Source organism: Ochotona princeps, chromosome 4 (genome assembly GCF_030435755.1).
Source record: "Ochotona princeps isolate mOchPri1 chromosome 4, mOchPri1.hap1, whole genome shotgun sequence".
Lineage (NCBI taxonomy): Eukaryota > Metazoa > Chordata > Mammalia > Lagomorpha > Ochotonidae > Ochotona > Ochotona princeps.
In genome coordinates this window covers 97654585-97726673 of record NC_080835.1, presented here as the reverse complement: position 1 = coordinate 97726673, position 72089 = coordinate 97654585, and positions in this window count along the sequence as shown.

The window sequence follows — 72089 nt, the reverse complement described above, 5'->3', positions numbered from 1 at the left end:
CTGTTCCCCCTTTGAGTTCCAGGAATTTGTCTTGGACTGGGGTCAAGACCAGGGACTCTCCTGGTGTGGGTGGGAGCTCAAATTCAAGCTCCAGCATTTCCACTGCTGCCCTCAAATTCCATGTCTTTATCCAAGGACCCTGCACAGCTGGCTGCTATTGTGAAGGAGGGCCTACCAGCCCCACCTCCCAGGGAAACTTGGTCTTCCCCTTCAATGATCCCTGTCCCCAAGACCACTACTGCCCCCAGTCACCTGCCCTGTGGGGACAACCCAGAGCAACCCAGGTAAGTATCTGTCCTGGGCCCTCCTCTCTCTGATGGTCACAGCCCTGAATGGCTTCCTCCACATGCTCTCTGGAGTTGTGCCGTACACCAGCTTTGCAGACACCACAGCAAGTGTACCATCAGCGGTACCACAAATGCCAGGCACCCACTTCCTTCCCCAGACCATGCCATGCTACATTCCAGCTCTGGGGCAGGGCAAGGGGTCCAAAAGGCTAAGTCCCATCCCATGAGGTTTTCACTCCCAGGCCAGGGCAGGACACTTCTCCAGCACACTGCCCCTTCCTGAGCAGGGGGCTCCTCAGAAAAGAACTGCAGGCCCTACCCAGTTGGCTCCTTGTGCCCAAGCCTAGGTCTTGGCTTCCCTCACTGGACCTGCTCTTCAGACTCTAACTGCTCCTCCAGGACCACTCTTACGGGCCTTGCATGCACCTGGTATGTGGGGGCACAGGAGATGCCCCAACTTGGTCTTTCCCTGACTCTGGCATAGAGGGCCTTTTCCCTGGGATTTGAGGAAGATGGCCAATTGTGCCTGGAAGTCCCTGTGTCTCTAACTGCATCCAGAGGGGTCAAGGAAGAGACGGCCTCCTTGGGGGGGGGGGGGAATGCAGGGATCCTCCCACCTGCCCATCACCTCAATTCCCCCAATTCTCTGTTGAACTGCAGCCTCTCCCAACTCATACTCTGGCTCTTGCAGGGCACTGAGCTGTTCCTCACTGCTGTTCCTGTCAACAGATTCCTTCTCATTGTAAGCCAAGGCGGATTTTTGCTGTACCTTGCACAGCCCACATACCCCAAGAACACTCTGAGGTGCAACAATCCTGATATGAGTTATGATGGGGCCTTGCATCCCTAGGAGGAGGAAGGGCATATATGGCTCCCAGGGGCATATATGGATGCACAAGGCCAGCTCAGTCCCAGGGAGCCAGGGCTGCTTGATGTGCAGTAATCACCTCACTAGTTCCCTTGGCTGGAGGTATGGTCCCTCCACTGTGGTGACTCCTGTGTAATAGTCCCTGGCCTTGTTCCCTTGTAAAGGACAATCATCCAGGAGGGGGAGGGGTTAAAGGTACCACCAACTCAAGGCACCATCAGCCCAGAGAAGACAGCATGGGGGACCCACAGCAAGAGGGTCAACTGGGCTTGGAGGTGGGGACCTCAGAAGACAGGTGTCTGGGGGAGGGGAGGCAGCTGGTGGCCAGGTGCTGATGCAATCAGAACCTTTGGTACTTGCCTCTGCACTGCCCTCCTCACTTTCAGGAACCCCGGCTCCCACACTGTGTCTCCCAGGGACCTTCACTCCCCAGGATGTGCCAGGCCTCCAGGAAGAGGGAGACTGCTCCATCTGTCCACCGGGTCACTACTGCAGGTCAGTCCCCTCCTGCATCCATATTAAACTGAGGTGGTCCACAGGCCCTGGGCCATGAGTGGATGGGAAGGGGTGGGGGTGGTGTGGCAGGTCTGCAGACCAAGGCAAGTATTGAGGCTAACATGAGACCACAGCCCTCCCTGGCCATCCAGGCTTCAGCACGCAGGAAAAACTTACCTGTTAGATAAGGATGGCACAGCAAGGAAACTGTGTTTCTGAAAAAAAAAAAAAAACACCCAGGAAGATAAGAAATTGAAAAGGAATGAGCATCAGTGTGAACTAAGTACAGCTTGGCTCATGTTGCCCCAGTGCACCCAGGTAAGCTCCCCTGCAGCCCCCAGTGTCCTTTTGGGTTGCCAGAGGGTGACGGTGTTCTCATGCCTACAGGAAGGGTGTCTGGTTCTCCAGTTCCATGTGTTCTGTAAGGTGAGAACATGCCATCAGGAGGTCCATAAATGTGTCTTTTCAAGAGGAGGATCAGTGAGCCCATTGTCCTCTCCTGCGGTGGTGTAGGGGGCACACCTGTGCAGCTTCCACAGGTTTGCAGGGCACAGGAGCTGGGTGCTCGCTAGAGAAGCCCTTGCAGAAACTGTCCCTGAAGATGTGTGGTCTCCAGGGCCCAAGGAGGGAAGCACAGGGTCTTCTACAAACCCAACCTGCTGCTTTCCTGGGCATAGCACAGAGATCCTCAAGGGAAGAGGCGCCCATGCTGCATGAGCAGTACATGTGCATATGCTTTGCCCAAGCAGGGTAGTAGTCACTAAAAAGGTGATCACTGCAGGTTCCTCAGGATCCCCCTGTTAAGTCACTCCACAGGCCTAGCCTGCTGGCCACAGAGTGAGACTCATTGCCTCTAAGCCCAGGCCTGGCCTTGTTGGACCTGGCAGGCTCTAGGCACCCTGGAGACCAGAAGGTGATGGAATACCTGCCTGTCTCCTCCGCTCCCCACTGCATAGAAAAAGCAGCTGGGCCCTAGACTCCCCCAGGAGGGCTCCCCTGCTAGTAGCAGCCTCACCTCCTGTTCCTGAGCCCCTGAGCCTGAGGCTAAGAGAAGCAGGAGCTGGGTTCAGAGGAGACATGCAGAGGATGCTGTCAGCCACACTGGGCCCAGGCTGAGTCTCGGCCTCCTCTGCTGAGTCCTGCACATGTCTGTGGTGCATGGCACATCCATGAATGGGCTTAGCCTGTCAAAGGTACAAACTGCAGGCTCCTCCGTGGGCCCCATTTTAGGCCCCTGCCCCGCTCTCCTCTCTCCTCCCTGGTAGAGGAGGACAAGTGTGGGAAGTGCCCTGCCGGTTACTTCTGCCCACCTGGGACCTTGTAAGTGATGCCATTAGGCCCTCAGCAACCACAAGCCCCATATCCCCAGCAGCAGCAGCAGTGCGCAGAGCTGTGTAACAGCTGTGCTTCCTGTCTGTGGTGGTGAGAGACTCAGGATGCACTCCATCAAGGATTTTCTTTTATTGCCACAAACAAATTTAAAGCAATGGTTGGCTCTACCTGTGCATGCGCCATGTCTGCATGTGTGTGTGTGTGTGTGTGTGTGTGTGTGTGTGTGTGTGTGTGTGTAACATGAAGGGTGACATTCATGTGATTCAGATGATTACAGTCTTGACCCTTACAAGGAGAGGCAGGACCAAGGTTCTCTCTCAGCTCTGGTCAGGTCCCGGATCCTGGTGTTGTTAGCACCTCCTCTACGGGACCCAGTGAGCCCATGTCCTGCAGGTTCTTACTGCCCCGAGACCAGTGCATCCTATGTCTGTCCCACACCCTGGTGGCTGCCCAGGAGCCATGCAGAGGGAAGACTGCGGTCTCTGTCCTGGGTGCTGGTACACTGCAGGTGAAATGCTGGCAGCAAGGGGTCCATCCTACATCCCAGAAGGAACCGGTCCCTGGGAAAGCCAGGGAGGCCACATTGGAGAGGAATGTGAGCACAGCGCTGGCTCTGCAGGGGCTCTGGTGTCTGGCCCTGCCCCACTGGTCACTGCTGCTCTGGAGGGAATGCCTCCAGTCCAGCAGGCCCCCAGGCCTTCCCTGAACACACCCACCTGGCAGGTGAAGGAGGCCAGAGCGCAGCTGCCTGCATGCCCTGTCTTGCTGGGTACTGCTGCCTGTGGCCAGGTGAGAGCCCTCTGCAGACTGCACCTTGGGGTGGGGGAGCGCGAGAGGCAGTGGGTAGGCTTCCAGGAGACTATGTGTCTGCCTGCTACTTTGCCTCCAGATCTCTCTTCCTTCAAAGACCACCCATGTCCACCAGGCCACTGGTGCCCAGGTGTTCATGCACCCTTTCTCTGCCTGCCTGGAACCTTTTGGACAAACCAGGGACAACAACAACAGAAGACTGTGAGCACTGCCCCCAGACTCAGAGCTGCAGGGCCACACAAATTCATTTGCCACACCTGGCAGAGTGGGTTTTGAGTGCCCTGAAGGTGAGACTGCAAGACCCTCAGCCCTGTTCTGCTGTTCCTGTCTAGGAAGCCCCCAGAGGTCCCTGGGAAGCCACCTGCTTCTGTTGGTGTCTGTTGGTGTCTACACCACTAGGATATCCTCCAAAGCAAGGTGCTTTTGAGCCCCCCACCTTCCTCACAGAAGGAGCCTCTCCTTGTAAGGGACAGAAGGAGCCTTGACAAACCGTTCTGGGTTCCTACATCTCAAAGCTCAATAAGAAAGATTCTGCTGAGGTAGGAGCAGGCTGGAATGGATTTTGGGCAGGGACACCAGGTGCAGGTACCTGTGCGGCCTTGGGCTCTGGTGCAGCAGCAGGCCTACCATTCATTCCACCCCCTGCTATTAGGAAGAACCAGGAAGAGAGATCAGAGCTCTGTCTGGGGCCTAAAGGCAGCTGTTGGGACTGCCTGCCCCGCACTGGCCTTATTGGTGCTAGCTTCACCCACACCCCCAGAGCACCCACCCACCTAGCCCAAGCCCTATCCCCAATGGCTCTGTGCAGACGCTTGCTTGACAATATCTATTCTTGACCTCCACTCCTCAATAATGTCCCCCTCTTTGACCATAAGATGACCTTCCATCTCTGGATCTGCCCCGCCCTATTCCAGGATGATGCCTCCACCCCATTGCCCACTGTGGAAGTCTCTCTTAATCAAGCCAACCAATGTACTCCTTTGACATCCCAATCTTGTCTCTCTTGGGTGCTGTGGCTGAAGTCCCATGAACGGCCGTCTCCTATGGTGGGCCTCAGACAGTGGTCTCCACTGTACCCCTGGGGTTATGCCTGCCACATGGGCTCCTCTACCTGCACTGGCCAGGGACAGTGGTAAGTCAGTCCGCAGTCAGTTAGCATCTGAGTCCCTCATCCCTGAGAGTGCCATCGTACTTCATGTCAGATCCCCAAGACAAGTTTGCCTCAGTCAGTCACCACTGCAGTGTGAGGCAGCCAGATTGAGCCATGAAAACATAAGATACCACGACATTTGAATGTCCAGAGAAGGGCCCAGGCCATGTCTGGGACATATTCATCCTACAACATTGCCCTCAGAGTATCCAAAGCTCCAACATAGCTGTGCATGGGACACGGTCCCTGGCAGCCCACATCTGCACCCAGCACTGACTCCTTCACATGTTACCCCTCTACCCAGGAACCCAGGCCCATCAGTCTGGTCCCAGCTCAGCCCTGTCCAGGAGGGCAACTTGTCCCACAGACACCCGCACAGATACAAGGCAACCCCAAAGCCTTGCCTAGAGTGGGGAACATCAGCTGCTCCTCCACTTTGAGCTGTGCATGTCAGACCTGCTGGGACATGGGCAACAGATCACAGGTCTGCAGGTGTGACCTGCAATCACAACTTCTCTGCTCCCAGCTCTGTGTTTCTCTACTAATACCCAGCTGGCAGCACTCTGCCTCAGGCCTGCCCCAGCAGGCCCTGAATGCGCTGTGATGTGTTGACAAACCCATGCAGCATGGCCTGCAAAACCCCAGGCGTGTGACTGTGTGGGAGCCAGAGGCCCAGGTGCCAGCTGTCCCACCCTTACCAACACAGAGGGAACTGACAGCATGAGCTGATTACTGGGAGGGGAGACACAGGGGCTGTAAGAGGGGTGCTAGGCACGGAGGCCCAGGACACCTCACTGTACCCTACAACCCAGGCTTCCACTGTCTCCTTCATGCCTCCAGAAAGCACACACTTCCCCGGGACCCTCCCTGCAATCCCAGTCCCTGGCTCCCAGGGTGGGGACACTGCACCAGTATACAACAGTCAAGGTGGGATTTAAAGACGTATTTATTTTTATTGGAAAGTCATATACAGAGAGGAGGAGAGACAGAGAGGAAGATCTTCCGTCTGATGATTCACTTCCCTAGTGGCTACAATGGCGAGAGCTGAGCTGATCTGAAGCCAGGAGCCCAGAACCTCTTCCAAGTCTCCCACATGCATGCAGGGTCACAGGGCTTTGGACGATTCTTGACTGCTTTCCCAGGCCACAAGCAGGGAACTGGATAGAAAATGGGGCCGTCAGGACTAGAACTGGCACCCGTATGGCATCCTGGCATGTGCAAGGCGAGGACTTCAGCCACTAGGCTGCCATGCCAGCCTGGCTAATAGCCTTCTTAACAGATGTGCAACCTTTGCAGCACAAAGCATCTCCCACCCCCTCCCTGCTGTGGGCTGTGTCTCATCCCTGATTGGAACCTGGCAAGTATTCTGGGGAGGCTACAACTCAAGTGCTCTGAAGGCTGCAGCCTTAAATGGGAAACACCCTCCACCCACCCACAGCAGACTCCACTTCAGACAGCCCCACCTGTGCAGTGTTTCTTCTTTGAACCCACACTTTTAGTTACCAGTCCCATGTTTTTTTTTTTTTTTTGGAATATTTTTATTTTGATAATCTTTACATAGTTGAGTAGGGCACAAAGTGTCAAGAGCTACAGGAAAGTGGGTAAGACTATTGTTTCCTCGTTATTGCTTTTTTAAAATGTATCTGGGGTAAAGGAGATATATAGGGAGAAACCCAACCCAGCCTCCCACCCATCCCGGATCCCCAATGTGGGGCATGCTCTAAGCCTCCTGATCAAGCAGTTTTGATAATTCAACAGTTCTGAATTGCTGTCAATCTTGCCATTCCATGCACGATGAACTTGCTGTAGAATCTGCTGGTTGACATAGTCCACCTTAGATTCTCCATTTGCCCAGATTTTCATTGCCAACATGTGGCTGGGGTAGTTGATTGATTTATTCTGTCCTCCATTCTCTATTGTGGTACCAGGTGTCCTCTGCAAGTTCTGACGGACTGCCATTTCCTCCATGTGCACCTGTCCACTGCTCTGTCTGAACCTTTGAAGAGGCTCAGCTTTGACACTTGCACTCCATGGTCAGCCCATGGAACCTGCACTTCTCTTCATGGTTGGGGTTCTGAGTCCAGCAGTTCTTTTGGGGAGATGCCCAAAGAAACTTTGTCTGAGATGATCCCAGACCAGATTCTTGTGTGTGCTTGCCAGTACAGGGCCTGGCACAATCAATCACCCGAATCAGCTGGTGGTTGCAATTGCTGGGTCATTTCTGTTTCCAGCCCTGTCTTCCACACAAACCAATGGGTGTTGCAGTCCAGCCTGGTTCTGCCTAGCACACACTCAGCCCTCTACCTACACTGCAGAACCCCTCACACAAACCAGTAGGAGCTACAACCTGGTCAGAACAATCCACAATAACCCCCACCAGGTCTGACCCCTGCCCTGGTTCCTCTGCTTGCCCCAGTCCCACATTTGAGCCACAGAGAATAAGTCTCCTGAGTCAGGGCTCCAAGGCCACCCCAGAGTGGGCAGGGGCTCCATCTCTGAGTCTGAGAGGCATCGTGGCACTCCCTGTCCCCTTCTGCTCTCTGTCCCATGAGCAGGTAGCTGGCTCTCCGACTCTGAAGACTCTGCTGCTTGGAGGAAGGGTGTCAGGATGGGTAGTGCTGCCACTATAGGCAGAAGAAGATAGATGTCACCCTCCATTGCAACTGGACTTTGCCCAGCGCTGGCCGGGGTGGGCACCCCTGGGACTCACCTTTTCACGGTTCCTCCAGGCACCTCTCAAACTCACAAACCATGATGTGCCCAGCCCCCTTACAGCCAAGGGTTCTGCCTGCTAATGCCTCTTTCTCAGCCATAGGTGTAGTCCCCTCCAAGAAATTCCCAGTCTCCCTTGTTCTCCTCCCCGCTAGGCTGAGACATCTCCATTATGCCTACTACACCCTGGGCAGAGGATGTGCCATGTCAGAGCCTTCCTGTTCCCTCCTAACATGAATGAGCTCAAGACCATCCCCAGAACAGGAGTCAGTATCCAAGCCACCCGTGATTCTTGCTCCTGGCACTAGGCCTTTCCCTTGCCCTATGATATGGGATCTAATGACATTTGTCATAGGTTTTACCCTTGAGGAAGCATGATTGGAAGTCTGGTTGCCACAGCCTGATGCTCTGGCTCTTTAGGAGCAGTGTGTTTTCTCTAGTGCAACCTCACCCTGCCATCCTCCATATTGACCCCACTGTCCAGAGACTGCCCCAGCCTGGTCTGGTGCTGTGCTCCTGCAGAACTCCTTCCCCAGCCTGGCTGATTGTGGTTCTGCCCTTGGTCTGCCTTTCCTCTGCTGTGTTCCTCCCCTCGCCTTGCTACATTACCCTCAGTCTGTCACTGTCTCCAGGAAGCCTTCCAGGACCTGTCCAGTTCACAAGGCCATCACTCTGTTTCTTCTGTAGATTCTCCCACCCTGAAGACTGCCAGTCTGAGCACAGTGACTAAAGGGGTTCCCTGGAGGCTCTGAATGTTCTCTCACACCAAGAAAACCCCTCACTATGTGGGCATCGGGACCAAGAGTCAGCTTGGATACCCTTCCAGGTTGCCCAGTGCTGCTCATCTAGTGACATCCACCTGGCAGCCACCCAAGAGTGCATGTCCCCCCAGCAATATGACTGTACCTCTTTCTACCACCCAGCAGGTGGGGAGCTCAGAGCCGAGCTGAGCAGGTGAGTGAAGGACACAGCTTAATGCAGAATAACTGACCAGTTACAGACAGGTTCTCCCTCCCAACACATGGACCCACCTGGGGCTACTCAGGGTGCCAGACCTGGTGGGAGATGGAGCAGAGGGAAAGATCCTTCTAGAACCCATCATGACCTAGTTCTTGCAAGAGGTCCAGCCAACAGGGACTCAGGGCAGCAGCATAGGGCTGGGCAGGTGCTGGTCTCATAGGAACAGGGGGTCCACATCCCAGATCTTGAGCCAATAATAACTGCTGAGACTGACCCAGGCCAGGCAGAGGCCAAGGGGGTGGCATTGGGGGATCCCATTTCTGCCCCAGCCTCAGTCCTCCTGCAGCATTGTGGGCTGGGTGGAGAGGTAGCATTTTTTTTTATTACAAAGTCAGATTTACAGAGAGGAGGAGAGACAGAGAGGAAGATCTTCCATCTGATGATTCCCCAAGTGTGTGCAATGGCTGGTGCTGTGCCGATCCGGAGCCAGGAGCCAGGAACCTCCTCCAGGTCTCCCACATGGGTGCAGGATCCCAAAGCATTTGGGACGTCCTTGACTGCTTTCCCAGGCCACAAGCAGGGAGCTGAATGGAAAGTGGAGCTGCCGGGATTAGAACCGGCGCCCATATGGTTAAAGGATGCTAGCGCGTTCAAGGTGAGGACTTTAGCCACTAGGCCATGCCGCTGGGCCCAAGCTAGCATCATTTAATCCACAGAAATATTCCAGGCTGAGTAGCTGTCTCCCCTGCTGCCTCTACAGGACACCCCGTGGCCCCATGTCACTCCATCTAGGAGATGACAAGCCCATGGAGGCATAGCCCAGTGTAGCAGGAACAGCAGTGAGGGCATGTCCTGTCAGCTACTGTCAACAACCACAGTTACTCCTTAGGAAGCAGTGATTTCTTGGGGAGAAGGCTGATGGCAGGGTTGTCCTTCCTATGGGGTCTGAGCTGACAGAGAGGCATCAGGAGCCACACAGGATAGCTGCTCGGTGCTCCTAAGGCACCCACCCACCTGTCCTCTCTCTGCAGCTGCCGATGCTGGGAATACATTTCAGCTGAAGAGCTCTGCAACACCCAGTGCCTGGCTAGCACTCCTCTTTTCTCCCTGGCCTGAAGCCCAAGGCAGGCACTGACCCTGCATGTGGAGAGCCAGGTTGGGGACAGCATCCAAAGGGTGAGCCTCCCAGGGTAGGGGCTGGCATGTGGGGACACCTGCCTAGTGGGAACCTGGATAAGCTGTAGAGGAATCAGGCACTGAGTCTGAAGAAAGCAGGCCATGAAGGACCCGGCCCACTGACAACAGCCTTTCCTGCCTTGTCTGGCACTGACAGAACTCTACTTCCTGCGGGCAGAAAGGCAGCTAGGAGGGTGCATGGGTGTTCTCACATCAATAGCAGCAATCCAGTTTCAACATAAAAGGAACCAAGAAAGCAGCACCTCATGTTACAGCCTGGAAAGGGAGGCCCACTGGCTGATCACCACTCATCACAATCCTCACGAACCCTGCCTCAGCTGAACCTGGGCCCCCCGCTCCCAGGCTCAGCCCTTGGCCTCAGTGCTGGGCACCGCTCTCTTGGGGACTCCATGCTTCCTCAAAGAGTGAGGACTGGAGAGCAGGCTCTGACCAAAGGGGCGGTCTCAGGTGGATCACTTGTCTGACGGCAGGTTCTGTCTGCTGCCACAGAGGGACCATGGAGGGACTTCTGCTGCAGGGCTGAAAAGCAGAGCTGGGGAGTAGGAAGACATTTCTGGTCAGTCCCAAAGAAGGATGCTTGCAGGCAAAGGGGAAGAGGGCCAAGAGGGATCCAGGGTACTATCTGAAGGAGCGCATGGGACCCTGAGGCCACATGGGGAGGAAAACGGCTGGGGACAACAAGCCTAAGGCCAGGCATCCTGCAGGGGCCACTCAGGGCCAGTCCCTGCTCAGGTCCATCTCTGCCCTGTAACCTCATACTGCATCTTCTCAGGATGTCCTCCAGGGGCCACTCAGGGCCAGTCCCTGCTCAGGTTCCTTCTCTGCCCTGTAGCCTCATGCCACATCTTCTCAGGATGTCCTGAGCACTCTGGGCCCAGACCATCACTTTCCAGCCAGTGCCAGGGTCCACTTGGTCCAGTTTGGCCCCCATGGATCTTTGGCTTCATCATTTCCAGGGTGGCTGTTCTTGGACCCTTCCTGAAGGATAAGCAGAGAGAGGTCCTCCCCGGAGGAAATGGGGGGCTGCGTGCTTCCAAAATAAGCAAAATAGAGTTCAGGTCCTATCACGACCTCTCAGGACCTGTCCCTCCATCCTGGCACTCTGGAGGCCTGGGTCCTGCTGAGGGCATAGCGGGTTAGGGAGATGAGGCACTCCCCAGAGCCCCAGCACTTGAGGCCAAGGAGAGCTGGATTGTTCCTGCGGGGGGAGAGACACTGATGGGAGCTGATGCCTGAGCACAAGCCTCCCAGATAGTCCCATGCCCTGAGTATGCTTCCCCAAATGCTGCTAGGATTGCTAGGAGCCAGCCCCAGGTTGCAATGGCATTGTCACACTGCAGGTTTGGAGTCTCCCTGCCGCCAAGAACTAAGCATCTCTCCCTCTATCTCAGACCCAGTGGTCTGCCTGGAAACAGGGGACGTCATCCTCTTTCAGCTTCACATTCTTCCCCAGAATGAGTACCCCCTGCCCAACACACTCAGATCTGTTCTCCCTTCCTGTTCCCTGGTTCTTGGGTCCCTCCTGTCCCCCTCCAGTGATCTCAGGGACACACCATGCCTGTGCCATGCAGGGAGAGTCCAGCTTGTGCTGACTTCATGCTCTCAGCCTGATTTCAGCTTGGCCTCCAATTCCTCAGGGAGTCAAGCAGTGTCCCAGTGGCAAACATCCATGATCCCTCCATGAAACCTGTGGGCCTGAGCAGTCTGGAGGACACACTCAGGCAAGGAGGAACTCCTGCCCTAAGCCCCAGCCTCCTGCAGACCAACTCAGGGTCCGTGTACAGGGTCCTCCTGCCAGGACTAAAGCCATGTTGGCTATCCCAGAGTCCCAGCACTTGAGCTGTGAGGAAAGGCCTGGGTCTGGGGCCCCATGGAGCAATTCTGCTTCCTCCTGCACATGCAGTTCTGCCCAAATGTAGGAGCACTCTCAAGCCCCTGCTACCTTCCAAGGCCCCATCCCTGAGCCTCACTGATTACTGAGTACCAGGCCCTCACCTCTTCCCTGCCCCAATCTCCTGCCCCAGAGCTTCCTGAGGGCATTGCTATGTGCAGGGAACTTCGTCCCATTCAAAATCCCTGCTTCAACAAGTGACACAAGGTTTGTCCTCCTCAATGTCCCAAGATGCTCAGCTGCTGGACTAGCCAAGACAGAACAGATCTGCAGGAATCCTGAAGGCACAGGAGAGGCAAAGAGAAGTGGTCAGGAGCCCTGGCAGGCAGGATAACCTGCACCAGAAGAAAGAAGACCTAGAAAATGAACCCCTACTGGACTGAATACCTCGATATCCAGGCCCAGCTCCACCATAAACCACAGAGACTGGCAAGACTCCACTCTCTCTAAGCCTTGTACTTGCAACTGTAGACTGAGCTCAGATGTGCTCCTCCTCCCCATACATTACCCCATCTTAGAGGTTGGGGTTCAGGAGAGAGAGTCACTAGCTGTGCTCAGAAGGCCTCTGTGTACACAGAAAATGGCCAGGCCCAGTTGTTATATGGTCCCTATACCCCATAGCTGCCCCTCACTGCCCACCACCAGCATGCACGTAGCACCAACTGATGACAGCACCAGGAGGCACATAGAGTCCATGGCCTTGGGCTCTGGTCACCATGGGCTGGTCCTGCTGAGAGTGGGCATCTCTGCAGAAGTCTCTGTAGATGGAGGGCACCGAGACAATCAAATGCATATCCATAACCTGGGGGTGCCACCATCCCATTGCAGATGGGTTCTGATCTAACTCGCTCACCGAAGCACTGAGCACTTAATTCTGGCTTAGTCTGCCAGGGCTCTGGAACCCAGCCCAAGTTCTTCTCCATCCCTCAGACCACTCAGCCAGCCACTTCCCCATGTAACAGAGACAGCACCTGATCAACAGCAACCCTCATTGGGACTTAAGAGCCTTCAGGAGACTGGGCCACCTGGTAAGGGAGACTCACCTCAGCTTCCCCAGGTACCTGCAGGGGAAGGGCTATGGCCATGCCATGCAGCTCACAGCCACTTGGTGGACAGGCAGGAGAACAACTCAGGAGGTGAGGTCACAGAGACCATGCCCAGAAAGGCCTGCCTGAGTGTGAAGTCATGGGCAGTTTTGCGGAGCTGTCTCACATTGCTCCTGTGTGGGCAGCTGGCTCCCGTGTAGCTGGGACACTGGGCCTCACCTGATGTGAACAGCCCTGCTAGATTGGCTTCCAGCATTCTGACTTCAAAACCTCCCCCACTCCACCTGCAGGTTTGCCTATCGGTTTCTGGGACGAGGCACATATGTGTTTCAAGGCAATAGCAACCCTGAAAGCATTATCATGGTTCTGTTGAAGGGGGGAGGGGTGGCCTATGGCCCTGGCATGTCTCCCATCTAGCCTCCCTCACCATATCAGCTGGGCAGCCTTGGCATGAGGCATGGGCCGCCAAACCTGAGCCCAGACTGGGCCAAGATCACAGGTGTGAGCCCACAGAGCAGCTAGCATAGGTGTGAGAGGAATCTGTGTTCCCCATCTGTGGCATCACCCCTAAAAGACTGCAGGTGGGCACAGGGACATGGGCCTGGAACAGCTGTCATTGAGCTCAAGCGCCACATGCACAGAGGAAATGCATGTCCTCCATCTGGAATTGCCCTTCACTTACATCTTTCCCTACACACCTCACCCTTGCAATCCAGGGAGCTGCCTGGGGCCTGCATTCCCTAGTGGAAACAGGGCAGCAGGCACAACCCAGCAAAGTTCTAGTAGTTCTCCCTTCTTCTTTCTACCCTGTTAGTGAGCCACACAGCATTTACATGCTGGGCGCAGAGACAGAAAGTGTCTTCTCAGGCAAAGAGCACGTAGACTTGTACACACACACAAGCACACGCTGTCATACATACTCATGTGCACATATGGACTCTTAGTAATACATATACTCTTCATACACATGCATGCTCTCACACAGTCATACAGACACATATGTACTCACCATCAAACAAGTTCTCAGTGAAACACTCTGGCACAAACTTCATTCAAAACAGACAGATTCATGTGTACACACATTCTCACATTCACAAACCCATAAATACTGTTATTCACATAGTATTAAACTCAAACTCAATCCATGGAAAAACACAGATTCAAAATCCAGCACACACTCACATACTATGACATAAACAAAGCAAGGGTACAGTCCAGGGACAATTAAACAGCCAAAACAATGTTGTACTCCACAGAGCATGGAGAGTCAGACAGCCAGAGAAACAGCATACTCTCTAGAGCATGGAGACTTTACAGCAGAAAAAAAGGTGTACTTCCTAGGTAGGGAGACTCTGACAGCCAATGTAGTGATGTAATTCCTAGAGCTAGGAGAGATTCACAGCTGAGGCAACGATGCACTGCATGGGGTATTCTGAATATTAATCCTATTGATCACTCATACATATGTTTGCTCTGCTTTGAGCCTTTATCATGCACAAAAACATTGTTTCAAGGAATCTATTTTAAACTTTATTTCATGTGAATGGTGATGCATGTTAGAAATCAATTCCAAATTGAGCACAATGAAGTTACAATTACACGCCCCAAAACAAGGCCTTTGATCCACTGTTAATTTTATTAATTCATATTTTTTGGAGTTCCAAATTCATTTTCTCGCAAGTATTTCTTCAGCGTTATCAACGTTTTGGTTGAAAAAACTGTCTTTCCCTTCCTGATCTGGAACATTTTTTTAAAAAAAGACTTGAAAATGAAGGCAAGCAAAAATTCAGAATTCTAAATCTCTATTCCACGTATACATACATGTAGATTATCTGCTTATACAACATATAGTTTTGGTATAGTCACAGATACAATTAGATAATAACCCTTTGGTCAAGTCATACCTCAATAGACTCTCTTTATAATTATCAACAGGTATATTCGGCTTCCAGGTTGGAATGTTTTGCAGGCTCCCCTGGGGTACTTGCGTGTCTCTCTCGAGGCCCAGAGCCTGGCGCTCCCTGGCCCCATGGCACTTGCCCGTTGGCGCCATCCCATTCACCCTTGCGCACATAGAAAAGCACGTAGGCACTTTGCTTCAAGGCCAAAGTCAGGCCACAGGCAGTGACCTTCGCGTCATCCATCTGATACCAGCAGCCATTGCCAGCTTTCACGTAGCATAGGTAATGCCCTCTGTCACGACGCAAGCCCACGTGCACAAGGACAGCAGAGAGCCTGTACTCCAGCGGCCCCCCATTCTGCCAAGACAGGTAAGGCCTCATGTCCAAACAGTCAGGATAGTGCACGGGCTTCGCCATCTTGTCACGCGTGAAGTCAGAAAAGCGTTTCAGGACCAAGATGAGCACATCCCCACACGTGTGCAAGGTGAGTGTGTGGGAGGCAGGCGTCTTCCTGAGGCAGGCAGCACAATCATAGGCGTTGTCCCCGTCCAGCTCTTCCGGGCTCACCAAATGCCGCAAGGCTTCCTGCACATCCTTGGTGGCCTGGATATCCAGCACAATGTCCAGGTAAGGGTCCCATGTGTCTGAAGTGCCTCGGCACTGGAGACATGTGACTCGAGACCTCCAGTGGCCTCCAGCTAGCTGATGGCTTAGAGGCTGGTCCTCAGTGGGCCCCAACTCGCACTTGAGGCCAGGCAGACCTGCTGCCCTGAGGGCATCGAGCGCGAACATCAGAAACTCGTGGGCATCTTCTTGGTGGTTTCTGTGAAAGCCAGCAGCCAACGCCTGACAGGGCTGGATCACGTGGCCGGGACTGTGTAGGGCCCAAGTAAAGTGACTTTCCAGAGCAAAGAGCGTGCAGAGCTCTGAACGACGCTGGCACGTGCGGGGGTGCTCCTGCGACAGCAGATAGTTGGCGAGTGGCAGGGTGTATGTCAGACACTGGAGGGCTGCGTTCATGTAGCAGGCGTTCCCCAGGTTCTGCAGACCAGCCCCGATGCCGTAAGGTTCCATCCAGCTCAGAGAAGCTTGCCCTCTGGCAGCCAGCTCTGTTGCCCTGCAGCCAAATCCTCGTCCAGCTGGGGCTCGTTCTGTGGCCGGGCTGACGATTTCCCTGGCACATACAAAGCCCCTTCTGCATTCCGCTGAGAACCTCTGTATCTGCCAAGGACCTTGACATGAGACTCACCTCCCGAGGGCATTGAAGCAGCCTTCGGCACTACTCCAGGGGTCATGGTCCCGAGACGTGTGCGCTGGCGCTCCACTCTCTGCAACCTTGCTCAGGTCAGGGATGGATGCTCAGGTCTCCCTCCACTCACCACCCTTATATAGCCTACACGACCTGCGCACCCGCCCCCCACCGGCCAGCTCCACCAATCAGCTTCAAGTCCGGACATGACCAGAGGGCTGAGGGTGGGGCAGCCTCCCTCATGACTTCTCACATCACCTGCTCTTCTCCACAGCACTGGGAGACGATGGACTTACCATCATCACCTCGCTCTCTGGCCACAGTGCAACCAACGTGGGATGATGGCATGATTGATGCCAGAGATTTCACAAACAACAACAACTAAGTGTGATGGAACGCTTGGATGCCCTGCAGCTTTGGTGAAAGTACAACTTCATGTCAAAGTGTGTGTGTGTGTTTGCTTCTGTGTGTGTGTGTGTGTGTGTGTGTGTTTGTGCAAGAGAAAGAGAGAGGGTTTGGAGACATGTATATGGGGGGAGGGGAGATTGGTTCCGTTTCAATCCCACCAGCAGAGCTTAAAATCCCCTCACGCTGAAAACACACTTCATAGGATTTGAGGCCACACCCTCTGTCTTGCATGGCCGGCTTCCCACACAGGTGCCTGTCTATGCTCGGGCTGATCCTCTTTCCGGCCAGCTCCCTGCTTGTGGCCAGGGAATGCAGTAAAGCATGGCCCAAAGACTCGGCTCCCTGACGCCAACGAAGACACCCAGAAGCAGCTACTGGCTCGGCCTTCAGGGCCTGCCTCTGCGCTTCAGCTTGTGATGGGAATGGGCGAGAGAACCAGTGTACCTGAGAGACTCAGTGTCTCCATTCTTCTCTCTGTCTCTTTCTCTGTCTCTCTCTCTCTCCCCCCTTTCTCTCATTTCTGACTCTCTTTCTGTCTCTCGGAGAAATGGTGAATACACCCATCCATCCATCCATCCATCCATCCATGCATCCTTGCACCTATCAAAGCATCGATCAACCGCTCAATCAGTGATCACAGTGAAATCCTAATTATCACTCTGACTTAGAAAACAAGTCTTGGTTTCCTTTTTAAATATGAATTTATTGACTCATTGACGCATTGATGAAGCCCCAAATCCCCTGCCCCACTGAGTTCCCCTCTCCCACTCACAACTTGTCATCTTGGGTTTCCCAAGGCCTATGTGCACGGAGAGCCCTTTTTTCCAAAGACAAGAGCTGGCTGAGGATTCCCTAGATATTCTCAGCTCCATCTGGCTTTCCGTGATGGAGCCATGGGGCTCGCTGCCTGTATGCCCCACAACGTGTTTGCGATGCCCTTTCCAGACCAAGTAGGTCCAGCCAGTGTTGCGTGTGTGCATGTGTGTGTGCCTGAGTGTGTGTGTGTGCGTGTTCCATCCACTGATTCATCAGTAAACATACGCACGGACCAAGAAAGATAGTGTCTCTCCTTGTTGATGCATGCATGAAAAGTATGTCCTTTATTGAGGGATGAGATCACCACCCACAATCTCCTTGCAGGTGCTGGCCCACCCCCACGGATGTGCACTCCCCTACCACCAAGCAAAGCGCGGGGAAGACTCCTGCCAGGAGGGAAATGACTAGAATTGTAGGAGCGGCCTCTTTGCGTGTTTGTTCTTCCTCTTGGGAGCTCTGCCTCTGCCTCTGCTTGCCAGCCCGGGGAGCTGGCTGGCACTCTCGGGCAGCTGATGTGTTGGCTGGCCAGCTGAGCTGCGCTGCCAGGAGCGTTCCTGTGGTGCAGGATGGCTCGTCGGCTGCACGCTGGATCGTGCCTGATGAATCAGGACTGCAGTGCTTGGCAGGCTGGGCTCCACTCGCCTGAGGTTGAAGGAGCCCTTGGGCCGCTGCTGCTCTTGCAGGGATTTCCACTCATCTAAGCTGAGTTCCTGCGTTCTCCACTCCAAGTGCTGCCAGTCTTCTTCGGCTTCCAGGTTGGAATGTTTTGCAGGCACCCCTGGGGTACTTGCGTGTCTCTCTCGAGGCCCAGAGCCTGGCGCTCCCTGGCCCCGTGGCACTTGCCCATTGGCGCCATCCCATTCACCCTTGCACACATAGAAAAGCACGTAGGCACTTTGCTTCAAGGCCAAAGTCAGGCCACAGGCAGTGACCTTCGCGTCATCCATCTGATACCAGCGGCCATTGCCAGCTTTCACGTAGCACAGGTAATGCCCTCTGTCACGACGCAAGCCCACGTGCACAAGGACAGCATAGAGCCTGTACTCCAGCGGCCCCCCATTCTGCCGAGACAGGTAAGGCCTCATGTCCAAACAGTCAGGATAGTGCACGGGCTTCGCCATCTTGTCACGCGTGAAGTCAGAAAAGCGTTTCAGGACCAAGATGAGCACATCCCCACACGTGTGCAAGGTGAGTGTGCGGGAGGCAGGCGTCTTCCTGAGGCAGGCAGCACAATCACAGGCATTGTCCCCGTCCAGCTCTTCCGGGCTCACCAAATGCCGCAAGGCTTCCTGCACATCCTTGGCGGCCTGGATATCCAGCACAATGTCCAGGTAAGGGTCCCATGTGTCTGAAGTGCCTCGGCACTGGAGACATGTGACTCGAGACCTCCAGTGGCCTCCAGCTAGCTGATGGCTTAGAGGCTGGTCCTCAGTGGGCCCCAACTCGCACTTGAGGCCAGGCAGACCTGCTGCCCTGAGGGCATCGAGCGCGAACATCAGGAACTCGTGGGCATCTTCTTGGCGGTTTCTGTGAAAGCCAGCAGCCAACGCCTGACAGGGCTGGATCACGTGGCCGGGACTGTGTAGGGCCCAAGTAAAGTGACTTTCCAGAGCACAGAGCGTGCAGAGCTCTGAACGACGCTGGCACGTGCGGGAGTGCTCCTGCGACAGCAGATAGTTGGCGAGTGGCGCGGTGTATGTCAGACACTGGAGGGCTGCGTTCATGTAGCAGGCGTTCCCCAGGTTCTGCAGACCAGCCCCGATGCCGTAAGGTTCCATCCAGCTCAGAGAAGCTTGCCCTCTGGCAGCCAGCTCTGTTTGCCCTGCAGCCAAATCCTCGTCCAGCTGGGGCTCGTTCTGTGGCCGGGCTGACGATTTCCCTGGCACATACAAAGCCCCTTCTGCATTCCGCTGAGAACCTCTGTATCTGCCAAGGACCTTGACATGAGACTCACCTCCCGAGGGCATTGAAGCAGCCTTCGGCACTACTCCAGGGGCCATGGTCCCGAGACATGTGCGCTGGCGCTCCACTCTCTGCAACCTTGCTCAGGTCAGGGACGGATGCTCAGGTCTCCCTCCACTCACCACCCTTATATAGCCTACACGACCTGCGCACCCGCCCCCCACCGGCCAGCTCCACCAATCAGCTTCAAGTCCGGACATGGCCAGAGGGCTGAGGGTGGGGCAGCCTCCCTCATGACTTCTCACATCACCTGCTCTTCTCCACAGCACTGGGAGACGATGGACTTACCATCATCACCTCGCTCTCTGGCCACAGTGCAACCAACGTGGGATGATGGCATGATTGATGCCAGAGATTTCACAAACAACAGCAACTAAGTGTGATGGAACGCTTGGATGCCCTGCAGCTTTGGTGAAAGTACAACTTCATGTCAAAGTGTGTGTGCGTGTTTGCTTCTGTGTGTGTGTGTGTGTGTGTGTGTGTGCAAGAGAAAGAGAGAGGGTTTGGAGACACGTATATGGGGGGAGGGGAGATTGGTTCCGTTTCAATCCCACCAGCAGAGCTTAAAATCCCCTCACGCTGAAAACACACTTCATAGGATTTGAGGCCACACCCTCTGTCTTGCATGGCCGGCTTCCCACACAGGTGCCTGTCTATGCTCGGGCTGATCCTCTTTCCGGCCAGCTCCCTGCTTGTGGCCAGGGAATGCAGTAAAGCATGGCCCAAAGACTCGGCTCCCTGACGCCAACGAAGACACCCAGAAGCAGCTACTGGCTCGGCCTTCAGGGCCTGCCTCTGCGCTTCAGCTTGTGATGGGAATGGGCGAGAGAACCAGTGTACCTGAGAGACTCAGTGTCTCCATTCTTCTCTCTGTCTCTTTCTCTGTCTCTCTCTCTCTCCCCCCTTTCTCTCATTTCTGACTCTCTTTCTGTCTCTCGGAGAAATGGTGAATACACCCATCCATCCATCCATCCATCCATCCATGCATCCTTGCACCTATCAAAGCATCGATCAACCGCTCAATCAGTGATCACAGTGAAATCCTAATTATCACTCTGACTTAGAAAACAAGTCTTGGTTTCCTTATTAAATATGAATTTATTGACTCATTGACGCATTGATGAAGCCCCAAATCCCCTGCCCCACTGAGTTCCCCTCTCCCACTCACAACTTGTCATCTTGGGTTTCCCAAGGCCTATGTGCACGGAGAGCCCTTTTTTCCAAAGACAAGAGCTGGCTGAGGATTCCCTAGATATTCTCAGCTCCATCTGGCTTTCCGTGATGGAGCCATGGGGCTCGCTGCCTGTATGCCCCACAACGTGTTTGCGATGCCCTTTCCAGACCAAGTAGGTCCAGCCAGTGTTGCGTGTGTGCATGTGTGTGTGCCTGAGTGTGTGTGTGTGCGTGTTCCATCCACTGATTCATCAGTAAACATACGCACGGACCAAGAAAGATAGTGTCTCTCCTTGTTGATGCATGCATGAAAAGTATGTCCTTTATTGAGGGATGAGATCACCACCCACAATCTCCTTGCAGGTGCTGGCCCACCCCCATGGATGTGCACTCCCCTACCACCAAGCAAAGCGCGGGGAAGACTCCTGCCAGGAGGGAAATGACTAGAATTGTAGGAGCGGCCTCTTTGCGTGTTTGTTCTTCCTCTTGGGAGCTCTGCCTCTGCCTCTGCTTGCCAGCCCGGGGAGCTGGCTGGCACTCTCGGGCAGCTGATGTGTTGGCTGGCCAGCTGAGCTGCGCTGCCAGGAGCGTTCCTGTGGTGCAGGATGGCTCGTCGGCTGCACGCTGGATCGTGCCTGATGAATCAGGACTGCAGTGCTTGGCAGGCTGGGCTCCACTCGCCTGAGGTTGAAGGAGCCCTTGGGCCGCTGCTGCTCTTGCAGGGATTTCCACTCATCTAAGCTGAGTTCCTGCGTTCTCCACTCCAAGTGCTGCCAGTCTTCTTCGGCTTCCAGGTTGGAATGTTTTGCAGGCACCCCTGGGGTACTTGCGTGTCTCTCTCGAGGCCCAGAGCCTGGCGCTCCCTGGCCCCGTGGCACTTGCCCATTGGCGCCATCCCATTCACCCTTGCGCACATAGAAAAGCACGTAGGCACTTTGCTTCAAGGCCAAAGTCAGGCCACAGGCAGTGACCTTCGCGTCATCCATCTGATACCAGCGGCCATTGCCAGCTTTCACGTAGCACAGGTAATGCCCTCTGTCACGACGCAAGCCCACGTGCACAAGGACAGCATAGAGCCTGTACTCCAGCGGCCCCCCATTCTGCCGAGACAGGTAAGGCCTCATGTCCAAACAGTCAGGATAGTGCACGGGCTTCGCCATCTTGTCACGCGTGAAGTCAGAAAAGCGTTTCAGGACCAAGATGAGCACATCCCCACACGTGTGCAAGGTGAGTGTGTGGGAGGCAGGCGTCTTCCTGAGGCAGGCAGCACAATCATAGGCGTTGTCCCCGTCCAGCTCTTCCGGGCTCACCAAATGCCGCAAGGCTTCCTGCACATCCTTGGCGGCCTGGATATCCAGCACAATGTCCAGGTAAGGGTCCCATGTGTCTGAAGTGCCTCGGCACTGGAGACATGTGACTCGAGACCTCCAGTGGCCTCCAGCTAGCTGATGGCTTAGAGGCTGGTCCTCAGTGGGCCCCAACTCGCACTTGAGGCCAGGCAGACCTGCTGCCCTGAGGGCATCGAGCGCGAACATCAGGAACTCGTGGGCATCTTCTTGGCGGTTTCTGTGAAAGCCAGCAGCCAACGCCTGACAGGGCTGGATCACGTGGCCGGGACTGTGTAGGGCCCAAGTAAAGTGACTTTCCAGAGCACAGAGCGTGCAGAGCTCTGAACGACGCTGGCACGTGCGGGAGTGCTCCTGCGACAGCAGATAGTTGGCGAGTGGCAGGGTGTATGTCAGACACTGGAGTGCTGTGTTCATGTAGCAGGCGTTCCCCAGGTTCTGCAGACCAGCCCCGATGCCGTAAGGTTCCATCCAGCTCAGAGAAGCTTGCCCTCTGGCAGCCAGCTCTGTTTGCCCTGCAGCCAAATCCTCGTCCAGCTGGGGCTCGTTCTGTGGCCGGGCTGACGATTTCCCTGGCACATACAAAGCCCCTTCTGCATTCCGCTGAGAACCTCTGTATCTGCCAAGGACCTTGACATGAGACTCACCTCCCGAGGGCATTGAAGCAGCCTTCGGCACTACTCCAGGGGCCATGGTCCCGAGACGTGTGCGCTGGCGCTCCACTCTCTGCAACCTTGCTCAGGTCAGGGACGGATGCTCAGGTCTCCCTCCACTCACCACCCTTATATAGCCTACACGACCTGCGCACCCGCCCCCCACCGGCCAGCTCCACCAATCAGCTTCAAGTCCGGACATGGCCAGAGGGCTGAGGGTGGGGCAGCCTCCCTCATGACTTCTCACATCACCTGCTCTTCTCCACAGCACTGGGAGACGATGGACTTACCATCATCACCTCGCTCTCTGGCCACAGTGCAACCAACGTGGGATGATGGCATGATTGATGCCAGAGATTTCACAAACAACAGCAACTAAGTGTGATGGAACGCTTGGATGCCCTGCAGCTTTGGTGAAAGTACAACTTCATGTCAAAGTGTGTGTGCGTGTTTGCTTCTGTGTGTGTGTGTGTGTGTGTGTGTGCAAGAGAAAGAGAGAGGGTTTGGAGACACGTATATGGGGGGAGGGGAGATTGGTTCCGTTTCAATCCCACCAGCAGAGCTTAAAATCCCCTCACGCTGAAAACACACTTCATAGGATTTGAGGCCACACCCTCTGTCTTGCATGGCCGGCTTCCCACACAGGTGCCTGTCTATGCTCGGGCTGATCCTCTTTCCGGCCAGCTCCCTGCTTGTGGCCAGGGAATGCAGTAAAGCATGGCCCAAAGACTCGGCTCCCTGACGCCAACGAAGACACCCAGAAGCAGCTACTGGCTCGGCCTTCAGGGCCTGCCTCTGCGCTTCAGCTTGTGATGGGAATGGGCGAGAGAACCAGTGTACCTGAGAGACTCAGTGTCTCCATTCTTCTCTCTGTCTCTTTCTCTGTCTCTCTCTCCCTCCCCCCTTTCTCTCATTTCTGACTCTCTTTCTGTCTCTCGGAGAAATGGTGAATACACCCATCCATCCATCCATCCATCCATCCATGCATCCTTGCACCTATCAAAGCATCGATCAACCGCTCAATCAGTGATCACAGTGAAATCCTAATTATCACTCTGACTTAGAAAACAAGTCTTGGTTTCCTTTTTAAATATGAATTTATTGACTCATTGACGCATTGATGAAGCCCCAAATCCCCTGCCCCACTGAGTTCCCCTCTCCCACTCACAACTTGTCATCTTGGGTTTCCCAAGGCCTATGTGCACGGAGAGCCCTTGTTTCCAAAGACAAGAGCTGGCTGAGGATTCCCTAGATATTCTCAGCTCCATCTGGCTTTCCGTGATGGAGCCATGGGGCTCGCTGCCTGTATGCCCCACAACGTGTTTGCGATGCCCTTTCCAGACCAAGTAGGTCCAGCCAGTGTTGCGTGTGTGCATGTGTGTGTGCCTGAGTGTGTGTGTGTGCGTGTTCCATCCACTGATTCATCAGTAAACATACGCACGGACCAAGAAAGATAGTGTCTCTCCTTGTTGATGCATGCATGAAAAGTATGTCCTTTATTGAGGGATGAGATCACCACCCACAATCTCCTTGCAGGTGCTGGCCCACCCCCACGGATGTGCACTCCCCTACCACCAAGCAAAGCGCGGGGAAGACTCCTGCCAGGAGGGAAATGACTAGAATTGTAGGAGCGGCCTCTTTGCGTGTTTGTTCTTCCTCTTGGGAGCTCTGCCTCTGCCTCTGCTTGCCAGCCCGGGGAGCTGGCTGGCTGTTGCCATCTTTCACGTAGCACAAATAATGCCCTCTGTGGAGACAAAAGCCCACGTACATAAGGACACTAAAGAGCCTGTATTGCAGACATGTGATTTGAGAACTCCATTGGCCTACAACTTGCTGATAACTTTGTGTCTTGTTATTTGTCACATTTGTATCTTGTTTTTTTAAAGATTTATTCATTTTATTACAGCCAGATATACACAGAGGAGGAGAGACAGAGAGGAAGATCTTCCATCCGATGATTCACTCCCCAAGTGACCCGCAATGGGACGTTGCACACCAATCTGAAGCCGGGAACCAGGAACCTCTTCCAGGTCTCCCACGTGGGTGCAGGGTCCCAATGCATTGGGCCATCCTCGACTGCTTTCCCGGGCCACAAGCAGGGAGCTAGATGGGCAATGGAGCTGCCAGGATTAGAACCGGAGCCCATATGGGATCCCGGGGCTTTCAAGGCGAGGACTTTAGCCACTCGGCCACGCCACCGGGCCCCACATTTGTATCTTATAGTATGTATTGCGAAAGCAGCCTTTTGCAGTGCTTGGTAAAAATTGCTTTGGCGTGGAACTACTCTTAGACTTGGAGTTGTTAGCACATTGCCTTAGAATCTGCAACCTTTTTGTTTTGTTTGGTGTGCTCAATATTCTTAATTTCATTGTACTTGGCTCCATGGCAATTGGACAAGAATTGAGAAAACATTGCTTCAAAGAGCTGTTTGTAAGTCATATGGTATTTGATGTTAATGACCCAAATGAATTAGTTTTTTCGCTGGAACTATTGTGTTGCTCCTTCAAAAGTCTGCTTTTCCGCAGTAACTTGATTTCCCATATATCACTTGCAAACTCAGGAGTATGTATTGTCAAAGCAGTTGCTTTCAATGGTAGCTGAAACTATGTTGGGTGCTAAACTTCTCTCTGGATTTGGAGTTCTTAAATTTCAGTTTACTGTGCTGTATTGGCATTATGCATGGAGTTACAAAACTAGGTTTCAGACAGATCTGTCCTCTTGTAAGCTTAATAATACATAAATTTAGTGACATAAATGATGTTGCCTAGCATGCAGGGTATGGACTTTCCTCACTACTTAAAGTCCACATCTACAACAAGAACCCCAGCATCTCCTCCTCTTGTAATATTATGTTGAATAATGTGCAGGTCTCTGTGTGTCGCTTGAATCACGGTGCTCTAATGTTGGAACATGACTGAACCAAAAAAACTATACAAAGCTGAAAAAATTTGTGTGATTCCTAAATTTATAACAAATGAAGGAAATGTTTTTTCATAGAATAAAAAAAAGTAAGAGATTGTAAATTTTGATTAACAATGCCTTGATAAAGCCTGAAGATGAGAGTGAGACATGGCAGAAGTCTGGGCATATAACTCCTGGATGCTGAAACTTGTAGTTTTGCAATTTCATACAGCTAGGAGATGAGTTTTAACATCATTCCAAGAGATATGTCATTATAATGGAAAGGAGTGACACAGATTCATTTGCAATTACTATGACAAGTGTTATCAAATCTCATTTTTAAGTGTTGAATTTCATTGCCAATATAAATCACTGCTTCTTTTGATGCATTAATATTGGCCTCTAATGGGGCAAATGAAGCAATACTAACATTATGAAAAAGAGAGTTAACATGATCAGCTCTAGGAACTTATACCATCTGTACGAGATCCAATAATAATAAAACATGCAATGAGGCCCAAAGATAAAAGGATAAAAAGACCAAAAAATTCCCATAGCATCTAGGATGGAACAAAGACATTGAAAATAATTCCAAAGCATAAAGAACAGCATCACCTTACCATAGTTCAGCCAGATTTACTGGTAGCATTACATATCAGAGTTTTCTCAAGACAACAATGTACCAGGCATCTGGGAACATCAGGGAAGAATTAAGACAATCAATAATAATATGCTTAGTATAAATTACAGTATATGCAGAGCCATCTCAGGAAAAAGACAGGGAATCTAAGGGTCCCTCAGTAATGGAAGGATAAGTTATTTATCAGGAGTCCTTTTGGAAAGTAACTTGAGCTCTGTGTGGGAATGTCTTTCCGTGGCACAGGGTAATGAACAGATTTATTTGAGACGTGTCATCATGGCAGGTGTTAATCTTCTGCAGTCTTTGAAACATTTCTTGGTGGAAGTGTCTGTTTGACCTTAGCAACGGTAGCACTGAGGCTGGGGAAACTCTGTCCTTTTGCTTTTAGTAACATAAGTTTGCCATGGTTTTTCATACGGCTTACAAATACAAATGGAGGAGAATGCAAGTTGTATTACAATAAAAATTTTGTCAAGATGACTTAGGGAACATACATCAAATAAGTATATCTGTTCTTTTAAATTTTTTTTCTGTTACACAAACTTCAAAATTTAGTTGAGAATATAGCATTTTCTTTTTTTTTAATTATTTATTATTTAACTTCAGTAATTACATTGTATTATGTGACACAATTACATAGATACTTGGGTTCTCCCCACCCCTCCCCAAACCCTCCCACCATGGTGGATTCCTCCACCTTGTTGCATAACCACAGCTCAAGTTCAGTTGAGATTCCCCCATTGCAAGCGTATACCAAACATAGAGTCCAGCATCTTATTGTCCAGTCAAGTTCAACGGCTTCTTAGGTATACCCTCTCTGGTCTGAAGACAGAGCCAGCAGAGTATCATCCCAGTCAATTGAAAGCTCCAACATACCATCAGCAAAAATTTACATCATTATGGAATTAAAACAAAGACAGTAATGTATGATAACAATATTTTTTACAAAAACTCTAGCTGGACAAAAGCAGCATAAAACTAAGATCTATTATGTGTTCATTTCTCATCTGATTTCCAGGAACATTAAGGCCAAACAGTAAAAAAAAAAAAAAAAAAAAAAAAAAAAAAAAAAAAAACACCTTTTTTTGTAAGATAGAGGATTGTAAGGATAAACTTTAAAACAATTTTAACAAAAATATATACAGCAGGAGAGATATAGGTGGCCATCATGCTCACTCAATTTGAAAAGGCTAATGAGGCTATAATGATGTCTGGTATGGACCTTGACTCAAGAAGTTGTGTTGTGTCCAGCCCTCTTGAGTCTCAGATATATACTTGAAACAAGCAAATTTAGATGATGAGATACTTGTATATAGGCAGAGGTCAGTGCAAATCCTGAGAGCCAGAAAGCTAGGGCTGGCAGCTGGGGCCATGTAAATCATCATGGTGGCCTCCCAGACTACTGAGTCAGGCTCCAGAATGCAGCATGGCCACTGACTGAGGACTCCAAATGTTACAAAGTGCAAGAGAGATAATGTCAGAGAAATTTAGAATTTACTAAGCAGTCTTTGTAAACCAAGGATGGTGATAGTAGTATCCACTAAAAATTAGTAAGTGAAAGGTCAATAATGATAAATTGAATTGAAACCCGAAAGAAAAATTGGTCATTACTGAAGACCCTGATTTCAGTTATCTTAGCAATATAAATTAGCCTAAATGCTAGGAAGTTAACAGCCTGGACATATTTACAAAACTGCAAACATTTATCACTTTCTGGATTTTTGGCCGTAGTCCATTGTTGTTAAACATTACCTGTGCGGGCCCGGTGGCGTGGTCTAGTGGCTAAAGTCCTCGCCTTCAGCGCCCCGGAATCCCATATGGGTGCTGGTTCTAATCCTGGCAGCTCCACTTCCCATCCAACTCCCTGCTTGTGCTCTGGGAAAGCAGTTGAGGACGGCCCAAAGCTTTGGAACCCTGCATCCGCGTGGGAGACCCGGAAGAGGTTCCTGGTTCCCGGGTTTCGGTTCGGCGCGCACCGGCCGTTGCGGCTCACTTGGGGAGTGAATCATCAGATGGAAGATCTTCCTCTCTGTCTCTCCTCCTCTCTGTATATCTGACTTTGTAATAAAATAAAATAAATCTTAAAAAAAAAAAAAAACATGGAGAGACTCGCAAGATGGCCGACATAGGAGGAAGACTGTGAGAGAGCTCACAGACAGAGAGGGCTAGAACGCGACAAAAGCGTAAGTGGAGCAGCATAGAACTACACGGAGAAGAACGTGAAGTTCCCTGGACAGTGTGGAACCAAAAAAATCCACACAACTCGGAAGAGCAACCAGGGAAAAACAAAACGAAGGGCAGGGAAGACGACTTTCCGCTCCTGACCTGCTGAGTCACCTTTGAATGCAGACGCTGAAAGCCGCCGACCTACCAGCACACGCTGTGGCCGTGAGGACCGGCGGTGATCGGGACCTGCTGGCATCTGCTTACCCTGGTCACCAGGACCCGCCAGGACTCCCCCCGCTGCGGACACCAGGACCCTGAGTCACCGGGACCCGCTGGCATCCGCCCACCCTGGTCGCCAAGCCCCGCCGTGACCGCCGCAGCCTCCAGGTTCTACCCGCCTACACCCGCCGAGACCAGCAACAGACGCAGTAGCTAAGAGACGCATCTGCAGCGAGGGTTCCCACCAGAGGAAGAGGCAGACTGCAAGAACCTGAGGTTTGAGTGAGTTGGGTGGGGACAGTGGTGGGTTGGAGGCTTCGGGAGTTGGCCCCCCAGGGGCATGCACAGAGCCTGAACACAATTGGTGCTTGTCTCCCCGCCTCTCCCCCCCCCGAGACTCCAGCGTCTAGAGACACCAGGAGAGTGCCTTGAAACTACCAAAGCTGTGCCTGGGAGAAAGGCAAAAGGCACACTGAATACTCCCCCGTGCCTTTGAGGTGTGGCACTCAGCTGGGCGGTGCTATCCCACAGGAACCCAAGCACGCCTCTGGGCTGGGCAGTCCCGTGCTAGCGCTGGGGCGGTCAGTCCCCTGCAAGTGCTGGGGTGGGCGGGCCTGCGCAGGAGGCGCCTCCAGAGAGCACCTGGAATACCCCACGCCCTATAGTCCCGTGCTCCGAGCCTTGTGATCCTGCGCACAGGGGGCGCACACAGAGAGTGCCTTCACTCCCCCACGCCCTGTGGTAGCATACCTGTAGGGGACGAGCTGAGAGTGCGCTTTGAATCCGCTGGGCCCTGGAAGTGGCGCCCTGAGGTCCAGTGTTCTGGAGACGCACCAAAAGTGCCTTGAAAATTCCCACACCCTGCTACTCCACGCCTGCAGACTCCGATCTCTACAGGATAGTGCTTGGAGACCCCTCAGCACACTGGTGCCTAGGTCTCTCAAAAAAGAAACACTAACACAATGGGAAGAAATACCAGAAAAGGTAATGATCCAGATGAAAGAGCCAACACCCTACCAATAAAGAATCAAAAGCCAATGTCTATTTCGGAGATGCGAGATGAAGACATAGAAGATCTACCAGACAAGGAATTCAAAAAAATAATGTTAAAATATGTCAGAGACAATGAGAAGAACTGGGAGGACTTCAAGGAATTCAAGAACCACATAGCCTCAGAAATACAACAAATGAAAAGTAAAATCCTTGACTTAGAGCACAAAATTGAGAACCTAACCAACAGAACAAATACAGCAGAAGAGAGGATCTCTGAAACGGAAGACACACAACATGAACATACCCAGTTCATTAAACAGCTGGAGACAAGTCTGAACAAAGCCAATAAGACCATACAAGAAATGAAAGACAACCTCAGAAAATCAAATATTAGGATTATTGGCCTTCCTGAAGGAGCGGAAAAAGAGTCAGGAATGCAAATGGTGCTCGACAAAATTATACAGGAAAACTTCCAAAACACTTGGAACATGAACCCAGCCCAAATCCAGGACAGTCACAGGACTCCCAGCAGATATGACCCAAAGCAATCTTCACCCAGACATATGGTGCTCAAGTTCCACTCCAACGAAGACAAAGAAAGAATCCTGAGACAAGTACGAAGCAGAGAAAAGATCACATACCGGGGAAAACCAATCAGGATCACTGCTGACTTCTCTGAAGAGACTTTACAAGCAAGAAGAGAATGGACAAAGATCTTCCAAATCCTGAATCAGAACAACTGTCAACCAAGAATATTGTACCCAGCAAAGATCTCATTCGTATTTGAGAACGAAATCAAATACTTTCACAGCAAAGAGAAATTAGAAGAATATGCCAGCACAAAACCAGCTCTACAAAATCTCCTTAGAAATGCACTAAATCCAGAAAAAAAGGAGGTGAATCATAAGCAAAGATGGCAAACAGGAAGATCTCCCCACTAAAGTCCACACAAGGAAGGGCAATTACACAGATATCAACACCCACTAAAACAAGTATGGCAGGGCAAAATCACAACCTCTCAATTTTAACTCTTAACACAAATGGCCTGAACTCACCAATCAAAAGACATAGATTAACAGAATGGATTATCAAACAGCACCCAACTATCTGTTGCCTACAAGAGACACATCTAACCAGAAGAGATTCGAAGAAGCTGAAAGTGAAAGGTTGGAAACAGATATTTCATGCCAATGGACGAGAAAAAAAGGCTGGGGTAGCTGTCTTAATTTCAGATGATGTGGACTTCAATCTGACACACATCAAAAAGGACAGGGAAGGACATTATATACTGGTGAAGGGACTGATCCATCAGGAAGTAATTACCATTGTGAACACATATGCACCAAATTCAAACGCACCTAGCTACGTGAAGCAATTACTCACGGACTTCAGGGGAGACATAGATATGCACACAATAATAGTGGGTGATCTTAATACCCCACTAACAACAATAGACAGATCAACAAAACAAAAACTCAACAAAGAAACAACAGAGCTCATACAAACAATAGAACAACTGGACTTGGTTGACATTTATAGAATTTTTTACCCTAAGGCCACAGATTATACATTTTTTTCAGCAGTGCATGGCACCTTCTCCAGGATCGACCACATGATAGGACACAAAGCAAACCTAAATAACTTCAAAAAGATAGGAATCATACCATGTACCCTCTCAGACCACCATGGAATGAAGCTGGAAATCAGCAATTCAAAATGCCCCAGGAAATACAGAAACTCTTGGAGGCTGAACAACATGCTATTAAACGAACAATGGATCACAGAAGAAATTAAAGATGAGATCAAAAAATTTATGGAAACCAATGAAAACTCTGACACAACATTCCAAAATTTGTGGGACACTGCCAAAGCAGTGCTACGGGGTAAACTCATCGCAATTGGAGCTCATGTCAAGGCACAAGAGAGGCGCCAAATACAGGAACTAACCAGACACCTCCAGGAATTGGAAAAACAACAGCAGAAGAGCCCCACACACAATAGGAAACAAGAAATCATCAAAACAAGGGAGGAAATCAACCAGATAGAAATAAAACAAACCATACACAAAATCAATGAATCAAAAAGTTGGTTTTTTGAGAAGATAAACAAGATAGACACCCCACTGGCCCGACTGACAAAGAAAAAACAAGAGAAGGCAAGAATTAACAGCATCAAAGATGAAAAAGGCAACATAACAACAGACACCACATCCATTAAGGCCATAATTAGAAATTACTACAAAGCACTGTACTCCAACAAATCAGAAGATCACCAAGAAATGGAAAAGTTCTTAGACTTCTACCACCTGCCAAAATTTAGCCCAGAGGCAACAAACGACCTGAACAAACCCATAACTGAAGTAGAGATTGAATCAGTGATTAAAGACCTCCCAACAAAGAAAAGCCCAGGCCCAGACGGCTTCACTCCAGAATTCTACAAAACATTCCGAACAGAACTGACCCCAATCCTCTACAAACTCTTCAAAACAATAGAAAAAGAGGCAACCCTTCCGAACTCATTCTATGAAGCCAACATTACCTTAATCCCAAAACCGGACAGAGAACTAACAGAGAAGGAAAACTACAGACCTATCTCTTTGATGAACATTGATGCTAAGATTCTCAACAAAATCCTAGCCAACAGAATTCAAAAACACATCAGACAGATCATTCATCCAGATCAAGTAGGATTCATCCCTGGAATGCAGGGATGGTTCAACATTCGCAAATCCATAAATGTGATACACTACATCCAAAAACTGAAAAACAAGAATCACATGATAGTATCAATAGATGCAGAAAAAGCTTTCGACAAAATCCAACACCACTTCCTACTAAAAACCCTAACCAGGGTAGGCATAGATGGAAAAATCCACAACATAATTAAAGCCATATATGAAAAACCCAACGCCAGCATCATACTGAATGGAGAAAAGCTGGAACCCTTCCCACTGAGATCTGGAACAAGACAGGGATGTCCACTTTCCCCACTACTATTCAACATAGTCCTAGAGGTACTCGCTGAGGCCATAAGACAAGAAAAAGAAATCAGAGGAATCCAAATGGGAAACGAAGAAGTCAAACTCTCACTATATGCAGATGATATGATTCTTTATGTAGAAGAGCCAAGAGACTCAATACAGAGACTGCTAGAACTTGTACGAGAATTTGGTAGAGTGGCAGGGTACAAAATTAATGAACAAAAATCAACAGCCATAGTGTATGCGAACAGCCCCAAGATGGAAAAAGACTTAACCAGCAAGATACCATTCAAAATAACAGAGAAAAGTATGAAATATCTGGGAATAAATCTAACCAAAAATGTAGGAGACTTATTCGAAGAAAACCACAAACTACTTAAAAAAGAAATTGAACAAGACCTCAAAAGATGCAGTAACATCCCATGCTCCTGGATAGGTAAAATCAATATCATTAAAATGTCTATACTGCCAAAAGCAATATAGACATTCAACGTAATCCCAATCAAATTGCCCAAAACATTCTTCATGGAACTGGAAACAATGATCCAAAAGTTCATCTGGAAACACGAAAAACCACGGATAGCTAGAACCATCCTGAAGAACAGGAAGTTAGCAGGGGGAATCACAGTTCCAGACCTCTGGACATACTATAGGGCAGTGGTTATCAAAACAGCGTGGTACTGCCACAAAGATAGAGAGGAAGATCAATGGAGCAGAATAGAAACACCAGAAGGAAACCCACACAGATACAGCCAAATAATCTTTGACAAAAAGACAAACGACAATCCAGGCAAATGGGAAGGTCTGTTCAATAAATGCTGTTGGGACAACTGGTTGATAGCCTGCAGAAACAAAAAAATAGATCCACATCTCTCACCATACACTAAGATCAGATCTAAATGGATAACAGATCTAAACCTACATCCAGAAACCTTCAAACTTTTGGAAGAAAATGTTGGAAACACACTGGAACACTTAGGGGTAGGCCCTCACTTCCTAAAAAAGACTCCAAATGCAGTAGAAATTGAGACCAAAATAAACAATTGGGACCTCATCAAACTAAGAAGCTTCTGTACAGCTAGAGAAACAATCAACAAAGTAAAAAGGCAACCCACAGAATGGGAGAAGATCTTCGCACACGACATAGGTGATAGAGGGCTGATCTCCAGAATACACAAAGAGCTACAAAACAACCAAAATGTCAAAACAAACAACCCACTCAAGAAATGGGCACGGGAAATGGGCAAACACTTCACAAAGGAACAAACCCAAATGGCAAATAAACATATGAAAAAATGCTCAAGTTCCCTGGCAATAAGGGAAATCCAAATTAAAACATCAATGAGGTACCACCTAACGCCAGTAAGACTGGCCCACATGAATAAAAGCACCAACAACACTTGTTGGCGAGGTTGCGGGGAAAAGGGATCCCTACTCCACTGCTGGTGGGGCTGCAGGCTGGTACAGCCTCTATGGAAATCAGTATGGAGAATATTCAAACAACTCAAATTCAACATACCGTATGATCCAGCAATAGCACTCCTAGGAATATATCCAGAACACTTGTTTTATGAGAAACCAACATGCACTCCTATGCTCATAGCAGCACAATCAGTAATTGCAAAAACATGGAAGCAACCAAAATGCCCATCAACAGAGGATTGGATAAGAAAGCTATGGTTCCAAAAGGAGGCCATCAGACCAGGACCCCGGCAAATCGGAAAGCTGCCCGAGAGCCTCGCACCCCATGTACCTGCACAGGTGGTGGAAAGCTTGGCTGTGTTAGGCTGGAATCGTGGCAGGGACCCTCGCACCCGGGCCGCATGGCGGCCCGGGGCCAAGCTGCTTGGGCCCCCGCCTGGATCGTGCTAGCTAGCTCCTCCCCTACTCCAGCCCCTGGCATGGCGGCTCAGAGGCGTTCCCAACCCGCTTCTCAGGGTCCTGGGACAACCTTCCCGCCCCAAAAGGAGGCCATCAGACCAGGATAAGAAAGCTATGGTTCATCTACTCCATGGAATACTACTCAGCTATTAAAAAAAAATGCAGTTCTTTGTGGCCAAATGGGCCAAACTGGAAACCATAATGCTAAGGGAAATGAGCCAATCCCAAAAGGTTAAATACCACATGTTTGCCTTAATTTAAGATGATATGATGTTATGTATAACATGTTATGTTTTGAATGTTATATGTTGTGTATAAACTAAAATTGAAGTGTAGGTGAGGTGGTCACAGAAGGTGGCTGGGAACTCGTTTTTACTTTTAACATATTGGTTACTCATTACTATGTCAATTAATTCCATAATGATGTAAATCTTTGCTGATGGTATGTTGGAGCTTTCAATTGACTGGGATGATACTCTGCTGGCTCTGTCTTCAGACCAGAGAGGGTATACCTAAGAAGCCGTTGAACTTGACTGGACAATAAGATGCTGGACTCTATGTTTGGTATACACTTGCAATGGGGGAATCTCAACTGAACTTGAGCTGTGGTTATGCAACAAGGTGGAGGAATCCACCATGGTGGGAGGGTTTGGGGAGGGGTGGGGAGAACCCAAGTATCTATGTAACTGTGTCACATAATACAATGTAATTAATGTAGTTAAATAATAAATAATTAAAAAAAAAACATTACCTGTGCTAGAAATTTTGAAAATACATAACTTTGAATTAGACTTCCGCATATATATATATACACATATACATATACATATACATATACATATACATATACATACATATATATATATGTATGTTGTAGTATTTTGATTTGACAAAATTTGCCCTACTTGGCATCTGACAGTATCTTTAATATAATCCAAAAGCCTACTCAGTCATTGTTTCTACTAAATGAAACTTGTTTTTAGATGCCTATCAAGTATGCCAAGACTTACAATATCTAGTTGAAATAAAATCTCTTTATAAAACACAATATAGATTAAATTATTGGCATTAAAATAAGTACAGAATTTTATCAATCTTAAGCAATATGAACATATGGAAAGGCAGAAAACATAAATATCACCTCAATATAAAATCTTCTATTCTGAGACACTTTAACAAAGTCAGATCTGGAGTTCACTTGGAGCTACCTAGAAATTTTAATTATTTTAGATAAAAACGTTGGAGAGAAGATGTTATAACAACATGTTCTTTAAAACTTTGTTGCTATAACAAAGGATCAGTTCTTAATTCCATGCATCAATGATGAATATTTTAGAAAATGCTGCAAACAGCACTTTGAAGACTCTGATTAACTATATTGCATATAAATCATTCAAGATATATTCCTTTCACATCTTCTATGGCTTCCCCATCCCTTCTTCAACAAACTTCATCCTATAAATATTTTGTCCTCTTCAGCGCTACAGTCTAATATAGCCATTCTCCTGTAGGATAGAATATTTTGCAAGCCATGACCTTTTTTCTTTTATCCAAAATCTTTCCTTTATAATCATTTTCATCAATAACATATGTGTATACTTGCATTTATTCTTTATCTATATATAAAGACTAGCAGATACAAGCACATGGGTGCATCCAATACCTGGAAAAATTTTAACAGTGAATTAGATGTTACTTTTATATTAGTTTTTGTTTCAAATGTTACATTTTTGATGTAAATGTTACATTTTTGAACGAATGTCCTCAACATACATTAAGAGTTATGTTAACTATGTGTAAACATTGTTCACAGAGTACAAGAAGCTATGTATTCTTCTGAGGGCCCTGTTTAGTTTATCTCTTATCCTGTCCCTCAGCTAAAAAGGGTTTGTGGAAGGCAGCTTGACAAAGGAAAAAAGGTAAAATTTCCTGGAGAAACTGCTGCTGTGGGATGAGTACCCTAACAGAGAAATGGGGAGAAGGATGGGGGAGTGATAGTACCTGCTGGAAAGAAGAGAGAGTTTAACCCTGGGGTTGCTGGGCAGGAGGAAGGACTTCTGTAGAGACTGCTTGCCTTTGCAAAATGGTGAGGGATGGGGTATAAATGTAAACTGGACAAGAATGTCTAATTAGTCGGTCTGGAATATAAGTCAACAAGTCCAAACACTATGGAAAAACACAAGCATACCCTCCTGCAAAAGTCAAGAGGAAATCTGGTTCTTTCCAGTAGCCCATAAGGATATCTTTCCATTTTACTAGAGGTTTAGGGGAGGCTCCAGAATGAGAATAATTGTTGATCCAAATAAGAGGGTTAAGCACACAAAAAAAGCATGATTTAAAATATGATGAGGTGAGGAATGTTTGAATTCAACCTGTTGCAATTTAGATATGCGGTGTTCTGTTGTTGCTGTTCATGTTGTTAGAAAGCTTAACTATGACTTGCCCCTGGGGGTTGTAAGGAATCACAGTAGGGCATGAAATGTTTAAATGACTCAATAACAACACAGACCTCTACTCGCTGGGCATAATTTTTCTCTGCCTTAAAGGAAATTTTTTTTCAAAATCTATGATTAGAGAAGCTATTCTGTTAGATGACCTATCTGTAAAGGCTAAAGAAGCAGGTTGGGGCACAGGGTTTAAGGAACTATTCTTTTGAAATACAACTGGATGACTTTTAACAAAATGTAAAAGGGGATTTTGGGGTAAGTGGTATGAAATTGGACCACAAGGATTAAGAGTACTGTTTGTCATGTCTCATCCTTGGATATTAAATAAGTAAACTGTTTAAAGCTATATTGAATAATTATTTTATTTACATCTTTACCAAAAAGCTCCTTATTCCTATGACATCTCTTAATTAAGGTGGAGACCAAATCACAATAAGGAGTAATAACCCTTTTATAGATGGAAGGAAGGTGTAGCCACTCTAAAGGCCCTTGTTGCCTTAAGCAACCAGTTGAGGTATGAACAGTAGGTAGTATAATTAATTGCCAAGAATGATAGCAAGTTTCAATTAGCATTTCCACCATCAGTATCAGGTTTTAAGTCTGTTACTCTTGTATAGGCACAAATTGAATAGGATATTGATGTTTTGTAAACCTCTGATTGTTCAGGACCCTGGACTGGCCCTGCCAGGAGTTTCCTGACCATGGGTCCCAGCCATTATGATCAGTTTTAAATTTGCATACTTTTGTCCAATTATGCTTCTATGGCATTTAGGACATATTTTAAGGCAGTGATCCTTAGCAGTACTAGTGCCATATTTTTCAGCCAAAAGAGATGCTGTTCCACATTGTTCTTGAAGGTGTCTGGGCTTCCCAGAATTTAAACAGTTAGCATTCATTTGCTTCTGAATAGCAGTTGTTTTAAACCCTGCAAGGTGAGCAGGATATTTGAAAGATCCCATGTTATGACAGGTGTTTAGATAACCTATAACTTGTTCACCAAATTTTGGGGTGTTGTGTTTCCTACAAGCTTTCCACATACATCCCAAATTGCCACAATTATAACATTTAGGTCTATGTTGCTTTAACCCAGTGCTTAATGCAACAGTCAACATTTTAGTTTTGTACACTTAAGAGACTGTATTCATACCTGTCCTCATACTTGGGGGGCCCAGGAATGGGCCCACCTCTCATTTCCCTGTGTCTAACCCTGATTACTCAAATTAGATTGACTTTAAGGTGATAGAATTATTCCATTCTTATGAAATTTAAACCAACAATCCTTTTACCAATGAAATCCCTTCTCACTGATGGCTACCCAGAGCACTGGAGACAAGGGGCTGGTCTGCTCCGGACCAGGTATGTCTCACAGGCTTTAGCCCAGAACAGGAGGGACCACAGGAACCAGTTACGTCACCGACCTGGCGGGATTCCACTTCACCAATGGCACACCTGAATGGATATTTCTTACATAGTTGGGGCGTAGACAGCCCCTTTGCCTGCCCACATGTCTATAGGAATATAAAACTGCTCAGCATGTATCTCAGCTGCCCTTTTTGCCTCCCTCTTCCTTCCCCTCTGCACAAAGGGAGCCCAGGAGCGGAATTTCCAATAAAGCTTCCATTATAACTCTGAACAATTTGCTAGTATGATTCCATCATTGGGCGGGCGGTCGGTGGTCATCATCTAACACTCACTCTGTGGACAGATGGTATGAGGAGGATGGAAACTGGGTTTTAAAGTGTCCATATAGGTTTTTCCTGTTTGGATTTTGGGAGGAATTTCTGGTGGGACAACTGTGCCTTAAATGCCCTATTCCACCACATGAGTAGCAATTGTTTCTTTTTTGATTTCCTTGATTACCTTTTATGTTTTTAAAAATCTGAGTGGCAGTTTGACCTTGAAGAACTGCAGCAATAGTTAACCCTTGCATGCTAAATGTAGTTACCTCAGCACAAGTTGTAACATAGTCTGACAAGTAACGTGTCCTTCTCACTGGTTGAAGTAAAGTTTGCCAAGTTGGGGTAGCATTTTTCAAAAGCTTACTGATCAACTATGAGATCTGTAGCTGTATTGTTAATTACTGTCCAGCTCACTGCTTTGGTGAGTCAAGCTACAAAATCTTCAATAGCCTCCTTGGGCTTCTATTTAACATTTACAAAACCTGAAGACTTTTGATCTGTAGATGGCAGGTGTTTCCATGCTCCTAATGCCAGGGAGGAGATAAGTAATGTCTCCTTAGGCAGAATAAGTTGTTCTGAAGTGGCAAGATGAGTGCCCTGTCCTAAAAGAATGTCTAAGGTAGAGGAAGGTTTGCCACGCCTCACAGATTTGTGAGCCTTTATTTCTGCTTTATCTAATTCCTCATGTTTTATCTGCAGAAGGAAATTTCCTCCTGTGAAGCAAACCTTGGAAACCTGAAACCAATCATATGAAGTAATCCACTTTACTGCTAGTCCTTCCACCATTGTCATGGTGCATGGGGAGTTTGACCCGTAGTCAGAGACAGCATGCTTTAGTTCTTTAATAAGCTTATAATGTAACAGTTCCCATTCAGATTTATCCCATTCATAAACAACAGGAAAACAGAAAAAAAAATTAACTTTCTTATGTGCCTGCTCTTTTGCTCTTCTAAAGTCATTCTTTGCTGGATTAGGCTGGAAAGGGTCCATATTCCTTAACAAAATGCTTGTCAACAACAGCAGGAGACCATTTATCATGTAATCCAACCACTTACACCTTTACACAATCTGTAACTCCTCGTTCAAATATTTCTAGTATTAAAAGATATTCCTCATCTCTCAAACCCTACTGATCATTTTTATGAATTTTTTAAATTACATTGCATTATGTGACACAGTTTCATAGGCTATGGGATTCCCGCAACTCCTCCCAATACCCTCCCCCCATGGTGGATTCCTCCATCTTGTTGCAGTATTACAGTTCAAATTCAGTCAAGATTCTTTCTTTGCAAACATACACCAAGCATAGATTCCAGCATCTTATTGTCCAGATAAATTCAACAGTTTCTTGGGGAGACCATCTCTGGTCTGAGGCAGAGCTGGCAGAATATCATCCCGATCAATTAAAAGCCCCAACATAACATCAACAATAATTTACAGCATTATGGAATTAACTGACATGGTATTGAATAACCAATATGCTAAAAAATGCACGTTCTTAACCACATCCTGTGACTACTTCATTCACATTTCAATTTTAGTTTATATACAGAACTGACTTCTATACACCTTAAAATGGCTATAAGGTACTATTCAGCTGTCTCGTGTCTAATTTACATTTCAGCATTTAGCAGTTTATAGTGTTGAACCATAATTTTGCTGAACTTGGCAGATTTTAGGATAGTCTAAACAGACTTATAACTCTAACAAGGCATATGTCAACAACTGAGGTGCAGAAGAGTTTTAGGAGGGGTGTGCAGAGCAATCTTCAATACCCTAGTGAGGAGTAACTAATCTTTGTGTCCTACCTAGTATGATATATGTGAATCCACAATGACCATTTCCTGTCTGGTTCTAAGCTTTCCTTGCTGTTCTCTATCTATTCTAACGTGTGTGTGTGTGTGTGTGTGTGTGTGTGTGTGTGTGTGTGTGTGTGTTTAGGGGGGAGCTCTGGGGCAACCCTGATGGTCACTGCAAGAGAGGGTGGGGATCCAAAGTTGGAACTAATTCAGGAGAAGAGAAAGTTCCTCTCCCTAGTTACAAAGGAAGTTTACTGTTCTTCTGGTTTTGCGGACCTTTCAGGGCTCCTGGCTGTTGTTCTGATGACCTTGAATCCTGCGAGGAAGGATTTGGGCTTCTTCCATATTATGTGTTAGATCCAAACGGGGGTGGGTGATCTCAGAGTTCTCGCTCTCCAAAGGCACTCCAATTACCCATGATCTCCTTGGCAGTTGCGATGTAGTCCTTGGTGCCTCTATTGATAGTCCTTGGTGAAGACCCAGGAGTCTTCAGGGTTGGGATACAAGCCCCCTCCTGTTCACCTACTCCACTCTGGTGTCCCTCCCCCTCCTGCTGCTCTGTGCATATGACCTCCTGTTAAGAGGTTGTAAGGATCATGCTTGATTCCCCCTTATATGTCGTAGTTTTTTTATTTATTTATTATTTTTAATTCATTAATTACATTGTATTATGTGACACAGTTTCATAGGTACTTGGGTTCTCCCCACCCCTCCCCTAACCCTCCCACCATGGTGGATTCCTCCACCTTGTTGCATAACCACAGCTCAAGTTCAGTTGAGATTCCCCCATTGCAAGCGTATTCCAAACATAGAGTCCAGCATCTTATTGTCCAGTCAAGTTCAATGGCTTCTTAGGTATACCCTCTCTGGTCTGAAGACAGAGCCAGCAGAGTATCATCCCAGTCAATTGAAAGCTCCAACATACCATCAGCAAAAATTTACATCATTATGGAATTGACATAGTAATGAGTAACCAATATGTTAAAAGTAAATGCGAGTTCCCAGCCACCTTCTGTGACCACCTCACCTACACTTCAATTTTAGTTTATACACAACATATAACAATCATAACATAACATGTTATACATAACATCATATCATCTTAAATTAAGGCAAACATGTGGTATTTAACCTTTTGGGATTGGCTCATTTCCCTTAGCATTATGGTTTCCAGTTTGGCCCATTTGGCCACAAAGAACTGCATTTTGTTTTTTTTAATAGCTGAGTAGTATTCCATGGAGTAGATGAACCATAGCTTTCTTATCCAATCCTCTGTTGATGGGCATTTTGGTTGCTTCCATGTTTTTGCAATTACTGATTGTGCTGCTATGAACATAGGAGTGCATGTTGGTTTCTCATGAAACAAGTGTTCTGGATATATTCCTAGGAGTGCTATTGCTGGATCATACGGTATGTTGATTTTGAGTTGTTCGAATATTCTCCATACTGATTTCCATAGAGGCTGTACCAGCCTGCAGCCCCACCAGCAGTGGAGTAGGGTTCCCTTTTCCCCACAACCTCGCCAACAAGTGTTGTTGGTGCTTTTAATCATGTGGGCCAGTCTTACTGGCGTTAGGTGGTACCTCATTGATGTTTTAATTTGGATTTCCCTTATTGCCAGGGAACTTGAGCATTTTTTCATATGTTTATTTGCCATTTGGGTTTGTTCCTTTGTGAAGTGTTTGCCCATTTCCCGTGCCCATTTCTTGAGTGGCTTGTTTGTTTTGACATTTTGGTTGTTTTGTAGCTCTTTGTATATTCTGGAGATCAGCCCTCTATCACCTATGTCGTGTGCGAAGATCTTCTCCCATTCTGTGGGTTGCCTTTTTACTTTGTTGATTGTTTCTCTAGCTGTACAGAAGCTTCTTAGTTTGATGAGGTCCCAATTGTTTATTCTGGTCTCAATTTCTACTGCATTTGGAGTCTATTTTAGGAAGTGAGGGCCTACCCCTAAGTGTTGCAATGTGTTTCCAACATTTTCTTCCAAAAGTTTGAAGGGTTCTGGATGTAGGTTTAGTTCTGTTATCCATTTAGATTTGATCTTAGTGTATGATGAGAGATGTGGATCTATCTTTTTGTTTCTGCAGGCTATTAACCAGTTGTCCCAACAGCATTTATTGAACAGACCTTCCCATTTGCCTGGATTGTCATTTGTCTTTTTGTCAAAGATTATTTGGCTGTATTTGTGTGGGTTCCCTTCTGGTATTTGTATTCTGCTCCACTGTTCTTCCTCTCTATCTTTGTGCCAGTACCAGGCTGTTTTGATAACCACTGCCCTATAGTATGTCCAGAGATCCGGAACTGTGATTCCCCCTGCTAACTTCCTGTTCTTCAGGATGGTTCTAGCTATCCGTGGTTTTTCGTGTTTCCAGATGAACCTTTGGATCATTGTTTCCAGATCTGTGAAGAATGTTTTGGGCAATTTGATTGGGATTGCGTTGAATGTATATATTGCTTTTGGCAGTATAGACATTTTAATGATATTGATTTTACCTATCCAGGAGCATGGGATGTTACTGCATCTTTTGAGGTCTTGTTCAATTTCTTTTTTAAGTAGTTTGTGGTTTTCTTCAAATAAGTCTCCTACATTTTTGGTTAGATTTATTCCCAGATATTTCATACTTTTCTCTGTTATTTTGAATGGTATCTTGCTGGTTAAATCTTTTTCCATCTTGGGGCTGTTCGCATATACTATGGCTGTTGATTTTTGTTCATTAATTTTGTACCCTGCCACTCTACCAAATTCTCGTACAAGTTCTAGCAGTCTCTGTATTGAGTCTCTTGGCTCTTCTACATAAAGAATCATATCATCTGCGTATAGTGAGAGCTTGACTTCTTCGTTTCCCATTTGGATTCCTCTGATTTCTTTTTCTTGTCTTATGGCCTCAGCGAGTACCTCTAGGACTATGTTGAATAGTACTGGAGAAAGTGGACATCCTTGTCTTGTTCCAGATCTCAGTGGGAAGGGTTCCAGTTTTTCTCCATTCAGTATGATGCTGGAGTTGGGTTTTTCATATATGGCTTGTGGATTTTTCCATCTATGCCTACCCTGGTTAGGGTTTTTAGTAGGAAGTGGTGTTGGATTTTGTCGAAAGCTTTTTCTGCATCTATTGATACTATCATGTGATTCTTGTTTTTCAGTTTTTGGATGTAGTGTATCACATTTATGGATTTGCGAATGTTGAACCATCCCTGCATTCCAGGGATGAATCCTACTTGATCCGGATGAATGATCTGTCGGATGATTTTTTGAATTCTATTGGCTAGGATTTTGTTGAGAATCTTAGCATCAATATTCATCAAAGAGATAGGTCTGTAGTTTTCCTTCTCTGTTAGTTCTCTGTCCGGTTTTGGGATTAAAGTAATGTTGGCTTCATAGAATGAGTTTGGAAGGGTTGCCTCTTTTTCTATTGTTTTGAAGAGTTTGTAGAGGATTGGGGTCAGTTCTGTTCGGAATGTTTTGTAGAATTCTGGAGTGAAGCCGTCTGGGCCTGGGCTTTTCTTTGTTGGGAGGTCTTCAATCACTGATTCAATCTCTGCTTCAGTTATGGGTTTGTTCAGGTCGTTTGTTGCCTCTGGGCTAAGTTTTGGCAGGTGGTAGAAGTTTAAGAACTTTTCCATTTCTTGGTGGTCTTCTGATTTGTTGGAGTACAGTGCTTTGTAGTAATTTCTAATTATGGCCTTAATGGATGCGGTCTCTGTTGTTATGTTGCCTTTTTCAGCTTTGATGCTGTTAATTCTTGCCTTCTCTTGTTTTTTCTTTGTCAGTCGGGCCAGTGGGGTGTCTATCTTGTTTATCTTCTCAAAAAACCAACTTTTTGATTCATTGATTTTGTGTATAATTTTTTTTTATTTCTATCTGGTTGATTTCCTCCCTTGTTTTGATGATTTCTTGTTTCCTATTGTGTGTGGGGCTCTTCTGCTGTTGTTTTTCCAATTCCTGGAGGTGTCTGGTTAGTTCCTGTATTTGGCGCCTCTCTTGTGCCTTGACATGAGCTCCAATTGCGATGAGTTTACCCCGTAGCACTGCTTTGGCAGTGTCCCACAAATTTTGGAATGTTGTGTCAGAGTTTTCATTGGTTTCCATAAATTTTTTGATCTCATCTTTAATTTCTTCTCTGATCCATGATTCGTTTAATAGCATATTGTTCAGCCTCCAAGAGTTTCTGTATTTCCTGGGGCATTTTGAGTTGCTGATTTCCAGTTTCATTCCGTGGTGGTCTGAGAGGGTACATGGTATGATTCCTATCTTTTTGAAGTTATTTAGGTTTGCTTTGTGTCCTATCATGTGGTCGATCCTGGAGAAGGTGCCATGCACTGCTGAAAAAAAATGCATAATCTGTGGCCTTAGGATAAAAAATTCTATAAATATGTATCATGTCCAGTTGTTCTATTGTTTGTATGAGCTCTGTTGTTTCTTTGTTGAGTTTTTGTTTTGTTGATCTGTCTATTGTTGTTAGTGGGGTGTTGTTAGTGGGGTGTTAAGATCACCCACTATTATTGTGTGCATATCTATGTCTCCCCTTAAGTCAGTAAGTAATTGCTTCACGTAGCTAGGTTCGTTTGAATTTGGTGCATATATGTTCACAATGGTAATTACTTCCTGATGGATCAGTCCCTTCACCAATATATAATGTCCTTCCCTGTCCTTTTTGATGTGTGTCAGATTGAAGTCCACATCATCTGAAATTAAGACAGCTACCCCAGCCTTTTTTTCTCGTCCATTGGCATGAAATATCTGTTTCCAACCTTTCACTTTCAGCTTCTTCGAATCTCTTCTGGTTAGATGTGTCTCTTGTAGGCAACAGATAGTTGGGTGCTGTTTGATAATCCATTCTGTTAATCTATGCCTTTTGATTGGTGAGTTCAGGCCATTTGTGTTAAGAGTTAAAATTGAGAGGTTGTGATTTTGCCCTGCCATACTTGTTTTTGTGGGTGTTGATATCTGTGTTATTGCCCTTCCTTGTGTGGACTTTAGTGGGGAGACCTTCCTGTTTGCCATCTTTGCTTATGATTCACCTCCTTTTTTTCTGGATTTAGTGCATTTCTAAGGAGATTTTGTAGAGCTGGTTTTGTGCTGGCATATTCTTCTAATTTCTCTTTGCTGTGAAAGTATTTGATTTCGTTCTCAAATACGAATGAGATCTTTGCTGGGTACAATATTCTTGGTTGACAGTTGTTCTGATTCAGGATTTGGAAGATCTTTGTCCATTCTCTTCTTGCTTGTAAGGTCTCTTCAGAGAAGTCAGCAGTGATCCTGATTGGTTTTCCCCAGTATGTGATCTTTTCACTGCTTCGTACTTGTCTCAGGATTCTTTCTTTGTCTTCGTTGGAGTGGAACTTGAGCACCATATGTCTGGGTGAAGATCGCTTTGGGTCATATCTGCTGGGAGTCCTCTGACCGTCCTGGATTTGGGCTGGGTTCATGTTCCAAGTGTTTTGAAAGTTTTCCTGTATAATTTTGTCGAGCACCATTTGCATTCCTGACTCTTTTTCCGCTCCTTCAGGAAGGCCAATAATCCTAATATTCGATTTTCTGAGGTTGTCTTTCATTTCTTGTATGGTCTTATTGGCTTTGTTCAGACTTGTCTCCAGCTGTTTAATGAACTGGGTATGTTCATGTTGTGTGTCTTCCGTTTCAGAGATCCTCTCTTCTGCTGTATTTGTTCTGTTGGTTAGGTTCTCAATTTTGTGCTCTAAGTCAAGGATTTTACTTTTCATTTGTTGTATTTCTGAGGCTATGTGGTTCTTGAATTCCTTGAAGTCCTCCCAATTCTTCTCATTGTCTCTGACATATTTTAACATTATTTTTTTGAATTCCTTGTCTGGTAGATCTTCTATGTCTTCTTCTCGCATCTCCGAAATAGACATTGACTTTTGATCCTTTATTGGTAGGGTGTTGGCTCTCTCATCTGGATCATTACCTTTTCTGGTATTTCTTCCCATTGTGTTAGTGTTTCTTTTTTGAGAGACCTAGGCACCAGTGTGCTGAGGGGTCTCCAAGCACTATCCTGTAGAGATCGGAGTCTGCAGGCGTGGAGTAGCAGGGTGTGGGAATTTTCAAGGCACTTTTGGTGCGTCTCCAGAACACTGGACCTCAGGGCGCCACTTCCAGGGCCCAGCGGATTCAAAGCGCACTCTCAGCTCGTCCCCTACAGGTATGCTACCACAGGGCGTGGGGGAGTGAAGGCACTCTCTGTGCACGCCCCCTGTGCGCGGGATCACAGTGCTCGGAGGATTCTAGGTGCTTTCTCGGTGTGTCCCCAGTGCCAGGGACTGCAGGGCGTGGATGTTTCAGGTGCTCTCTGGGAATGCCTCCTGCACGCTGGTCCGCAGTGCCCTCCTGGTGCGTCTCCCAAGCACGACTATAGGGCATGGGGTGTTTCAGGTGCTCTCTGGAAGCGCCTCCTGCGCAAACTCGCCCACTCCAGCGCTTGCAGGGGACCGACCGCCCTAGTGCTAGCACGGGACAGCCCAGCCCAGAGGCGTGCTTGGGTTCCTGTGGGATAGCACCGCCCAGCTGAGTGCCACACCTCAAAGGCACGGGGGAGTATTCAGTGTGCCTTTTGCCTTTCTCCTCAGCGCACAGGACTGCTGTGCGTCACCTCCCAGACACAGTTTTGGCAGTTTCAAGGCACTCGCCCTGTGTCCCTAGACGCTGGAGCCTTGGGGGGGGGGAGGGACGGTGAGATGAGCACCAAGGGTGTTCAGGCTCTGTGCATGCCCCTGGGGGGCCAATTCCCGGAGCCTCCGACCACCACTGTCCCCACCCAACTCACTCAGACCTCAGGTTCTTGCAGTCTGCCTCTTCCTCTGGTGGGAACCCTCGCCGCGGGTGCGTCTCCTGGCGACTGTGTTCGGTGCAGGTCCTGGCGGGTCCCAATGGAGACTGCGGAGGGTGCAGATCCTGGCGGGGCTTGGCAACTAGGGTGGGCGGATGCCAGCGGGTCCTGATGATTTTGGGTCCGATGTCTGCAGCGGATGCAGGTCCTGGAGGGTCCTGGTGACTAGTGTGGGCAGGTGCTAGCAGGTCCTGATCACTGCTGGTCCTCACGGCCACAGCGTCTGCGGGTCCTGAGGTCTGCGGGTCGAACGCGGCTTTCAGCAGCTGCACTCAAAGGTGAGTCAGCAGGTCAGGAGCAGAAACCCGTCTTCCCTGCCCTTTGTTTTGTTTTTCCCTGGTTGCTCTTCCGAGTTGTGTGGATTGTTTTGGCTCCACACTGTCCAGGGAACTTCACGTTCTTCTCCCTGTAGCTCTATGCTGCTCCAATTATGCTTATGTCGCGTTCTAGCCCTCTCTGTCTGTGAGCTCCCTCACAGTCTTCCTCCTATTTCAGCCATCTTGCGAGTCTCTATATGCCGTACTTTTAATATTGTCTAATGCTGATTAGAGTCTGTTGTCTATGAGTTACCTGTTATGTTCCTGACAGGTTATATTTCATGTTTTCGTCACACATTCTAAGGATTTGGAAGATTTCTCTGCTCTCAGACCCCATTTTTGAGTAGCATAGGATACATTATTTTCAGGAGAGAAAATTTTCCCTAGAGCCATAACTGAGGCCTAAGCCTCCTTTCTCAGGGTCAAGAATGGGAGTATGTTCTCTTGGCAGGGCTGAAGGTGAAGGATAAGGCTTAGGACCCACATATAGTGTCTGCAGCAAAACATTTCATATGTCATATGTAGAAAATGGCAAGCTCACTCATCCATTATTGTGATACCAGTTTTCATATTATTTCCAACCTGATCCAAGGGGTATAAGTCTAAAGTGCCCTCCTCAAGATAAAATAGGCTTTTTGTACAAATAGTAAAAATTCTAATACTAGTTTCTTGCTAATAATTATTCCTTGTTAACTTTAATGCCTTTCCTCAGTAAGGTATGCTTAATAATATACGCATATATAAAAAGCTGGTTTTTTGAAAAGATAAACAAGATAGACACCCCACTGGCCCGACTGACAAAGAAAAAACAAGAGAAGGCAAGAATTAACAGCATCAAAGCTGAAAAAGGCAACATAACAACAGAGACCGCATCCATTAAGGCCATAATTAGAAATTACTACAAAGCACTGTACTCCAACAAATCAGAAGATCACCAAGAAATGGAAAAGTTCTTAGACTTCTACCACCTGCCAAAACTTAGCCCAGAGGCAACAAATGACCTGAACAAACCCATAACTGAAGCAGGGATTGAATCAGTGATTGAAGACCTCCCAACAAAGAAAAGCCCAGGCCCAGACGGCTTCACTACAGAATTCTACAAAACATTCCGAACAGAACTGACCCCAATCCTCTACAAACTCTTCAATACAATAGAAAAAGAGGCAACTCTTCCAAACTCATTCTATGAAGCCAACATCACCTTAATCCCAAAACCCGACAGAAACCCAACTGAGAAGGAAAACTACAGACCTATTTCTCTGATGAACATCGACGCTAAGATTCTCAACAAAATCCTAGCCAACAGAATTCAAAAAATCATCCGACAGATCATTCATCCGGATCAAGTAGGATTCATCCCTGGAATGCAGGGATGGTTCAACATCCGGAAATCCATAAATGCGATACACCACATCCAAAAATTGTAAAACAAGAACCACAAGATAGTATCAATAGACGCAGAAAAAGCTTTCAACAAAATCCAACACCGGAGACTCGCAAGATGGCCGACATAGGAAGATGGATGTTAGGGAGCTCACAGACAGAGAGGGATAGAACGCGACAAAAGCGTAAGTGGAGCAGCATAGACCTGCAGGGAGAGGAGCGTGAAGTTACCAGGACAGTGTGGAGCCAAAAAAGTCCACAAAATTCGGAAGAGCAACCAGGAAAACAAACGAGACAAGGCAGGTAAGACGGTGTTCCGCTCCAGACCTGCTGAGTCACAGCCGCTGGGAGCCGCGCCGGGAGCCGCGCCGGGAGCCGCGCTGGGAGCCGCCCCTGCAGCCGCACGAGACACAGCAGCCACAGAAACCTCCGGCAGCCGCCATACCCGCCACAGACCCTGACCCGCCGCAGCGGACAGGAGCAGCACCCACGGCGAAAGTCCTCACCAGAGGCAGAGGCAGACTGCAAGAACTTGAGGTTTGAGGGAGCTGGGTAGGGGCAGCAGTGGGTCGGAGGCTCCGGGAGTTAACTCTCCAGCGGCAGGCACAGACCCTGAACATCCTTGGTACTCATCTCCCCACCCCTCCACCCCCCCCCCGCCGGGCGACTCCAGCCTCTGGGGACACAAGGCAAGTGCCTTAAAACTGCCAAAACTGTCTTGGAGTTGACGCACAGCGGTCCTGTGCGCTGAGGAGAAAGGCAGAAGGCACACTGAATACTCCCCTGTGCCTTGCAGACTGGCACACAGCTAGGCGGTACTGACCCACAGGAACCCACACCTCTGGACTGTGCGGACCCGGGTGTGCCTCTCGGCTGGGCGGTCCTGTGCAAGCGCTGGGGTGGGCGGTCCCCTGCACTAGGGTGGGCGGTCCCGTGCTGCTGGGGTGGGCGGATCTGCGCAGGAGGCGCTTCTAGAGAGCATCTGGAACAACCCACGCCCTACAGGCCTGTGCTTGGAAAACACACCAGGAGGGCACTGCGGACCCGCGTGCAGGAGGCGTTCCCAGAGAGCGCCTGGAGCCTCCACGCCCTGCTGTCCCTGACACTGGGGACACACTGAGAAAGCACCTAGAATCCTCTGTGCCCTGTGTTCCTGCGCAAAGGGGGCGCACACAGAGTGCCTTCATTCCCCCACGTCCTGTAGTCTCATACGTGTAGGGGACAAGCTGAGAGTGCGCTTTAGATCTGCTGGGCCTTGGAAGTGGCGCCCTGTGGTCCAGTGTATTGGAGACGCACCAAAAGTGCCTTGAAAATTCCCGCACCCTGCTACTCCACGCCTGCACGCTCGGATCTCTACAGGATAGCGCTTGGAGACCCCCTCAGCAAGCTGGTGCCTGGGTCTCTCAAAAACAAACACTAGACCAGGGTGAGAATCCAGCAACACCTTGGGCCACAAATATGGGAAGAAATAAGAGAGTTAGTGACGTAGACACAGCTTGCTCCGCCCCAAAAAGCCACCATAAAGCCTGGTCAATCGCAGAGATTACAGATGAAGAAATTGAAGACGTCTCTGATAAGGAGTTCAGAAAAATAATTATAAAACTCTTCAGAGACAATGAAAAGCGATGGGACGAACTCAAAGATTTTAAAAACCACATAATCACAGAAACAAAATCGCTCAAAAACGAGATCCTAGACTTGAAGAACAAAGTTGAGAGCTTAGCCAACAGAATTACAGCAGCACAAGACAGGATATCCGACTTGGAAGATTCCCAGAATGAAAACAGGCAGATTATTAACCAACTAGAGTCACAACTACACAAGGCAACCAAGACGATCCAAGAGATGAACGACAACATCAAGAAGTCAAATATCAGAATCATGGGGCTCCCAGAAGGAGTGGAAAGAGAGACAGGCATACAACCAGTACTTGAGGAAATTATGCAGGAGAACTTCCAAAATACCTGGAACATGAACCCAATCCAAATTCAGGAAGGCCAGAGGACTCCCCACAGGGTGGACCCAAAACGATCCTCCCCAAGACACGTGGTAATCAAGCTACCCTCCAATGAATACAAAGAAAGAATCCTAAGGTTAGCACGAACCAAAGAGAAGCTTACATTTAGGGGCAGGACCATCAGAATCACTGCCTACTTCTCAGAACAGACGCTCCAGGCAAGAAGAGAGTGGAACAAAATCTTTCAAGTACTGAAAGAGAACAACTGTCAACCAAGAATACTCTACCCAGCAAAGATTTCATTTGTATACGAGAACGAAACTAGATACTTCCACAGCAAAGAGAAATTAGAAGAATATGCCAACACAAAACCAACTCTACAAAATCTCCTTAGAAATGCGCTACTCCCAGAGAAAAAGGAAGCAAGCCATAAGCAAGGATGGCAATCAGGGAGATCTCAATAAAGTCCATCCACAGAAACGACAATCAATTACCAACAACCTCAAAAACACAGGTATATGTCACGGCAAAATTATAATTTCTCAATATTAACCCTCAACACAAATGGCTTAAATTCATCACTCAAAAGGCACCGATTAGCAGACTGGGTTAAAAATCAGGACCCAACTATATGCTGCTTGCAAGAAACACATCTAACCAGAAGGAACTTCAGGAAACTTAAAGTGAAAGGGTGGAAACAAATATTCTATGCCAATGGACAAGAAAAAAAGGCTGGTGTGGCAGTCCTATTCTCAGATGATACGGACTTCAAAGTAACAAATGTCAAAAAGGATAGGGAAGGGCGCTACATCTTCTTGAAAGGGAGGATCCAACAAGAACCAATCGCCATTCTTAACATTTATGCTCCTAGCCCGGATGCACCCAGCTACGTGAAACAACTACTTTTGGACTTAAAGGGAGACATAGATGAACATACGATAATTCTGGGAGACCTGAACACCCCACTAACACCAATAGATAGATCAACGCAGCAAAAGCTCAACAGAGAAGCCACAGATCTCACACACACAATAGAACAACTGGACCTAGTAGACGTCTATAGAATATTTCATCCTAAGGCCACAGACTACACCTTCTTCTCAGCAGTGCATGGCACCTTCTCCAGGATAAACCACATAATAGGACACAAAGCAAGTTTAACTAATTACAAAAATATCAGAATCGTACCATGTACCTTCTCAGACCATCACGGAGTGAAACTGGAAATCAACAACTCAAAATGTCCCAGGAAACATGTAAACTCCTGGAGGCTGAACAATATGCTATTAAACGAACAATGGGTTAGAGAAGAAATTAAAGACGAGATAAAAAAATTTATGGAAATCAACGAAAACCCAGATACAAAAGTCCAAAACTTATGGGACACCGCCAAAGCAGTGTTGCGTGGTAAGTTTATTGCAATAAGCGCGCACGTCAAAGCCCAAGAAAGGCAACAAATGCAAGAATTAAGGACACACCTCCAGGAACTGGAAAAGCAACAGCAGAAAGACCCCACAAACAAGAGGAAACAAGAAATTATCAAAACAAGACAAGAACTAAATCAGAAAGAAATTAAAAAAACCATTCAGAAAATAAATGAATCAAAAAGCTGGTTCCTTGAGAGGATAAACAAAATAGATACCCCATTGGCCTGATTGACAAAGAAAAAACAAGACAAAGCAAGAATTAGCAGTATCAAAGATGAAAAAGGCAACATAACAACAGACGCTACTACCATTAAGGAAATAATTAGAAATTATTACAAAGAACTATATGCCAACAAATTCGATAACCACTTGGAAATGGAAAGATTCCTAGACTCCCACCACTTACCAAAACTCACCCCAGAAGCAACAGAAGACCTGAATAAACCCATTACTGAATCAGAGATAGAATCAGTGATTAAAGAGCTCCCAACAAAGAAAAGCCCAGGCCCAGATGGTTTTACCACAGAATTCTACAAAACATTCCAACCAGAGCTAACCCCAATCCTTTACAAGCTCTTCAAAACAATAGAAAAGGAAGCAACTCTTCCAAACTCATTCTATGAAGCCAATATCACCTTAATCCCCAAACCGAATAGAGAATTAACAGAGAAGGAAAACTACAGACCGATCTCCCTGATGAACGTTGACGCTAAGATTCTCAACAAAATCCTAGCCAATAGAATACAAAAAAACATCAGACAGATCATCCATCCAGACCAAGTAGGTTTCATCCAGGGAATGCAGGGATGGTTCAACATAAGAAAATCCATAAATGTGATACATCACATCCAAAAACTGAAAAACAAAAACCATATAATAGTATCAATAGATGCAGAAAAAGCCTTCAACAAAATTCAACACCACTTCATGTTAAAAACCCTAACCAGGGTGGGGATAGAAGGAACAATCCACAACATAATCAAAGCAATATATGAAAAACCCAATGCCAGCATCATACTAAGTGGAGAAAAACTGGATCCCTTCCCACTGAGATCTGGAACAAGACAAGGCTGCCCACTATCACCACTGCTATTCAATATAGTCCTAGAGGTACTTGCAGAAGCCATAAGACAAGACAAAGAAATCAAAGGAATCCAAATTGGAAATGAAGAAGTCAAGCTTTCACTATTCGCAGACGACATGATTCTCTACATAGAAGAACCAAAAAACTCAATACAAAGACTCCTAGAACTCATACGAGAATTTGGCAGAGTGGCAGGATACAAGATAAATGAACAAAAATCAATAGCCATGGTGTATGCAAATGGCCGCAAGATGGAAGAAGATCTAACCAACAAGCTACCATTCAAAATAACAGAGAAAAGCATGAAATATCTGGGAATAAATTTAACCAAAAGCGTAGATGATCTTTATGAAGAAAATTACAAAACACTCAAAAATCAAATAGAACAAGACCTCGAAAGATGGAACAACATCCCATGCTCCTGGATAGGTAAAATTAATATCATCAAAATGTCTATACTGCCAAAAGCAATATATACATTCAATGCAATCCCAATCAAATTACCCACAGCATTCTTCATCGAACTGGAAAAAATGATACACAGATTCATCTGGAAACACAAAAAACCACGAATAGCCAGAACCACTCTGAAGAACAGGCACTTAACAGGGGGAATCACAGTACCAGATCTATGGACATACTATAGGGCAGTGGTCATCAAAACAGCCTGGTACTGGCACAAAGATAGAGAGGAAGATCAGTGGAGCAGAATAGAAACAACAGAAGGAAACCCACACAGATACAGTCAATTAGTCTTCGACAAAAAGACAGACAACAATCCAAGCAAATGGAAAGGTCTGTTCAATAAATGCTGTTGGGACAACTGGTTGATAGCCTGCAGAAACAAAAAGATAGACCCACATCTCTCACCATACACCAAGATCGAATCTAAATGGATAAAAGACCTAAACCTACATCCAGAACCCTTCAAACTTTTGCAAGAAAATGTTGGAAACACACTGCAACACTTAGGGGTAGGCCCTCACTTCCTAAAAAAGACTCCAAATGCAGTAGAAATCGAGACCAAAATAAACAATTGGGACCTCATCAAACTAAAAAGCTTCTGTACAGCTAGAGAAACAATCAACAAAGTAAAAAGGCAACCCACAGAATGGGAGAAGATCTTCGCACACGACATAGGTGATAGAGGGCTAATCTCCAGAATATACAAAGATCTCCAGAGAAACCAAAACACCAGAACAAACAAACTGCTCAAGAAATGGGCACGGGAAATGGGCAAACACTTCACAAAAGAACAAACCCAAATGGCAAACAAGCATATGAAAAAATGCTCAAGTTCCCTGGCAATAAGGGAAATCCAAATGAAGACAACAATCAGGTACCACCTAACTCCAGTAAGGATGGCACACATACATAATACCACCAACACTTGCTGGCGAGGATGTGGGGAAAAGGGAACCCTTCTCCACTGCTGGTGGGAGTGCAGACTTGTACAGCCTCTATGGGAATCAGTTTGGCGAATACTCAAACAACTCAAAATCAACATACCATATGATCCAGCAATAGCACTCCTTGGGATATATCCAAAACATCTTCTACTCAAGAAACCAACATGCACGCCTATGTTCATAGCAGCACAATCTACGATCGCAAAAACCTGGAAGCAGCCAAAATGCCCATCAGTGGAAGACTGGCTAAGAAAGCTATGGTTCATCTACTCCATGGAATACTACTCAGCTATTAAAAAAAACGAAATGCAATTCTTTGTGGACAAATGGGCCCGACTGGAATCCATCATGCTAAGAGAAATGAACCAATCCCAAAAGGTTAAATACCACATGTTCGCCTTAATCTGAGATGAAAAGAGAACAACTTGGAAAATAGTACCTGTATATTGTAATATTAGTGCAATCTCTTATAACCTGTATCCAATGCAATAAGATAAGGCGATATAATCTATAAACCAACAATTAATGTCAGAATACTTAAGATCTACATCGAAAAACTGTAAAACCTACTATACCCTCAATACACTATGTTAACCTGTAATGGGGGGGAGTGCAGGGAAATCTTTCAGGACCATAAAAAGAGTGAGAAAAAAGTACAATATAGCCTATCAAGATCAAATCTGGTAATTCATAGATAACAGACTCAAAGCGGCACTAAACAACACTAAAACTACTATACCAATGCATGAGGGGGGAATCGGGTGCGATCCTGACAACCTCTTAACAGGAGGTCATGTGCGTGGAGCAGGGGGGCACTCCAGAGTGGAGCAGGTGGTAAGGAGGAAGCTTGGATCCCAACCATGAAGACTCCCAGACCTTCACCACAAACTATTAATACGAGCAACAAGGACTATATCCCAACTGCCAAGGAGGCCACAGGGACTTGGATGCCCTCAGAGGCCGAGTACTCTGAGGTCACCCACCCCCAACCGGAGCTTCCACAGGGGATGGAAGAAGTCCAAACACTACCGTGCAGAAACCAACGTCATCGGAAAGACAACCAGAAGCCCTGAGTGGTCTGCAGAAACAGAAGAACAATAAACGTCCTTCGGGACCAGGGAGGAGAGCTTTCTCTGGTCCGAGCCTGGCTCCACCTCTGGACCCCCTCCCCCCCTCGCAATGACCATCGGGATCGCTTCGAAAACCCCTCACAGCAAACAACCAATCATACAAACTAAAAAAAAAAAAAAAAAAAAAAAAAAACCTAAAATGAATAAACAACAGAAAGTAGAACTTGAAATCTGACAGGAAAGAGCTGGCATGGATTGGCTCATGCCTCGCTGGGTGGGTCACAAAGATTAGTTTTACTCCTCACCATGGTGTTGAGGATTTTCCTGCACACCCCCCCCCCAAAAAAAAAAAAACAAAACAAAAAAAAAAAAACAAAAAAAAAACAAAAAAAAAAATGTTCTGCACCTAAAATGTTGACATATATCTTGTTAGAGTTACAAGCCAGCCTGGATTATCCTAAAATCTGCCAAGATCAGCAAAATTTTACTTCAACACAACAACTGGCTAAATACTAAGATGAAATGGAAACGAAACAGCTGAATGGTGCCTTATGGCCATTTTAAGGTATAGAGCAGCTGGTCCTGTATATGAACTAAAATTGAAATGTCAATGAGCTAATCATAGGTTGTGGCTAGGACTTGTTTTCCTTTTTTTTTTTTTTTCTTTTTAATACACTGGTTACTCAAAACCATGTCAACTCCATAACATTGCAAATTGCTGTTGATGTTATATTGGGACTCTTAATTGACTGTGATGATATTCTGCCAGCTCAAACTTCAGACCAGAAAAGGTCTCCCCAAGAAACTGTTCAACCAATCTGGACAATAAGTAGCTGGACTCTATGCTTGGTATATGTTTGCAATGAAAGAATCTTGATTGAATTTGAACTGTAATACTGCATCAAGGTGGAGGAATCCACCGGGGGGAGGGAAGGGGAGGGAGGGGGGGATTCCCAGAGCCTATGAAACTGTCACATAATGCAAAATAATTAACAATAAAAAAAAAAAATCCAACACCACTTCCTACTAAAAACCCTAACCAAGGTAGGCATAGATGGAAAAATCCACAACATAATTAAAGCAATATATGAAAAACCCAACGCCAGCATCATACTGAATGGAGAAAAACTGGAACCCTTCCCACTGAGATCTGGAACAAGACAAGGATGTCCGCTTTCTCTGCTGCTGTTCAACAAAGTCCTAGAGGTACTCGCTGAGGCCATAAGACAAGAAAAAGAAATCAGAGGAATCCAAATGGGAATCGAAGAAGTCAAGCTCTCACTATAAGCAGACGACATGATTCTCTACATAGAAGACCCAAGAGACTCAATACAGAGACTGCTAGATCTTATATGAGAGTTTGGAAGAGTGGCAGGGTACAAAATTAATGAACAAAAATCAACAGCCATAGTGTATGCGAACAGCCCCAAGTTGGAAAAAGACCTAACCAGCAAGCGTTCAAAATAACTGAGAAAAGTATGAAGTATCTGGGAATTAACCTAACCAAAAATGTAGGAGACCTATTTGAAGAAAACTACAAATTGCTTAAAAAAGAAATTGAACAAGACCTCGAAAGATGCAGTAACAACTCATGCTCCTGGATAGGTAAAATCAATATCATTAAAATGTCTATACTGCCAAAAGCAATATATACATTCAACGCAATCCCAATCAAATTGCCCAAAACATTCTTCACAGATCTGGAAACAATGATCCAAAGGTTCATCTGGAAACACAAAAAAACCATGAATAGCTAGAACCACTCTGAAGAACAGGAAGTTAGCAAGGGGAATCACAGTCCCAGACCTCTGGACATACTATAGGGCAGTGGTTATCAAAACAGCCTGGTACTGGCACAAAGATAGAGAGGAAGATCAGTGGAGCAGAATAGAAACACCAGAAGGAAACCCACACAGATACAGCCAAATAATCTTTGACAAAAAGACAAACGACAATCCAGGCAAATGGGAAGGTCTGTTCAATAAATGCTGTTGGGACAACTGGTTGATAGCCTGCAGAAACAAAAAAATAGACCCACATCTCTCACCATACACCAAGATCAAATCTAAATGGATAAAAGATCTAAACCTACATCCAGAACCCTTCAAACTTTTGGAAGAAAATGTTGGAAACACATTGCAACACTTAGGGGTAGGCCCTCACTTCCTAAAAAGGACTCCAAAAGCAATAGAAATCAAGACCAGATTAAACAAATGGGACCTCATCAAACTAAGAAGCTTCTGTACAGCTAGAGAAACAATCAATAAAGTAAAAAGGCAACCCACAGAATGGGAGAAGATCTTTGCGCACTACGTAGGTGATAGAGGCCTAATCTCCAGAATATACAAAGAACTACGAAACAGCCAAAACACCAAAACAAACAAGCCACTCAAGAAATGGGCATGGGAAATGGGCAAACACTTCACAAAGGAACAAACCCAAATGGCAAATAAACATATGAAAAAATGCTCAAATTCCCTGGCAATAAGGGAAATCCAAATTAAAACATCAATGAGGTACCACCTGATGCCAGTAAGATTGTCCCACATGAATAAAAGCACCAACAACACTTGTTGGCGAGGTTGAGGGGAAAAGGGAACCCTACTCCACTGCTGGTGGGGCTGCAGGCTGGTATAGCCTCTATGAAAATCAGTATGGAGAATATTCAAACAACTTAAAATCGACATACAATATGATCCAGCAATAGCACTCCTAGGAATATATCCAGAACAATTGTTTTACGAGAAACCAACATGCACGCCTATGTTCATAGCAGCACAATCAGTAATTGCAAAAACATGGAAGCAGCCAAAATGCCCATCAGCAGAGGATTGGATAAGAAAGCTATGGTTCATCTACTCCATGGAATACTACTCAGCTATTAAAAAACACAAAATGCAGTTCTTTGTGGCCAAATGGGCCAAACTGGAAACCATAATGCTAAGGGAAATGAGCCAATCCCAAAAGGTCAGATACCACATGTTTGCATTAATTTAAGAGGATATGATGTTATGTAAAACATGTTATTTTATGTACATTATGTTATATGTTGTGTATAAACTAAAACTGAATTGACAATGAGGTGATCACAGAAGATGGTTAAGAAATTGCAATTGTTTTTAACATACTGGTTACTCAATACTATAACTATTAGTTACACAACGAAGTTAATTGTTGCTGAGGGTACGTTGGAGCCTTTAATTGATTGGGTTGATAATCTGATGGTTCTGCCTTCGGACCGGACAGGGTCTCCCCAGGAAGCTGAGGAACTAGATTGGACTATAAGATGTTGGACTCTGTGTTTAGTTTATGCTTACAAAGAGGGAATCTCAACTGTACTTGATCAGTGGATATACAACAAGGTGGAATATTCTACATGGAGGGAGGGCGGAAGAGGTGTGTGGTGATTCTCAGTTCCAACGAAACTGTATCACATAATACAATGTAATCAATGAATCAAAAAACAAAAAAAAAAAGAAAGCAAGCAAGCAAGCAAGCAAAGCTCTGGGGGGAAAAAGAAATAATTTAAAGTATATTTAAAAAATCTTTGCTCAACAATATAGTCATTTTGGCTCAGCAAGATGGTACAATTGGTTAATTATCTGCCTGCAAGCACTGATATCCAATACACACACTGGTCATTTCCCGGCTGCTCCACCTCCCATCAGCCTCCTTGTTTCTCGCCTGGGAAAGCAGTGAAGGGTGGCCCAAAGACTTGGGATCCTACATCCACATGGGAGACCCAGAAGAGGCTGCTGGCTCCTGGCTTCCGGTCACCCTAGCTCTGACATTATTTGTGGCCATTTGAGGAGTGAACCAGCAGGTGAAGATCTTTCTCTGTGATTTTTCTCTCAGTAAATCTGTCATTCCAATAAAAACAAATAAATACACACACGTTCACTTTTCAGAAAAGGTCCAGAATGCTTTCAGAAATCATTTTTCTACCTGAATTAAAACCCATCATTGATACAACTGACCAGCTAGTACTCCAACATGCAGCATCTAAGAAAAGTATGATCAAATTAAAGCTCTGATAAATTATTCACTGATGCCATGAAAATAAAGCAGGCAAAGATTGGGGTTTAAAAAAAAGAAATAGCATTTTAATGTTTATATGTCATACTCACGGTTCACATATGCTTTCAATTCTCATGACAAATAGATAAAAATTAGAATACCAATATCAATATTACTGAAAGGAAAACTAAGCCTCACAAATACAAGGTCCTCCTCCACCTCCCACATGGAGGCCACTGCAGTGTCACCATGCAGGGTTAGAATGCAGTGGGGTTTCATTCACACTTTGGGACAATGTTTCTTCTGCACTCATGTCAAAGCATTATCACTGCCCACCTGTTCAAGACAGATTTTTCTGAACAGTCAACAAAATTCAAGTAACACCAAAATACATTAGATATAAAACTCTTTTAAGATGTTATCTTACTGATAACTTCTTTAATTTTCTATTCAATAAATAAACACATTCTATGAAAGAATCAAAATAGGGCCCGGCGCAGTAGCCTAGCAGCTAAAGACCCCTCCCTGGACACACCGGAATCCCACGAGTGCTGGTTGCTGTGCCTGTGGCCCCGCTTCCCATGCAGTTCCCTGGCTGGTGGCCTGGGAAAGCAGCTGAGGATGGCCCAAAGCCTTGGGAACCTGCACCTGCGTGGGAGACCCAGAAGAAGTTCCTGGCTCCTGGCTTTGGGTTGGCTCAGCTCCAGCTGTTGTGCTCACTTGGGCAGTAAATCAGCACATGGAATATCTTCCTCTTAGTCTCTTCTCCTCTCTGTATATCTGCCTTTCCAATAATGAATTTAAATAAATAAACAAATAAATAAATCTTTAAAAAATCAAAATGAAGCCACGTTAAAAATTATTCGGTGACCTCGTTCACATCAAGCATAAATATTACTTACAGTATTTGAATGAACCCCCTTCAAGTCCAAATTCAGTTCTCTACAATTTTCTATTTCTCATTCTGTTTCAATATTTATAAATCTTTATACATTCAGGTGTTCTAATACTGCAGAAAAAATATTCCACAATTTGTTAATATCATTAGACAAATCAAGCCCAGTGCCATGGTTCAATTAGCTAAATCCTCACCTTGTAAACACCAGGATCCAATATGGGCAGGGAGAAAGTGGGGCGCGCACCAAAAACAGCCCCGAGAAAACGGTCCCCACCTTCACACAGCTCCCAGAAAACGGTCCCGACCTTCACACAGCTCCGAGAACACGGTCCCGACCTCCACACAGCCACGAGAAAACGGTCCCGACTTCCACACAGCTCCACATTTCCATGAAGTCCCGGATGCGGCTCCCCAGTGACTCACACTCGGCCCTCCCGCAGAGCTCCAAGGCTCCAAAGAAGCCCCAGCGTCGGACGGTCGCTTAGGAAACCAAGCCCGCGCCCCGCCCCTGCGGCGTGACGCACGCTCCCAGGAGCTCATTGGTTGAGTCTTTTCGCTCGCTCCTCCTCCACGCAGGCCCTCTGTGACGTGATGCAACGCGCTTCTGACGGCTTTCCCCGACTTCCCGCTCCGCCCTCATCAGGGCCAGAGGCTTGCGGTCGCCTAGGAAACCGAGCCCGCGCCTCTCCCCTGCGGCGCGACGCCACGCGCTCCGGCGCTCTGGCGACCGCTTGGGCTGCCAGTTCTTCCGGGCTCGCAGTCCCTCCGTTTCCCGCGGAAACACAAGAAAGGAGTTTAAAAATGGAGGCGTGGACTCTTGCCGCCTTCCCGTCCGCCCCGCAAGGGTTTGAACGCTTTGTTTTCGCCCCAGCTGTTGTAGATTAGCTTTGCCATTACTCCACCCTCCCAAGAGACCCTGACAGGAATCTACTTTCGGAGCTGAGGAGAAACCGTCCCAATGGCAATTTCTCCCACAGCAGCAGAAGGCAGATGAAATGGGCCAACGTTGTCCTGAGCGCTCTCCTTGTCGCTGGTGACTCCACCGAGACCTGACCGCCCTGGCCAGCCTGTCCCCCGCTCCCGGGTGTTCCCCCTGGGCAGCCTGTCCCGGCTCCGGGTGTGCCCCCTGGCCAGCCTGCCCACGTGTCCCCGCTGGCCAGCCTGTCCCCTGCTCCCGGGTGTCCCCCCTGGGCAGCCTGTCCCGGCTCCAGGTGTCCCCTCTGGGCAGCCTGTCCCAGCTCCTGGTGTCCCCGCTGGGCAGCCACTGGGCAGCCTGTCCCAGCTCCCGGGTTGTCCCCCTGGGCAGCCATGCCACACACTCCCCAGACTGGTGATCTGGGGAAGGTGTGCACAGCCTGGCCTCTGGGAGCTGTTGTAGGGGAGTGTGAGAGGGACCTTCCCAGGGACAGTGGGAGCCTCACTTTGGCACCGTGGAGCGTGTTGTGGGTGCAGGTTACAAGGTCTCGCTGCTGAGCAGGAGGAAGCAAGCCTAGTCCCTTTCTGAGCAAGCAGTTTTAGGGCTGTCTAGTCACTGGAATGAGGTTTTCCCCACCTCTAAAAAGAGATAGGAATGGTGAAGTTAATTTGCATCAGCTGGGGAAAGACCTTCCTGGGCTGAGGCGATAGCACAAAGAGTCAATTTCCTCCTCGAAATCGCGGGGCAACGCTGTGCAGGGGCGGGGTGTCAGGCTGGGGTTACTGGGCTGCAACTGCGGTGTGTCCACAGGGAGTCTCTCTGCCCAGTGGACGCTGCTGAGTGACTTCCAGGATGTGACCAATATTCTTGTTCAGGTCTTGGTGGAGCGTGAAGTTCAGGACCGTCTTCTTGTAGGAGTTTGCAGTCCGTGGCCCAGAGGACAGTTTGGAAAGCTGCCTCCTTGGCATCCGCAAGGAGTCGCTGTCCGGGTGTCTCAGGGGTCTTCGCCCAGCTGTGCTGCAGCTGCCGGCCTTCCTGAGGAGCTTTCTCGGACGGGGTCACGTCCTTTGGTCCTGCCTCTGGCTCTGCTGGATGCCCCTGCTTTCCAGCACAAGAAAGGAGGGAGCAAAGGCAGGTTCTGTTCCTATTCATCCAAGTGCTGGAGGTTTTTGAGGCTCCAGTCTGTGCAGGTCAATCCTGCTTGTCCCCTCTGCCTTTGGGGCAAGGCTGGACGTCTGGATCCTGGCCAGCCATGGCTTCGGTGCAGTCCCCTCTGTACTGGGCCCTTCCCACTGCATAGGCTACCCTGCCTTCATTTTAGACCTGAGGTCAGGTGACAGTTCCTCCTAAGATTGTCTTTCCTGGCTGGACTAATGTGTTGGTGCCTGTCCTGTCCTCATGGCACCCCATGCATATCTGCCCTTGCCTCTGGTGTTTCACTGGGATTGTAGGGTGGGGAAGGACCTTGGCTGCTGTCCAAGGTTGCCAGACTGAAGGCAGGTCCACCGACCTCTCCCTCTAGCAGGTTACTTAACTGAACTGACTGACCCTTACAATGGACACAGTGACATGCCCGATCGTGGTGCCGGTTAGGGGAGGTGTCCGTCCTAGTGTGATCCCAGTGCCCCAGCGCTGGTCATGGTGGTTTCTTCCTAGTTTTCCCGCTTGTAGACTGAGCCTGTTGAGGGCTGAGACTGGAGGCATTTGCTGTTCCCATTAGTGTTAACTCGTCTAAAACTGAAGAAGGTACTGGGACTTGAAGTAGCCATTAAGTCACTGTTGGGGATGTCCATTCATTTCTGCAATGTTTCACTTTTATGTGTTAACTTTTGTAATTAGAATAATTCATGAATTTCTAAAATGTAAAATAATCATAATTCCATAGACTGAGACAAGGAGAGGAACTGGAGTGAAGAGACAAGGTGGCTGAAAAGCATGCTGAGAGCTGTGTTGTGACCAGGCCTCAAAACTGTGAACTGAAGATGCTTGGACTTCAGTTGGTCGGCAGAGGCATGTTTTCTCCTATTTTGAGGAGAAAGGAAAGGCTCTGGCATGACCAGAGTTTTTGAAAATAACAGTCTGAGTGCAGCACAGTAGGTGCGTGGCTTATTTCTCCATCAGCCCAAGCCTCCTGTGTCCATAGTCCTGCCTCATTTCTACAGTCACCCGGCCCAACACCGATGACTCCTAAAGCTGAGCCACCACGCCAGCTTTTCACGTAGCATCGTCATTTCCCTCTCGTCCTCCTTACCTAGCTTACCCAGACTGATTGTCCTCAAGGAAGACTGTGACCATGCCACTGTCTGCTCAGCTGAAACAGCAGACCTGAGATGAAAGGAGGCTGTGAGCATCCAAGCCTGAGTCTTTAACTGCTGTCTATGGCTCTCTCAGGTAATTCAATAGAGCTCAAATCAGGGAACCACTCAAGTGGTAATTATATTCCACACACTTAGATTTAAGCTTGTGAAACTACCTCAGACCTGTGTGAGAATTAGTTTTGGGAGTGACTGAAGCTAATAATTTCAATGTTAAGATATAATACATGTATATATCTTAAAAATGTTCAAATTTTGACTGATGCCTTTCTAAAATACATTACATTCTTTATGTTTTTTTAATTTCCTGAAGTGTGCTTAATTCATCATTTTTAATAATTACACAAGTGGTAAAATAGAATGTAACTTTTACTAATGTTTTTAGAACTGTATCTTGTATATAATTTTCTCCTGATTCGCTGTTCAGTATATTTCACATACAGATTTTACATGCAGAGTTTTTGCAGATGGATTTTTTAAAAACCTTTTTTATTTGGCAGATACACATAGAGAAGAAGAGACAAAGAGAGAAAGATCTGCTATCTGCCGATTACTTACTAAATGGTCACAACAGCCAATGAAATCCAGAAGCAGGAGCTTTTTCCAGGTTTGCCGCATGGGTGCCAGAACCCAAGGACTAGGGCCATCCTCGGCTGCTTTCTAGGCCACAAGCAGGGAGCTGAGAGAAGAGCGGAAGAGTCAAGCACAAACTGGTGCCCCAGTGGGATGCCAGTGCTTGCAGCAGAAGATTAGCCTGTTGAGCTACCACACTGTCCCCTACATATATATTTTTAAAAACACTAATACTAATGTAGATGGGTATAGATGGAATATTATGAAGCCAATATTAATTTTGGTAGATAATATTACCTACAAACTTGTGAGCATGTGATACAAATGCACAGTTATATTATCTCTTAAGATACATGGATAGCTATAGAAAGAGGTTTCCTAAAAGATTATAAATCTTAAAGAAAACATTAAAAGTTGTGCTACTTGGGCCTGGTGCAATGGCTTCATTGGCTAAACCTCCCCCTTCAAGCACAAGCAAACCATACAGGTGGCATTTGTGTAGCAGTTGCTCCACTGCTAATTTAGCTCCCTGATTATGGCCTGACAAAGCAGCTGAGGATGGCCTAAAGCCTTGGGATCCTGGACCTGCTTGGAAGACCCAGATGGAGCTCCTGGCTCCTGGTTTCTGGCTCCTGGATCCTGACTTTGGATCAGATCAGCGCTTGACATTTGGACCATTTTGGGAGTGAATCAGTGGATGGAAGGTCTTTCTGTCCCTCTTCTCTGTGCATCTGTCTTGACAGTAAAAATTTTTAAAAGATTTTTTTAATGTAAAAAAATAATTTAAAAATTTTTAAAAACCTGGACCACTTAAGTCTTATAAGTCTTTACCAAGTAAGGTAAAATTCTGTTTTTTAAAATTCATTTATAATTTTTTTAAATTTATTTTTAAAATTATTGTTTATCGAGTATAGGAAAGACCAAGAGAAAGATAAATATTCCATTCACTGTTTCTGATGGCCACAATAGCTGGAGCTGAGTTGATCTGAAACCAGGAGCCAGGAGCTTCATCTAGGTCTCCCACATGGATACCAGGTCACAAGCAGGGAGCTGGATGGCAAGTGGATCATCTGGGAAACAAACCATAGCCCATATGGGATCCATGTTCTTGCAAGGTGAGGATTTAGCATTTAGGCCATTGAACTGAGCCCAATTCATTTTTTATGTTTATTTATGAGATAGCGTGAGCTTACATCTGTTGATTTAGTCCTCAAGTATTGGCAATAGCCATGTCTTGGAAAGGCCAAAGCAAGGAGCCAGAAACTGGATCCCTAATCTCTCATGTGGGTAGCAGGGACCCAAGTACTTGACCATAATCTGCTGCTTGCCAGGGTGCATATAAGCAGAAACTTGAACAGTAGTGGAGTTGTAGGCAGGATCAGTGTTGGGTGCTTTAGTATGGCATGTGAGAATCCTAGTTGATGATACAATCTGCTTCTCCACAATACGCCCCCCCCCCCCGTCCTGTTGTAATACCTTAATGAGAAATTGGGATTAGTTGGGTACTAATCAAAATTCTGTCATTTATTCAGTTCTGTTTTGAGCACTTTATTCATTCCATAAACTCCATGCTTCATGATGATTCCAGCAGGCCCATATTCAAACAGAAATCTTAAATTAAGAAACATTTAAGTTTCTTGCCTCCCTATGTTGATAGGTATAATTAGCATATCAATTTTATGAAGAATTGTATTATTAGTAGTTGAATCCATTTCTAATCACTTGATAAATATTTGTTAGGATCCCACTATGTGCCAGGTTATTTTATATGCCCTGGTGCTGGGATCCATCATGGAAGTTCATCATCCATCCTTGTGGCATTTACATGCCAGCAGAAAGAGGTAGACCAGCAAAACACAGATGAATGTACACATCAGGTAGAGAATGTGTTATGGAGAAGGAAGCACAGCAAGAGGACCATAGTGAGTGGGAATAGGGTTGCTTTGGGAGTGTTGTATGCTAAACGCCACATAATAAGGTAGTATTTGATTCATTTGATCAGCTAATTCCCCAGCTAACAGAGGAAAATATAGAACACCCTATGTTTTGGCAATGAAAAGTTAATTACAGATTATGAATAGAAAAAAGCAGAGAAGTAGTGTTTTTTATATTCACAAAAATGGAATGTTCAACTTTAAAATTAGCATATACTTGTTAGTTTGATAACATTGAGGTAACACCAAATATTTCCTAATGTTCAATTTTCTCATTGTCCAATTTTTTCCTAATGTCTATTTTCCTAATGTCCACAGACATGTTCACTGTTCTGTGTGACAGAGAATATTTCATATCTGTTTTTGAATAATTTTGTTCTTCCTCTTTATTGAAAAAAAGTTAGACTATTGTCAAATACACATCCAAGTGTGTTCCTGTTTTTAAAGAATGTGTATTCTAGAATGCATTCTTCTACTTATCATTTGCAATTTGGTTTTAGTTTAAATTTTAAGTTTTTATGTTGCAAAAATGACATTTTGGAGGGCTGATGGGGTGATGTAGTGGGTTAAGCTACTATATGGCTTAGCATCCCATATGGGTGCCATTGTGAGTTACAATCTAGCTCCCTGGCAATGTCCTGGGAATGCAGCAGAGGACCAGCTGAGTGCTTGGGCCTCTGTACCCACATAGAAGACCTGGAAGAAGCTCCTGGATTCTGGCATCAGCTTGGTCCAGCCCTGGCTGTTGCACTGACCTGGGATCTGAACCAGCACAGGGAGGATTTCTTTCTATTACTACCTCCCTCCCCAACCCCTGTAACTCTCTTTCAAATAAGTAAATCTTTAAGAATTTGATATACTTAATGTAAAAAGCTTGCTCAGAGGTTAATATTCTGTGCTTCAAATATTTCTTAAATATTTCCAGGTAATAAGATAAATCTTTTAAGTTTGAGCCTGGTTATTTTTTTGATATTTTATTTATTATTATTATTATTGTCATTTTATGATAGAGTTCAATAGGCTCCTGGCATTTCCCTTATCTCCTCCCCAATTCCCCCCCACCTAGTTCCTCTATATCATTAGTAAAGTATTGTTCTTCACACACATTCATATGTCAATCATTGCAGTCATGGACAACGGCAGAGTCCAGCATCTTATTGTCAAGATCTAGTAAATCATTTCATTGTAACTCCATCTTTGTCTGGAAGTAGAGATGCATATTACATTGTATCCTCACATCTGGATATGTTAGTTTCCATTTCACAGTTACTGTACATCCCCTTAAATGAAAAGTCACAATACAAAATCAACAAAAGGAAGAAAAATAGAAATTTACAATCCCATGATGTTAAATAACACGTTACTAGCTATGACAGTCTCCATTACACAGCTACTATACATCCCCTTAAATGAAAAGTCACAAAATAAAATCAACATCAGGAAGAAAAAAGAAATTAACAACACCATGAAGTTAAATAACATGCTACTAGATGATTAATGTGTTGCTGAAGAAATGAAAATCAAGAACCTTCTTGAAGAAAATGATGCTACTGTATCATCTCTGAGTCATTGAATAGTTTAATCACAAGAAACTGTTTTGGAGAGTTGAAACTAATAAAAACGAAAACATTAAAATCCATGAGGTATAGCTTCTGCTGATTTTTTGTTGGTGAAATGTGTCTCTTCTAGACAACAAATAGATGTGTCTTGTTTTTTAATCCATTCTACTAATCTATGATGTTTGATTGAGCTTAAGCCATTTACATTCAGGGTCAATATTTATGGGTTGTACTTTGGTCCTACCATTTTAGGAATGGGTTGTTCATTGATTTAGTCTTCGGTTGTCATTTTACTGGGATGTTCTTCCCATTTGCCTTTGGTTTGGTAGGTGCTATTTCACTTCTCTGTTAAGAGAACATCTTGAAGTATCATTAGTAGGGCAGGTTTAGAAGAGGTATATTCTTTTAACTTTTCTTCACTGTGGAAGAATTTTATTTCATTTTCAAAGACAAAAGAAAGCTTTGCCGGATATGTTAACCTGGGCCGACAATTATTTTCTTTTAGAATCTAGAATATGTCGCTCCATTCTCTTCTTGCCTGTAGTTTCCCGTAAGAGATCTCCTGTGAGTTTAATTGGCATTCATTTATATGTCAGTTGATTTTTTTTCACGTGCACATTTAAGGATCTTTTCCTTATGTTCAGTTGAAGAGAGCTTGATGATCATGTGTCGTGGTGAAGATCGCTTTGATCAAGCCTGTTGGGAGTTTTGTGCCCCTCCTGGATGTTGTTTCCTAATTCTTTTTCTAGATTAGGGAAATTTTCCTTTATTATTTCATTAAATATATCTGTAAAACTAGTTTCTCTTTCTGTACCTTCTGGGACTCCCATAACTCTTGTATTAGGCCTCTTCATAGTATCTTTCAATTCTTGAATACTTTTTTTGGCCTGATCCAGCTCTGCTTCCAGCTTTTTGTTTGCTTCCCCATGATGACAGGAAATATCTTCCAATTGTGAGATTCTTTTTTTTGCTTGCTTCATTGTATTTTGCAGACTCTGCACTATATTTTTAATTTGCTCTACTGTGTTCTTAATTTCTAAGATATAAGCTTTGATTTGCTTTATTGCTGCTATTCCTAGTGTAACATATTCCTTAAATTCTTTGACCTCTTGTATGTGCTTCTCATTGTTGATTAGAAGCTTTATATTGAGTTTTTTGAATTCTGTCTTCCATTTTCTCGATATCTTCCTCAGTTAACTCTGAGGTTGGCATAGGGTTTTGCCTTTTGCAGGGGAATTTTCAGTAATATTTATTGTGCCTTTGTCTCTTCTTTTGCTCTTGGTCATTGTACTTCTGGTTAGCAGAGTCTTCTCCTTGGAGCAGCTTTCTAAACTGTGTCCCACAGAAGATTTTACATATTGCCATTGGTACACAGCTCTTTGCTTCCAGCCAATTGTACCACTACCTCCAACAAGTTCCAGGTCTGGGTTCTTATGTTAGATTTCCACCATGATCTCTGTAGCCCCAACTCCTGGCTCACCACTCTCCACCTCCTGTGCTATCACGCTGAGGTTGCACTGTTGTCCATACAACCTTTCTCCCACTTTCAGTTGGAGCAGGTCCAGGATTAGGGAGAGAACAGGTGTCCCATATAGCTAGGTTGTTGGTGGTGCTGATCTTGCCGGAACCTGTTGGACATTAGGTCCGGGTGCTACACAGACCTATTTTGACCCCTACGATGCTACAGTTGGTATTATTTTCCTATGGGAGCAGTGCAACCCATTGAGCTCAGTGAGTTCTGGCGAGCTTAGCACAAGTGCAGTTCACTGTTGTTCCCTGCAGTCCTAAACCTTTGCCACAGTGTACAAAATGGTGCCTGACATGTCCCTACTGGAGTTTTTGATCTGCTGACCATCAGGTCTGAGGGCCACCCAGAGCTGTGTTGGGTGGCACCTGTAGGATGCTACGTTGATGCACTTTACTATATCAGAAATGAGTTCACTCCCAGCTCAGTTTATGTTCAGTCCTTTTACTTGCCTTTGCCTCCTTATGCAAAATGGCGCCCAATTCGTCTCTAGGGGGCTGACTGGGTTGTGAAATCCACCTTGTTCTCACACTGTTGCTCTGTCTCTGCTTCTGGTCAAATCGAACAGTCCAGCAGGACAGATAGTTCTTTGTCTGGGTTCACCTCCCAAGCTCCCAGTGAAAGTTGCTTCCCACCTGGTTGCTGGTGGAGTTCCGGCTGCTGGTGGAGTTCAGATCACTGTTAGTTGAATGATGCTGGAGTATCAGTCACTGCAACACCACACCATTGTTTTTATTGCTTTCCTGTGTGTGACAGTCTCCAGGTATCCCTCTGCTGCTGTTCTGTCCTCTTCTATTTCCTAGAATGTGTCCTTTCTGTTCCATTCTGATTAAATGTTTCTTCGTCCGTTTAAACGTGTCCTTACCCTATTCTGCCATCTTGGTTCTCCATTTTCATTTCTGAACTGTGCCCTTGAGTAGTCTTCAGCCCTGCTTTGAATTTCCTTCATTTCCTAGGTACTTCAGGGTGTGGCGCACATTGCGGGCTGAGTCCCAGAAGCAGCAGAAGCAGAAGCAGTGTGTGAGCCTGCTCTTTATGACTGACTTTAGCCTGTGAGAGAGTTCATCCCATAAGGCCACTGTTTTGAGTCCCAGTGGCTCTTTTCCCATATGGCACCCTTCCTAGTGGCTTAGAAAAGAAGTGGAGGATGGTCCAAGTGTGTGGGACCCTGAACCTATGTAAGAGACCTAGAGGAAGCTCCAGGCTTTTCTAAGTCTTCAAACACAAGTGTGCTTACCCCAACTTCAGTTAGCCATGTCTCAAGTGATTTAAGACATGTGAGTGCTTATCATACTGGACACAAACTGCAGGCCATCCTCTTCTCCATCTTTTCCCCAGGGCTTCTGGCTTTGGCTCTTTAGCCTTGGAACCAAATTGCTGTCCCCTCTTCCCAGTGGGATTTCCTCCTCTCTATCTATTGGCATCCAGTAGATCACGGGAGTCTCCAGGCTAAATCCAAAAGCAGCCTTTCTGGATTGCCTCAAAAACATGAGTAAAACCATGAATATGAATGTATGCACATTTTCCTTCAGAAAGAGGCCCTTGACCTTAAAAAGATTTAAGAAGCCTGATACTAGACTAGTGTTTGGCACCAATGGGCATAGCACCCTGAGGCTGTTGCCTACTGGAGTCGCTTGGAGGGCTGGGGATTTGGCAGGGGCGAGTAGGTGTCTGTCCTGATGCCTCCCAGTTCACTCACAGATGACGTCCAGAAAGGCGCTGGTACTGCTTAGCCTGTTGACAGTGTTGTGGGCGCTGCACATATACCAGCCCAGGTGTGTCCGGTTGACTGGGTCCAGCCAGAGAAGTGGCTCCGTGATCTCCACCAGGGCCTTCCCAGGGCTTTGAGGTGCCTGATGCTGCCAGGCAAAGGTGACTGGCAGCGTGCCCTCCCGCACTGTGCACGGAGCTGCCCTCCACTGGGGATGGGTCACTGAACTGCACCTGAGGCTTGGATATGGGCACTGTCAGAGAGGGAAAGAACCTGGGTTTGATAATGGCTAGGGACCTGTCTGCCCACCTAGCCCTGAACATCCTTTCCTCCCAATCCCAGGTTTCCTCACCCCCTGGAGGAGGTGGCTCTTTAGGAGCTGGCCCCAGAACATGCAGAAAGAAACAAGCTGGATGCCACCCTGGCTGCATGTCTCACCCAGCACAGCCAGGGACAGGTAGGAATAGGTGGCATGGAGCTGGCCATCCACTGAGTGCAAGGCCTGGCACAGGAAGTGGCCGTGGGCTCCTTCCCGGAGCTCCTGCAGCACCAGGCTGCTGTTCCTCAGGCTCACCGACCCCAGGGCTGAGGCCGTGGCCTCCACCTTCTTCGCCACTCCCCTGTGACAGCCACGGGCTGGGGGACTGGGGAGCCCGGTGGGATGAAGCTCCAGAGGACCATCAGCAGGGCAGGCCCGGAGCCACAGGCCAGCTCCACGGAGCCGCCCCGCACTCCTTGGATGGACGTGACCTCCTCTGCAGGGGTTCTGGGACTCAGCCCGGGGTGACCTGGGGAGAGAGACACAGCACTGGAGGTTTGGGCCGCTCGCTCTGGGTTTTCATGCAGAGCTTTGCTAGTTTTTTTCCCCTTGTGCCTTTGCTAGGGGGTTGCAGGTAGATTGGCAGGGCTGGAGTTGAGGGCAGGAGACAGAGTCTGAGGGAGCCTGTGGAGTTTCCTGTTGGTATGCGCTAAGGACCCACTGCAGCTGAGAGCATCAGAACATTTGGAAAGCTCCCTGGTGAAGAAGGAGCAGGGGATGGGCATCTGCATTATTTAAATTGCAAAAAGAAGTATTATTTGAAAAGCACACACATACACACACACAGAGGGAGATAAAGAGAGAAAAAGAGAGAAGAAAGAAAGAGAGAAGAAGACCATTCACAATCAGAGATTCACTCCTTGGATGTCTGT